The sequence below is a fragment of the Elaeis guineensis genome, chromosome 16 (genome assembly GCF_000442705.2).
Source record: "Elaeis guineensis isolate ETL-2024a chromosome 16, EG11, whole genome shotgun sequence".
NCBI classification, from domain to species: domain Eukaryota; kingdom Viridiplantae; phylum Streptophyta; class Magnoliopsida; order Arecales; family Arecaceae; genus Elaeis; species Elaeis guineensis.
In genome coordinates this window covers 31,156,363-31,228,451 of record NC_026008.2, presented here as the reverse complement: position 1 = coordinate 31,228,451, position 72,089 = coordinate 31,156,363, and the positions used below count along the sequence as shown (strand labels likewise).

At 37.4% G+C, this 72,089-nt stretch overlaps 2 protein-coding genes and 1 long non-coding RNA gene across 8 annotated transcripts; 2 read left to right on the top strand and 1 right to left on the bottom strand.

Annotated features, from left to right (window-relative positions):
• Positions 1-18,871: 18,871 nt before the first annotated feature.
• Positions 18,872-20,761, top strand: LOC105059329 (protein DETOXIFICATION 49-like). Its single transcript, XM_010942588.4, has one exon. It carries the CDS (start codon positions 18,940-18,942, stop codon positions 20,566-20,568), a length of 1,629 nt encoding a protein of 542 aa, XP_010940890.1. The 5' UTR covers positions 18,872-18,939; the 3' UTR covers positions 20,569-20,761.
• A 6,537-nt stretch (positions 20,762-27,298) lies between these two features.
• LOC105059330 (serine/arginine-rich splicing factor RS41) lies at positions 27,299-40,579 on the bottom strand. Of its 4 annotated transcripts, none has more exons than XM_010942589.4 (6): positions 40,422-40,579; positions 31,388-31,530; positions 29,868-29,980; positions 29,537-29,772; positions 27,693-27,959; positions 27,299-27,594 (listed from the first exon to the last, which is right to left on the bottom strand). In XM_010942589.4, exons 2-6 carry the CDS (start codon positions 31,491-31,493, stop codon positions 27,567-27,569), a joined length of 750 nt encoding a protein of 249 aa, XP_010940891.1. In that variant the 5' UTR covers positions 31,494-31,530; positions 40,422-40,579; the 3' UTR covers positions 27,299-27,566. The 4 variants fall into 4 exon arrangements, with proteins under 4 accessions (XP_010940891.1, XP_073106388.1, XP_029116117.1 ...); XM_073250287.1 differs by lacking the exon at positions 40,422-40,579 and adding an exon at positions 30,191-30,525 and having other exon boundaries at positions 29,868-30,113; positions 31,388-31,532; XM_029260284.2 differs by lacking the exon at positions 40,422-40,579 and adding an exon at positions 30,191-30,525 and having other exon boundaries at positions 31,388-31,532.
• Positions 40,580-40,814: 235 nt separating this feature from the next.
• Positions 40,815-46,419, top strand: LOC105059331 (uncharacterized). 3 transcript variants are annotated; one of them, XR_012137581.1, is made up of 3 exons: positions 40,815-42,288; positions 44,510-44,640; positions 44,843-46,419. It is a non-coding gene; the product is annotated as an uncharacterized lncRNA (long non-coding RNA). The 3 variants fall into 3 exon arrangements; XR_012137582.1 differs by having other exon boundaries at positions 44,510-44,970; positions 46,174-46,419; XR_002166254.3 differs by having other exon boundaries at positions 44,510-46,419.
• The last annotated feature ends 25,670 nt before the right edge of the window (positions 46,420-72,089 follow it).

Genomic DNA, 72,089 nt, shown 5'->3' with positions numbered 1-72,089 from the left:
TCTGATTTATAACTTATTTTATTATATATTCTATGAAATATTTATTTTTATAATATCTGTTACTCTATAAATATTATATTATCATAAAAAAAATTATGCTTGATCCAATAAAGAAGCACTGGTTCTACTTTCTGAGCTAATATAGCTCACATCTTTTTATTTTTATTTTTTTTTATAAAAGAAAAATGTTAGGACTGATGAAGGATTTAAGCTTGAAGATTTGCGTAGTAAGCTTAAAAATTTGAAAGCAGAAGTTTAATTTATTTTATGATCATAGATTTGTAGTTATCTATTATGAATGTTGAGATTTGGATTGGTACTTGCTTTTGAATTTAGATGCTCTGAACCAATATTGGTTTAATTATTTGATGAATAATAGAATTAAATCTTTTATTATATTTTATTTATGAAAGATTTTAGTCGACTATGATTGATTGGCTTCGTGTCATCGTGGGCTATACCTCTCGGTAGCAAGGCCGTATTATGTCCCGAATTTAGGGCATGATATTTTATGGTATCAAAGCCTAGATTATGATTATTTAGGACTATGGATTAAGTGACTCGGGTATAATATAAGTAATATCAGAGCTTAGATTATGATCACTAAGGATTGTAACTTAAGTGGTATTTAAGTATAAGGTTATAATTACTAAAGACATGATCGATATTGCCTAAAGGATTCAAAGATTAGATTTTAGGTCAATATATATTATAATAGAATTTATTTAGTAGCATATGATGTATATAATAGAACTGATGAGTTATGTCTTGAACTTCAATAAGTATGTTTAAATTTAAGAGGTATTGACCCGAGCATAAAGTGGGACATATCTATATGTTACATCAAGTATGCTTGTTCAATTGCTATTTAGATGATTCTAAAATTTTAAACTTGATATAAGTGAAGATCATGACTTTTTTAATTTTGATGTTGATGATCTGATCATTAATGTAATTTTGAAAAAGAAGCTATTTAGGATGTGACCTAAAAAAAATTGTATCATATGAGAGAGAAATATTTTTGAGCATTGAACTTATAAAAAGATTATATATGAAACTTACATATAAATAAAAATATATATTTGATTCTTTTGGTGGATAGATTTTATAACGTACACATTTTGATGAATTTTTTTTTTAAAAATTTTTTTTTTACCATCTTTTGTATTGGAATATTTAATCTATCCTTTGTTTGTTGAAGATAGTGGAGTATATTAATTATTTCAAGTTAAAGTTTAGGTTTTGAAACTCATCTAAGGTATCTTACTATTATCAAATTCTTGGAAGACTGCATAATTTTTAATAAATAAGAAACAAAATTTTATGTCAGATTATTTATTGATGCTAGGGTTATGATGAAGGAAGCTCGATAAGAGATAACTGAATTGATTCTACTGGCAATGATATTGATTTAAGATCTTCTAATTTATTGAAGATTTGACTTAATTATTTTACAAAGAAAGGTTGATTTAGAATCATCCTATTGATTGTTAAGTAAATCTAAAGTTAACTTACTCCAAATTAATTCTAGATGTATTGGATTCTAGATGAATAGTGAAAGCTAATGCAATGATTTCGAATGTAGAAAGAGAATCAATATTTAATCTTGATGTGGTATGCTTGAGGAATAGTTAAGGATAAAGCAACTTAGAGTTTTACTCTAGTTCTATCAAAATAAATAAATAAAAAAAAGGTCGGATTTTATTTTTTAGATTCTAATGTAAATGATATTTTTGTCAGGATTCACGTGGTAGCCTTAGAGGACTTGATGGATTAGATCAAAGTGCATAATAGAAGTATGGTGGTTGCATTATATTAAAACTAGTTAAGAATATTAATAATATAAATAGAGACTTGACTTTCATAAAAGAGACTACAATTGATAAATGAAAGGATAAGATTGTTGATCCTTAGGCCGTTTAGATGTTGCAATACTATCTTCGATGATTGGTTCTTTTATTATAGCAGTGGTCAGAAGAGTTTTGATCATCTTAAGTTTAAGGTTAGTGGATTAATATTTCTTAGTTGAGCTCGAATGTAGAATGTTTTGGATCTAAATATTTTTTTCTTATCTTTAACATTATTTCTTTATTTGTTTGAATGGATTTGAGGATTTTCTATAATGAAAATTTAATAGTTACATCATATATAAAGTTAAAAGGATAAAGAAGGTTGCAGATTATGATGAACATCTAATGTTCCAGACTTTTCCATATTTATTAAGAATAGCTATGGTTGATTATGATTCTCATGTGAAATTAGCCAAGAGCAAATAATTTCATAGGTAAGAAATTATAAAATTTTAATCCAAGATTAAGAGATCAAAGAAATTCATTATTTTCAGATAAAAAATATTTAGTTTTGAAATACTATATAATTATTTATATTAAGGACTTGTGGAATAAATACATAATTTGGAAGCTTAAGGATAGTATAAAGGTTATGTATTTTCAATATTCAAAATCTCCAGTATACCAAGTTTCGAGGATGAAACCTTTTTTCAAGGAGGATAAAATGTGATAACCTAATCCTAAAGACCAACTGCACGAATCCTAATGCAACCCAAAAGAAAAAAGAAAAGAAAATAGAAGAACAAAGACTCCCGATGGGAGTCTTCTTTCCCATTGAATCCAACTCAAAATAGATATCCTAGGACCATCAAAAATCTTAAAAAATCCTCTATAAATTTCCTCCTACCCCTCCTAAGTTGTCCACGATGATCACTAGCATGCCTCCCTCTTCCTTCTCCCTCTGTTCTTCCTTTGAAGCTGCAACCCCCTTTGCTTGTGCCTGCTAGAAATCGATGCCAAAGATGCCACCGAAGCAGAGGTAAAGCCCCTCTCCTTCTTCCTCTCCTTCTTTCCTTTCTCTCCATGGCCTTAGACCTTGCCGCTGGCCTCTGATTTCATTGAAAAATGACTAAAGATGAAGTCTACCCACTTCTCCTATTTTTTGAAATATTTTTTTGATTTTTTCTGTCGTTCGGCTCTTGCCGCTGGCCATCCACTACTGGCCACCATTGATCGTACCTCACCACCCATTGCCAGACCTTCGACCATGCCACCGCACCCCATCGACGCATGAGTCACTAGCCCCGACGTCCCCCCTATTTGGCCAAAGAAAGAAAACAAGAAGAAGAGAAGAAAAAGAAAAGAAAAGAAAAAAGAAAAAGAGAGAGAGAACTTCTCTTTCTCACTTATCTCTCTCTCCTTCTCTCCCTACTCCCTCTTTCTCTCTCTACTAATCTATGGGCCCCAATATGAATCTAAGATGATCTTTTCAAAAAAGATTTGAACTTGCTTTGATATCGGTGTAGTTTGTAAATCACAGTCTGATCCTTACCATATATTTAGAGATCTGATCACCATTAATGCTTATGGAGTCATCATGACATGGCCTTCGATGATCTTGATCATAGATTTCTCTTTTGAAAAATATGAAGATTCTCTCTCCATTTTCTCTCTCTTCACCTATTTTTTCTCTATAAGAAGACTTATGGATCCTATATCGAGTCATATCTTCCTCTTCTAAGAATCTATATTGACTCCGACAAGATGACCTGAGATTGCTTTGATATTTATACCATATGTCAAACCCATGCTGAGCCTGTCTAGTACCTTTGAAATCTACTATTGATGAAATCTATTGATCGATCTTGATCTTGATTCAATCTATACTCTATAATTCCTTGATCAGAGTTGCTTAGATCGGATCCTCAGCTGGAAGACCATGAATTATTCTGATATCTCGACAGCTTATATGACCGACCATACGATCAACAATCTCTTTCATTATTTAATTTTATTGAACTCATTGAAAGAAAATTAATTATGATTTAATATTTTAAATAAGATTATTTGATTCATTTAAGGAAGACTAAAGATGTAGGACGATCGAAGTAAGTGAATCTTGCGCTCCTTATATATTTTTAAATAATCATATTTTTTATGTAAAAAATTATTATTGATAAAATCATATTTTTCATAAAATAAAGATCAGCATATGTGATATGAAAAAATATATTTTATTATGAGCATTAATTTTATGAATATGTCTTATGAAAATAGCATGATTATGAAGTTATGATTTTTTTCATCTATGTATATGTATGTTTTAAAAAAATGATGTAAAGATTTCAAAGGCTCTCAGATAGCTATGAACGAATCCCTATAGAAAGATCGACATCTAGAACTAGCATCCACATGAAATATGATCCTACCAATAGATATAAAGTTGGTACACGAAATAAGAACTCTGTCGATTAAAAAATATGACCCTATCACAGGTGTAATAGTAATCTTACACGAATATCTATGAATAATATTTTCAAACATGATACGAATACACGATAAGAATGGTTTATGATTCATGTTTATGAAATATTCATGATCTATGCAAGCATGATCTAGTTTATAACTTGTTTTATTATATACTCTATGAAATATTTATTTTTATAATATATGTTACTTTTTAAATATTGTATTATCATAAAAAGATTTATGCTGGATCTGATAAGGGAGCCCTGATTCTACTTACTGAGCTAATAGAGCCCACATCTTTTTATTTTTTATTTTTTTATAGAGAAAAAAATTTTAGGATCGATAAAGGATTTAAGCTTGCATATTTGCGTAGCAAGCTTGAAAATTTGATAGTGAAAGTATAGTACCCGACCTATATAGGCCTTAAATCTAGCCCAACAAAAAAAAGAAAAAAAAATTAAAAGAAATAAAAAAAAAGAAAAAAAATAAATACATAATAAAATATGAGAGAATATTTTCTCTCTCTTCTCTCTCTTCAGCTTGAACCATTGCTTTCTCTCTCTAGAACTAAATTTTCTCTCTCTAAAATTTTCTCTCTCTAGATTGTTTCTCACTCTTGATAGATTTTTCTCTCTAAAGTTATCCTTCTAAGATTAGCATAGTGAAAGACTTCTTTTTAATGATTTTGATCGAGCTTAGTGAAGGATTCAATCTTAAGTAGAGTTTTGATTTGGGATTTGTTTAGATTTAATTTTGAATTAAAATTAATGTAAAAATATAATTTTTGATAATAGGCATTGAAGAATCTTCTAGAAGTTAGTCGATCTGTTCATTCAGTGGTCTGTGAAAAGTAAGTAATGAATTATCTTTTCGAGATATTTTATATTTATTATAAAAATAAATAATTATTCTTTAAAATTATGTATGATTTATGAAATTATATTTTAAAAAAAAAATACTTTTGAAATATTATGGTTCATCGATTATGCATATGTTCAGTGAGAATTATGGTATGTTATGATACAAAAGTATTTTGATACAGATCAGATTTATGCTCTCAGCCTAACTATATTTCAGTGGGCTCCGTCAATGGGGATCATATGTTGGTATTCAGTGGATCCTACTAGTGAGGATTGTGTGCTGGTATTTAGTGGATCCTACCAGTGGGGGTTATGCGTTGATATTCAGTGGACCCTGCCAATGGAGATTGTGTGCTGGTATTTAGTGGACCCTATCAATGGGGGTTAAACGTTGGTCATAATCGAGGCTATTGAGTTATGAGTATTTTGATTCAAATCAATTTTATGATTATATTATATGTGAATATTTGAAAAGATTGGATTTGCATTGAATTAGCATGAAATATATTTTTATATTCATTCATAGCATTATTCTTGAAAATTATATAAATATCTGAAATATCTAGTTGAGATATTTGTTACTTACTGTGCTGTCTAGCTCATTATTTTTTTTTATTTTTAAATTCAGATAATTAATTACGAATGTGAGAAATAATATTGGGACATAGCTTTTAGAGACGAGATTTAGCATTGTCAACTTCATTGAACTTAGATCTATTATTTTATTGAAACTTTATTGGATGTAAAATATTTTATTTAATTACTTAAATTAAAATTGAATAATAATTATTTGAATTTTATTCAACTGTGATGCATTGATATTGTGATGAGATGCCTTGCATACTTGTGGAAAGAGTTCTTTATAAGTATGTGGTGGTTGCTGAGACCTTCGGCTCACGATCTCAGATCTGAGGCATGATAATTAATATGGTATCAGAGCATAAGTAGATAAACTATATGACATATAAAATCAGACATGAGTGTAGGTGGGTAGACACTAGGGACATTGGGACAATGACTTATACTGATCATGATATGATTTAGAAACTTAAATTGACATACGTGTACCAGTGGATTGAATCAGAGTGCGCAATGAAAGCATAGTGGTCTGAATTGTTCTCAAACCGATCAGAATAGTAATTTGATTTAATAGATATTATGATGAAAGATTCGATTTTGAAATTAGAGGATGATATGATTTAATGTAAAAGTAATCTGAATTTTTGAGGACTTAAGTAGAAAAAAAAATTTCAAGGATGAAATTTATTTTTAGGGGGAAAGAATGTAGTACCCAACCCATGTAGGCCTTAAACCCAGCACAACAAAAAAATAAGAAAAAAAATTAAAAGAAAAGAAAAAGAAAAGAAAAGAAAATAAATAAATAATAAAATATGAGAGAAAGTTTTTCTCTCTCTTCTCTCTCCCTTCAGCCTGAACCATTGCTTTCTCTCTCTAAAATTGAATTTTTTTTCTCTAAAATTTTCTTTCTCTAGATTGTTTCTCTTTCTTGATGGATTTTTCTCTCCAAAATTATCCTTCTAAGATTAACATAGTGAAAGACTTCCTTTTGATGATTTTGATCGAGTTTAGTGAAGGATCCGATCTTAAGTAAAATTTTGATTTGAAATTTATTTAGATTTAATTTTAAATTAAAATTAATATAATAATATAATTTTAGATAATAGGCACTGAAGAATCTCCTAGAAGTTAGTCGATCTGTTCATTCAGTGATCTGTGAAAGGTCAGTAATGAATCATCTTTTCGAGATATTTCATATTTATTCTGAAAATAAATAATTATTTTTTGAAATTATGCATGATTTATGAAATTATGTTTTGAAAGAAAAGTACTTTTGAAATATTATGGTTCATCGATTATGCATATGTTCAGTGAGAATTATGGTATGTTATGATACAAAAGTATTTTGATACAGATCGAATTTAGGCTCTCAGTCTAACTATGTTTCAGTGGACCCCACTAAGAGAATCATACTTGGTATTCAGTGGATCCTGTCAGTGAAGATTGTGCGCTGGTATTTAGTGGACTCTGTCAGTGGGAGTTGTGCACTGGTGTTTAGTGGACCCTGTCAGTGGAGGTTGTACACTGGTATTTAGTGGACCTCGTTAATGGAGGTTAAATGTTGATCATAGTCGAGGCTGTTGAGTTATTAGTATTTTGATTTGAATCGATTTTATGATTATATTATATATAAATATTTGAAAAGATTGGATTTGTATTGAATTAGCATGAAATATATTTTTATGTTTATTCATAGCATTATTCTTGAAAATTATATAAATATCTGAAATATCTAGTTGAGATGTTTGTTACTTACTGGGCTGTCTAGCTTATTACTTTTCTTTTTATTTTTCAGATTCAGATAATTAATTGCGACCGTGAGAAATAATATTGGAACAGAGCTTTTAGAGGCGAGATTTAGCATTGTCAACTTCATTAAACTTAGATTTATTATTTTATTAAAATTTTATTGAATATAAAATATTTGATTTAATTACTTAAATTAAAATTGAATAATAATTATTTAAATTTTATTTTGCTGTGATGTATTGATATCGTGATGAGATGCCTTGCTGCTTGTGGAAAGAGTTCTTCATAAATATGCGGTGGTTGCCACGATCTTCGGCTCGCGATCCCGGATCGGAGGTGTGACAGAAAGTTTAGTTTATTTTATGATCATAGATTTATAGTTATCTATTTACGAATGTTGAGATTTGGATTGGTATTTGCTTTTGGATTTAGATACTCTGATTCAATATTGATTTAATTATTTGATGAATAATGAAATTAAATCTTTTATTATATTTTATTAATAAAAAATTTTAATTGACTATGATTGATTGGTTTCATATTATCGTTGGCTGTACCCCTCGGTAGCATGACCATATTATGTCTTGAATTTGGGGTGTGATGGTTTTTCTTTATTTTTTTCTCTTTTGGGGCATGACCCCCCCCCAACAACTAAAAAAAGGGTAAAATATAAAAATCCCTCTGAGATTTTTCTTTATTAAACTTTTGCCCAATAATTTAAAAAATCTATACTTACACCCTTGAGATATAATAATGTTACTAAAAAGTTTTAAAATTTTAAAAAGACCAAATTACCCCTCATAATAACTAAAAAAGAAGTGATGCCTTTTTGGTCCTAAACTTTTTGGATCTGGCCACTACTAACTTAGACTTTCCATCATTGCCCCACCACCGGTCCCACCTCCCCCATGTCATGGCAGACCTGTGCATCCTCTCCACCTCCAGCATCACCGACTCCCTATCTGCCTCACCGCCATCACCACCCAAGTGCCAGATCATTGTTTCGCACCACCTCTCCCTCCATGCAACCCCCGACCCTGCCGCTCCCTTCGATTGGTCATTCTCCTATGATCCTGACACCCTCATCCTCCAGCTCCGCTCCAACCTCCCCGTCGATGTCGAGGTCCTCCATGTCAATGCCCCCTGTGGCCTCCCCGACAGCCTCCACTCTGTGCACCATGACGCCATTGCCACCCAACTTTGTCAAAAGTTCTACTGCATTCTCGTCCTCCTCTCCCCTGATCTCCATGCCACTTCTACCATGGCTTTTGTAAGCACTACCTCTAGCCACTCCTCTACTTATTCCCTCCTCCCTTGGTGGTGTCTTCTTCGATCTCTCCTCCGGTGCTCCTATCTCTCCACTAACAAGCTCTTTGTCGACTATCTCATCGAGCTTAACCCTGATGATGACTTTGTTTGGATCCATGACTACCACCTCCTCACCCTTCCCACCTTCCTCTGTTGGTGGGCGTGGTAGTCTTTCGAGCACTAAGCTCTTGATCGCCGACTAGTAGTAGCTCCTTTCAGAGCTCGTGACCTTCCCACCATCAATCTAGGGCCCGACTAGTGACTTCGGTGACCCCTTCACCAGCCCCCAAAACCCACTGCTTAACCAATTGGTTGGCTCGGAGGTCTTTGACGATCCAAGCACGACATCAAGCTTGGTCAACATTAGCTTTAAGTGTGGCGATGCTGATGGCAGCGGCAACAATAAGGGTCTCGTAAAACAGAAGAAGATGCTAATGGGTGAGGAGATGATGAGATCTTGTAATATCTTCTCTCGAGTTCTTTAGATCTCGTCAGGCACTAGCAAGACTTCTCTGCTCTCTCCGAGGGTGATTAGGCCTTCTCCGACAGTAACCAACAAGATAGTGAAGATGGCTGGTGGCTCGATGGGCTATTAAGTGGATCCCACTACTGGGGTGCAAATCTCGTCCTCTCAAAGTACTGGGAGCAAGAAAAGACTCGGATCATTCATTCTTAAACACCCTGATGAAAGAAATATGAAAATATTTCTGTTCTTGTTTTTAAGAAATCCAGCTAGAATTTTTTTTTTCAAGTCAAAGGTCATGGTTTGTTTAATTATTTGCTTTTTATTTTTTTTTTCTAGGGAATCCATAGAAAATAATATTGGAAGTGGGATTTGATGGAAATCATGATAGGGAAATAATATTTAGTGCCTACCCATGAGAAGGTTGCTTTCTATGTCATCCGCCGCCCAATTTATTTTTTTATTTTTTATTCAAGGCTATTTTGATTATTTTAAAAATTTATTATGATATAGCAATTAAATCCAAAATAATATTAATTGGTTGTCTAACGGCATGTGATTAGACCGTATGGTTGAATAAAACGTGAAGCGTGTTTATATAGGTTTGAGTGCTCATATAGGTTTTGCAAACTACTGAGATGACTGTAGTTCGACCGAAGCTCAAGGAAGGTTTTATAATTTATCAAAAAAAAAAGTACATATATCAAGCATCGCTTTCAGTCTCCAACTCTTCTAGGAGATTTCCATCACATTTGGTTGGAGTGTCCATCATATGTTTCCCGTCAACAGGGATTAAGTAGGTAGGAATACATAACATCACATGATTGTCTAAATTTGGACAAGCATATGAGATTTCAGAAATACATGGTTGATTTTTGTGATATATTGGTGATTTTTGTAACCTACCTCTCTAATTTTAGTATGGCACCAGGCCTGCTTGTTGTGCAAGTCTAAGATGGCCGAATCAATCCAGTACTCATTCACCAAAATTTCCTCCTGAAACCCCTTCGGCAGGGAACAAATGATTACAATAGATAGGTGACATCTTGCAACTTCTGTTACATGAAATCCTCTTCCAACTTATACAAGGTGGCTCATAGATGAATCCAACCATTAGTTTTCAGAATTTGAAAGTCTAATATATCTGCAATCCTTTGGACCATAGAATTCAAGTCATTCCAACCCTTCCCATTTTGTCAAAGATTCTGATTGATCTGCATCCTTAACAATCAAACTTGTATGCAAGGTCACATCCATGAACCAATATTAAACCCTAATAAGAAAGGTTTGGAGTCAAAATCTAGCATGAAAATTGGACATCCATGAAACATTTCAAAGGAGCTCCACAAAGTTGAAAACATTTTTTCAAGCATGAACTTTTGACATGATATATTCAAGAATATAACATGCAAGACATTTGGTGCGTTGATGTTACCATGCTTCACCAGGGGAATCAAAACACTCCCTTAAAGGGAATTGCAATTCAATGTGTTTTGCATGTCTTAAGATTTTTCCACAAAAAGGATGGATAGCACATGTGGTGGATGTCTGGAATTCAAGAAGAATTAGAGCTATCTTAACAGCCAACCAACTTGTCGGCTCTTTTTCTAAGAGCAAAAGGCTCCATTAAGTGTTAACATCAGGGAGGTTGGTCCAAAGACGGAGAATGAACCATATCTACCCACATTCAAATACAAGAAATTTGGAACCATGGTGGGAAACAATTATTAGTTAGGCTAGGTTCACCGTTAATAATTTATTAGTTGGAAGGAGGAAAAAGAAATTAAATACAATATGTAGCGGATGTTGTTATGATACATAAAATAAAACAAAAAATAATAATAATTTAATTATTAGTGATCCATCATGAATCTAGTCCAACTAATAATTTTTCCACAATAAATTCTCTCATACTACACTAGATGATAATATATATATATATATATATATATATATATATATATGCGCACATACTTGCACATGTATCTATACTCATATCTATATATCTCAATGTATCTATCTATCTATATCTATTTATGTATCTATACTCATATCTATATATCTCTATGTATCTATCTATCTATATCTATTTATGCATCTATTGAAACAGTGGGAAAACACTAGTGGCTGTGGGGAGAACTTAAAGCTCGGCTGGAAATAATGCAAGTGATTGGCGTCAATCTTGCAATGGACAATATTGCAAGATCTTGACGTCAGGCTAAGAGATATAGGCAAGATTGCATCAATAGTCCAACAAGCACATTAGACGACACCTAAGTCACTATTGACCGTTATATAATGACTAAAAAAGCCGTTATTTATCATATCTATTTTGAGTTATTTATTGTTAAAATATAGCTGCTATGATTGATCAATATAACAGTACTATCATCAACATATCAATAGCACTGGTACTTTTCAAATCGCTATTATTTAATAAAATATTATTTATAGATGGCAGAAATTATTTTTGGAGAAAAGTTTGAAAAGAAATCATATTTTAGAAAGCTATTATTTTTATTAAAGAATTAGATTAAAAATCAACTAGTGGTCTGTTAGTTGTATTATAATGAGCTATTATACCATTAAATAGCCTATAATGTTAATTAAACAGGTGATCCCATGGAAGTAAGTTTAGAAGGGTCAACAACGTATACATATAGAGATAATTATTTGAAGTTGCAATCTCTACAAACGTAAGCCCTGATGTCATGCTAAAAAATTTAAACTAACAAGAAAAGGATGGACGATATATATATATATATATGAGATTTAATACTTAGCAACAATTATATATATATATATATATATATATATATATATATATATATATATATATATATATATATATATATATATATATTATCTTTTCAAATACATACATGCACATGTGCAAGCATGCACACATGCGTATGTATATTTATACGTATGTGCATGTGCATGTGTGTATATAGGGTCTCAAATCATCGGTGTTGTTGGTCTAAATTGTAGATATAAAACAAAGGTCAAAATTATAGATATAATACTAAAGATCAACATTTTCTTCCAGCTATTTACAAATCCTGTTCCTTTTTCATAAGTACTTTAAGATTCTCTTTTCCGGAAATTCACTCAGCAGCTTCCCTTGCTCTCTACCCTGCAGTCCCTTCCTCCACTCCTCCTTTGCTCTTTGCATTCAACAAAAATAAAAGATTCCAGTAGCATGGATTTTTTTTTTTTTCTTTTTTGGCTGTCAAATTCCAATAGCATGTTAACATGTATATTCTAGCAACGGTGATAAGGACTGTAGGCTGTGTAGAGCTAGAATTCGCATAATGAATCAAAATCAGTATTAGACTACTCAAATAGGCCATTACGTTACCTATAAATTGTACAAGTGAAAAAAAAAAAAAAAATGATACCAAGATTTTCATTGTAATAAAATATAAAATGGAGCATATAAATTAAAAATACACATCATTGATTTTGATCTCTACATGTTAGAATATGCATTAATTGGTCAAAATTTGATAAGTTTCTGGTGGTCATTTTACACATCTAGGGTATTGGCTAAGTTCTCCACTCTATAGATTGTGTTCAATGGAAATGATTAGTTTACTAAATCAATTTTTCATACACGGGACAAAAGGTATCTCTGACATAATCCATGGGTCTGTGTTAACTTCTAATGGAACCTTAACACATCAATGTTTAACCCCTTATGGATTTTTTCACATCAATTCCTTAATCTATATTATCTTGAGTCTTGATAATTGAGCTCCTCTTAGATCTAGATGGCAACTGGTGAAATCAGGCCAATTTCAAGTTGGTCAACCAATAGTCTAACAGGAATACCTTGCAATGTTCCTAGCCTCTTAGGAAAAGCAGGATTCGGGTCGTATCTTTTGCGTGAAAGAATGGTTGATTTTTCTTCACGATGTCAACATTGGATCACATCTTGCACAGATTTCAAATCATTTCAATCTCTTTTTTTCACTAACTATACAGTGAATACTGCATGATCCAATGGTTGACGTTGCGAAAAAAAATAAATCATTCTTTCGTACAAAAAATACACCCTCAAACTCGTCGGGACTCCTTATTTCTAGACTTGCACGCAACAATATTGACCTACGGTTTACCTGCCTAACCCAATACGTCCAACATCTTGTGCACTATAGTTTCAGACGTTGTTACTCACTGCACGTGCATATAACTGTAGTAAAACTGTTGAGATCATAATATTTTAATGTATTTATGTACAATGTGAAAGCCTTAGCCCCTTAGCCCGGCATTGCATGCATGGCAACCTACATCATTAACTAATCTAATTTTAGTTGAAGGACAACTCTTTGTTTTGAGAACAACTGAAAGTCTGGATTATATATGCTAGCTATTAGATTTTCACTCTTGTAATTTGGTTGACAAGCTTCTAGATTACTATGTTTTCTCATGTAAGTATACTCTTCATTATGAGCACACCTATCATGTTTTTTTTTTTTTTTTCCAATAATAAATGACTAAGAAAGGAAGACATACACATTCTGAAATATAGAACATATTTGGGATATATACTCTTCATAAACACATGCAGCATCACCGGCGACAGTGGACCGCCGAGGGAGTGCATGATTGTGTGCAGCGCCGAACATAAATTTGGTGTCTTCTATGGGGTCATGATGCTGGTGTCGGTGGAACTGAGGGTCTTCGAGGGGGTGCATGACTTCAGGTCCGAGACGGCGCTGCCGGTGGCTCAGGGGACGTGCATGGCCACGGCCATGTTTTCGGTGGTTTGGCGCACCGACCAGGCACAATGGCTTACAGGAGGCATTGTTGACAATGATGTTATGGTGTAGTTGTGGTCATGGTAAGCAGCAGTGATGAAACCATTGGCAAGCAATCAACAGAGACCGGTGCTTTGGATGGCATGACAAGTCCAATTTGGCTGTTAGCACAAGAATTGATAGATATCCACTGCATTAACTTGATTTTATGGGTGTTATTTTATTGTTGGGCTGGATTAACATTGAGAGATTTATCGGTATGATTGGGTTAGAATTTGGGTTTAATCAGATTCAACTTGCGAGAGTTGGAAGTTTTAGGAGAGGTACTTCATGAGTTTGTATCAAAAATAAAGAAAAGAGAGATCTAAAGTAACAAGAATGGAGGTTATGAAGAAAGATGGGAACAGACTCGGAATAACATTGGAGATGATCTTGATAAATGAGGATGTATGGTGATAATTGAAAATTGTATACTACTGGATGAATATGGTTATGGTCATAGCCTCATACAGTGCTACATTAATGAATGGGTATTGTTATGGCATTTAATGAACAAAGTGATATGCTACGATAAGATTCATCAAGCTCTCGCGGCTCATATGACAGTCCAAGTGTATCTAGAACCTCTCAAAAGGCATTTTGGTCGAACTTCCTCCACTGAAACGAGCAGATCTGAGATGGCCAATTTCCACGGGCAAGATCTCATGGCTCGGCTTGGCTATCTTGGTTGCACATCTAATTAAGCCGAACAAGATCTTCTCATGAAAGAGGCAACTCAGTCCCTCTATCTCAAATCTGCATGTGGCCTCAACAATTCCATCACATGCTAAGTTATGATTATTATGTTATATCAGTAGTTTGTTACGGTACGACATCAAATTTATTGAGATACGATTTGCTAGAGATCCAACATCTCAGCTATAAATAAATTCAGAGGCTCCCTGTCAGAGAGGTAGTGCAAAAATCAACGTAGCCAAGGGAGATCCTGCCTCTATGTATGTCCTTTCTTCCTCTTTTGCTTCCTTCAAAAATCTTTATGGACTTAAGCAACGATTGGAGGGTCCGATCAGAGCCAATCTGATGAATATTGGCCATTTGCCTATTGTCTTGCAAGGCCATGGAGGCGGTCCATTCGTGTATATATAAAATTGCCTAGTCTTTTCTTCTTTGGATTAAATCCGGAGTGCCGGCCGCGAGAAGCAAGGGTCTTTGATTCCTTGTTCAAACCGCCACGTTGAGGGCCCGCCATTTGGTGTAGCTTGGTCTCACACACTCAAACCCAAATCAAATCAATCCAAAAAAAAAACTGCAACACCTTGTCAGGCTAGATGAGATGACAAGAAACAAGTAAAAACAAAGCATCTCGATGAGATCCGAGTCCAAACTCTAGCTCCCCAGACAAAGGTCTAGATCTGGAGCTCTAGGATTTTTTAAGGCTTCAACCCACCAATCTTAACTCAATTTTCCTGCTAAAGAATATAAAGCAGAAGTTGGTGCAACGAGACACCAGGTTGGAGGGAAGAAAATGCCAATATGTGAACTGGCCTAGGTGGTACTTTCTTAGTCTTTATATGAAGATCACAGAGATGCAGGTGGAGCCCATAAGAGATTCTTCCACCACCTTTAACAACAAGCAGTTCATGATCTACTCGTGCTTAGTTTTACGCTGCAGATTTGTGCATTAAGAATATATGAAGCAGTACGATGAAAGGGATCGATGCCAATGCCAGGCGCACAGCCTCTGCAACTACTTCCTCTTGCAGTGTTGTTTGGAGAATATGATTGGGGTTGTATCTTTCACATCAAAGAATGATCAATCTCCTTTTACGATGTCAACTATTGAATTGTATTCTATATAGATCTCAAAATACTTCAAACTCTTTCATTCATCCATCTGCATGGATCTTAAAGTAATTATTGTGCAATTCAATGATAGATTTGTGCGAAGTAAGATGAAAAATATAACCCCTATGGGAGAGAATATGCATGCAGTGATCACTGGAGTGGAATTTGCTCAGTCCTACGTCAACATGCTTCCCGCTCGAACCTTTTCTCGTGCCCAACTTGCAAATTTTATATAGAAAGAAAGCTGAGTATCAGATTCTTGATCACCCTCGTTGGCATTTCACATTATCCCAGAGTGATATTCAATTGAAATTAAAGAATGGGAGGTGGTGCTTTTGCATCTCCAAGGGTCAAGGGCCATTGGAATACATCAATGCGTTGGAAAGCATTGTTATGAAGGCTTTTCCTTTCAAGTACATAGACCAATTATTATTTTGATCAGAATTCTTGTATTGGAAAAAATTTAGGATGAGACTTTTTTAACATAATCTTTATCTGCTCTTTTTTTTTTTTTTTTGAGAGAGAGAATGGGATAACTTACTACAAATGAATGGAGTACATGCATGCACTCTAATGAAATATGCCCCAATAGGATGAAACTCTTCAGTCCAAACTCTTCTAACTTGCTCGAAATTTGCTATGTTGGCTCAACAATAATCTTTATCTGCTCTTTGTAGTGCATGATTGCGCATTGCATATTCACTAGCCACCATCAATTTGCCTAATAATTGAATGCAAATAAAGCATGTGACAAGAATCAATATGATGTCTGAATATTAATCATATTAAGCCAATTGCAAGTCACAGCATCTACTATCCTAATATCGTGGCACACGATGGATCATGCGGCATTTGAGATATGAGAATGTAAAGCCTAATGGTAGTAAAGAATTCCTTAATGGATGACAGTTGAGTATCTTTGATGGTTGAAGGGCCAATATAGGGTTTTTAGCCTTAGCCAAGGCCTTACAAGTTAAAACACATGCTACTGAAAAATAGTAGAAACCCATGTACCATCGATGTGTATCATAATTCACTGTCCACAAAGTCACCTTGTCTTTTGTTTGCAGAAGAAGGTAACTAATGTACATTAGTAGTTAGATCGATCCTCCATTCCCATCAAAATCTACCACAACCTTCCAATAATTGGGCCATCTCTTCAATGTCAAATGGTCCTAGCCTTCCCTCCCTAGCTCACAACATCCAAAAACAAGCAACTGATTGTACAATGAGATCATCAAGTTGCTTCTAATTGTAAGGCTAAGACCAACTGTTGACAGTTCAAATCACCATGACTTTGGGACCATCTGACTCGGCAATTCAAGAAGGGTACCATAACCATAATCATCGAGTCTTTTCTCAACTATTTGATCGAATCATTCACTAAAAACCGAGTAACAAAGGAGCGCACATGCGCAAGATGTACGGCCGAGAGGGACGTTGTATCTAAAATTTGTACCACATTATTAGCTCTCACTCTCCATTAACTCAAACTCATAAAGAGTATCATCAAATGGCACTACCACCTGAAGTCCATGCAAGTGAACTATCTTGTAATTCAATTCATTCTACCTTCCACACCTCACCTCTTCATCCCAAACATACATAAGTAAAACGATGGAACAATGAAATTTGACCTACAAAGTAGGTAATGGATTTTCACCATGGTTAAGGCACTAGAACAAATGGATCGCAGATGCTAACCCATCACCCTTTGGTCTGAAATTGGAAAAAGATAAGAGTTAAGTCTGAAGTGATACGAGTGAAAACACAAAGAAACATGGACCCTTCTCATAGAATGCTAGCTTGAGAAGCTGTCAAAATTATATACTATATAGCAAGAGGAATGGTATTAAAGTTTGCTTGATATAGACTGAGAGGAAAAAAGCAAGCATGTCTTGTGAGAGCCGGCATGGAACGAGCTCTCGCTATCTGACACTTAAGCGCGTCCGACGGCAACCCCACGCCTTGAAAACACCCCACTTGCCTTAACCCCATCCCCACTTCATTAGCTTTGTAAAATGACAGCATTAAATGTATAGAACTTTACAATGCTTGAGCAATGACTTGATGTATTATATAACAGTGTCCATCTGTATATCTCCATTCTGGTGTTGATTTCATTAACAGTGCTTGGAACTTCTTTTTACCATTAAAATAATTGAACCGAGATGATATTTTGTATTACCTCTTAGATGAGTAGAGACAAATTAAGAAGATGACTTTGTGGAGTAGATTAAGGTACTACTTGAGGAATCACAGAATTGATTGTAATATTATTCTTGAAACCTTGCATTCCTGGAGTTTTCTTTTTTTCTTTCTTTTTTCTTCCTCCAACCTTCATTACACGCATGGATCTAAAAGTCATCATCGGTGGAGCACCATTAGTTGAAAAGTTATGTTTATCTTGAAATTTTTGATCTATCTCATCCATAGAAGTAGGTTTGTAGCTAAATCAATCATACAAATTTATGCGTGTTATATTTTTCTTCTTTCTATCTTCTCAAATCTCTTTATTCTTCTTCGATTTCATCTAGATCTGTTCTATCGATCCTCTGTTCACATTTAAAATTGTTAATATCATCTGATTTTAGAACAATAGGATAGGTAGGTAACGAACATTGAAGTCTACCGCTCTATTCCTCTTCCAATAGGAGGGTTGGTGGAAAGAAAGAAAGAAAGAAAATAATAATAATAATAATAATAAAAAAAAAAGAAAAGCACACATGTACCATAAGAAACATTAAATAATTTGAGTGGGAGGTCGCGGGAACACATGCAAAACATCAGCATGGACACATTTAATAACCCACCCATGATCCAACCTTGTGTTAGATCTCTAAGAGTATGGCTAGGGTGCACCTTCCAATGGACACATTTCAGTTAGTTCTAGCAGCGGAAAACATCAGCATATGTGCTTAATTCCTGCCTCCTTTTTTCCAAAAAGGTGTTCCATTGGAACACCTCAACGGATAAAGCTAGCTCCCTTTATAAAAGCTCCATCCCTCCCATTCCCTTGGTACAAAACTCCATACTCCCCCCCCCCCTTGTCTTTGCAACCAAAAACCCCAACAAAGCCTCTCTTCAATTCCTCCCCTCACACCAACCAAAATATGTGCGACTCCAACACCCTATCACCAAACCGCACACTACTCGCCTCCTTGGTCGACCACAAGCACCCGAGCCCGCCCATTTTAAAGCCGAGGCAACCCGGCGAGCTCGCCCTCGCCCTGGTCGAGACCAAGTCCATACTATCCCTGGCCCTCCCCATGGTCCTCAGCGGCCTCCTCTTCTACTCTCGATCCATGATCTCCATGCTGTTCTTAGGCCGTCTCGGCCGCCTCCCTCTCGCCGGCGGCACCCTCGCCATCGGCTTCGCCAATATCACCGGCTACTCTATCCTCTCCGGCCTCGCCACTGGCATGGAGCCCATCTGCAGCCAGGCCTTCGGCGCCGACAAGCACTCCCCCCTCCTCCGCCTCGCCCTCCGCCGCACCGTCCTCCTCCTCCTCACCGCCTCCCTCCCCATCGCCGCCCTCTGGGCTTCCATGCACCGTCTCCTCCTCCTCTGCGGCCAAGACCCCGACATCGCCGCCGCCGCCCGCTCCTACATTCTCTCCTCCCTCCCCGACCTCCTCCTCCAATCCTTCCTCCACCCCCTCCGCATCTACCTCCGTGCTCAGTCCATCACCATCCCTCTCACCTACTGCGCCGCCCTCGCTCTCCTCCTCCACCTCCCCATCAACTACCTCCTCGTCTCCGTTCAAAAACTCGGCATCCAAGGCGTCGCTCTCGCATCAGTCTTCGCCAACCTCAACCTTCTCATCCTCTTGGTTATTTTCATCTACTTCTTTGGCATCCACAACACTACCACTGGCGATGATGGTGAGCTGCATCATACGAAAGATGGCTTCACCGCCTGGAAATCTTTGCTCGGCCTCGCGATACCGAGCTGCATTTCGGTCTGCCTCGAGTGGTGGTGGTACGAGATCATGATCCTTCTCTGCGGCCTCCTCCTCGACCCGAAATCCACCGTCGCCTCCATGGGAATCCTCATCCAGACCACCTCCCTCCTATATATCTTCCCCTCGTCGTTAAGCTACGGCGTGTCCACCCGTGTCGGCAACGAGCTCGGTGCAAACCGGCCGGACCCCGCGCGGCGGGCGGCGGCGGTCGGTCTCTCGTGCGGGGCGGCGTTAGGCCTGGCGGCGCTCGTCTTCGCGGTATCGGTGCGGAATGCGTGGGCGGCGATGTTTACGGAGAGCGCGGAGATTATGAAGTTGACGGCGGCGGTGCTGCCGATACTGGGGTTGTGCGAGCTCGGGAACTGCCCGCAGACGGCTGGGTGCGGGGTCCTGCGGGGCTGCGCGCGGCCGCGGACGGCGGCGAATATAAACCTGGTGTCGTTCTACGGGTTCGGGATGCCGGTGGCGGTGGGGCTGGGGTTCTACGTGGGGTTGGACTTCCCGGGGCTGTGGCTGGGGTTGCTGGCGGCGCAGGCGGCGTGCGTGGCGGCGATGCTGTCGGTGGTGCGAGACACCGACTGGAAGCTGCAGGCGGAGCGGGCGCAGCGGCTCGCGAGAGGCGCTGTCGAGAGCAACGCTTTGGTAGTCAAAGTCGTCGTCGACGGCAGCGATGAAAGCAACGGGAAGGAAGCAACAAAGACGGGAGTTTCGGATGGGGATGACAAGCCTAGTTTCATTGTTAGCGTAAAGATTGATGGATCCACCGTATTAACTTAACTTGGATAAACTTTTTTTTTTTTTACTTGGATTTTTTTTTTTAAGGGTGGGGGAGTTATTATTTTTTGTTGAACCCTTGTAAGCTTCCTCTAGCTCTTCTTTTGGTGTTTTAGTGCTAGAAGAGATGAGATCGGTTATTACTGCATAAATGTTGACAAATTATAAAAAGTATATATGGTGATTTATTTTCCCACTTTTTTTAACTTCTTCTGATGAAAAAATGATGAGTCTTTGACATGGTTTGTACTAGGAGTGAATCCAGGGTGCCGGCAGCGTGAAGGTTGGGACTTTGATTACCATTTCCCAGGTCAAATGGCCACTATGACCACGTACCGTAGATTTCTCTGCAGGTAGGGGCCTGTGGGGCAACCACCATTTGAACTGAACGTGTAGTTGGGTCACACACTCAAACCAAAACTGAATCTATTCGGAATTGGAACCAGTGGCCGGGCTAGATGGAAATAACAAGAAAGAAAGGAGAAAAAGGTTACCTAGGTGAGATCTATAGTACAAAACCTAGGCTCCTAGGGCAGAGGTTCGGATCTCGAGTTCCAATTCACCAACCTCCCCTACGTTTCTTTGTTAAACAATGCAAGGCAGAAGTTGGTGCACTGAGACACCAAGTTGGAGGGAAGAAAAGGCCATTGTAGGAACTGGCTTAGATGGTCTTCCTTTGGTCTTTGCATATATAATTGATCAAAAAATATGCAGGTGGATCCCATGAGAGAGATTCTTCCAACACCTTTAATAACAAGGGTTCGGGTTGTATGTTTCGCACGATAGAATAATCGATCCTTTTTCATGGCATCAATTATTGGATCGTGATTGGCACAGATTGAAAAGCACTCCAATCTTAGTCTTTCATCTGTCTGCACAGAAGTCAAAGTAGATATCGTGCAATCTAATGGTTGACGTCGCGAAAGAAGAGAAATCATTCTTTCGTATTAAACATACAATCCAATCCCTGATTGAGAGCCCGCAATTAATCTGCTATTCTATTCGTGCGTAGATTCGAGTTGCAGGCTTGTGCATTAAGAATATATTTAGTACAGTGAAAACGGTCGATGCAAACATCATGCAGTTTGTTGAATAAATATGCATGTGCTGATCATTGGAGCGGAAATTACTCATTCCCACGTCAACATGCTTCCTGCTCCTATCTTTTCTTGTGCTCAACTTGCACAATTTTATGTTGGAAAGAAATCTTTGGAGTATCTGATTAGTTTAATCTCTAATTGAGACTTTGCTTGCCCCTAGAACAATGTTGGATTAGTATTAAGAATGAGATATTGTGGTTTCGCATCTCCAAGGGTCAGGGTCAGTAGAATAGATCAATGCGTTGGGGAGCAGCCGTATGGAGAGGCTTTTCCTTTCATTAAGGTAGTTCATGGCTTCCAAATGTCCTTCAACTGCCACTCATGCCCTATCTTGTTCAGTTGTTTGAGAGGTCAATCATGGTTTGAACTGAAAACTCTCATATTAAAATCTACTAATTAGGCTGTCTAACATTTTTATCCACTCTGTTTTGGTATATATATTATATGCACTGCAGCTTCACTTGCCACTCTTAATTAATTTGCATAATCATGCTTACAAAACATGTGGCTAATTTTTTTTTATGAAAAAGAACATGAAGATGAAGTGGAGCCTGACTTGGCAGTCAGATTCCTCCACTTAACAACCAAGGATTCTGTCAGTAATTCTCAGATAGTCTATCTCCAAACATTTGGATCCAAGTAATTATAACATGGATGGATTTCCCTTTTCTCCTTTTTTTTGGGAAAAGGAGAACAAAAGAACATCAAGAATCATGACTTCAAAATAGTAATCATGTTAAACCAATTGCCCGAAAGTCGCAGCATCCATTCTCCGAACTACAAAAAATTTGTATTCAGATAATAATTGAGTCACAGATCATTGGAAAAACGTAATGAGTAACATACACAGTTACACCATTGGCATGATGGATGATGTGGCATTGGAGATATAAGAATGTAAAGATTAGTAATAATGAAGTTTTCCTCAACATAACATAGATAAGTATTTTTGATGGCTCAAGGGCCAATGCGGGTTTTGAACCTCAGCTATGGCCTTCCAAGTTGAAGTGCATGCCACTTAAATTGAAACCAGTAGCATAAACGAGCGTCACAATTCACAGTCCAAGTCACCTCATTTTCTGCACAAAAGTTATCCAGCTAGTTCTCCATTACTAGTTAGATCTTCCATCTCCGTCAAAATCTACCAAAACCATCCAACCATTTGACGCCTCTTGAATGCAAAAATGGTCCTGGCTGGCCCTCCCTAGCTAAAAACAACCACAAGCAAGCAACTAAATGTACAAAAACATCATTAAGTTGGTCATGATGGTCAAGGATAAGACCAATTGGACGGTTCAAAGCACCATAACTTGGGACCATCTAGCTTAGCGAATCGATTGGTTCCATTAGAGTCCTTGCTGGTATTTTTGATTGCAGCCTAATCTATTGGTAGGGTCTTTCTTAGGCCACCGACCGCTTCTGCCTGAGCTGCATTCATTCGCTACTAGAAAGTTAGTTTTACCGAAACAACAAAGGCATGCATAATGCAATATGATAGAGGAGTGCACATGCACGGGAAGTACGGTCGAGAGGGACGTAGTATCTAACGCTCACACCACATTATTATTTTTAACTCTCCATTAGCCCCTAAAACAGCACTATCAAATGCCACCTTCATGAAATACCAAACATAAGCCTTACCATGGGAACAACATAATGTGAGCTACAGAGAAGGTTCAATGGATCTTGACCTGTTCTCAGAATAATTTAGGCACTGCTTTTAACATCAAGATTCATGGAGGAACAAATGGAAGACACTATCCCGATCACCCATTGGTCTCAAATTGAAAGGAAAACACAAGAAGCATGGATTAAAGAAAGGTGATTACTGTTCCGCTTAATATTATTGGGTGGGTCCTTGTTCTCCCCGTCAATCAAAAAGAAAGAAGCATTCTCCTAGGATGTGACCTTGAGAAGCCGTCAAAATTATATACTATAGCAAGAGGGGCAGTATTAAAGTGCACCTGAGATGGACTGAGAGGACGATCGCAAGCATGTCTTGTGGGAGCCGGCACAGGACGAGCTCTCGCAATTTGACCTGGAACGTGTCCGGTGCCAACCCCACGCTATAAAGTTAAAGGATCCCCACTTCCCCAACTCCACTTCATTAGCTTTGTGGCGGAGAAAGAAACCATTAAATGCTTAAAACTTGCAATCTCCCAACAAGCACTCAAGTATTATATTAGCAGTGGCCATCTTCCGCTCTCGGATGTTAATTTCTTAACAGTGGTCGGTTCATGGTCGGTTCAAGTGATGACCTTTTTTTTATGGGACAAAATCAAAATAGTGCATGTAAGATTTATATTTTTGACACTTTGTTTCCTTGGTTTTTTTTTTTTTTTTTTTTTCTCCCCTATTTTTCCTCCATTCCACGCATCATTGGCACAGGAATGATTGGTAGTTGGTTTGGTTTCTGAAAGTTCACTAGGGAAGCACCATTGATTGAGAAAGCTCACACCTACGAGTTCCTGTTATCATGGATGCAAGCATGGACGCCCCATATGCATGCACAGAGAAGGATGAGGAAGGATAGATGACGCCAATTTAACGGAACAGATAGAAAAATGAAATAATTTAGAATAAACTTCATTCATGCGGTCAGCATGGATAGGATGTTTTTAAAATTTAGACCAGACCTAATTTAGACCAGAATCACCATTGGCTTGAAAAATTTTTTTTACTAAAATGTTAAGTAAATGGTGATAGTATGCAAAAATTGGATAATTTGCATTGTAAAATAGATGCTAGAGTTCAGAGATTGTTATGCACAATGAATTTCTACTTGCACGGTTTGACTACTGCTTTCATTTTTGTATATACCATAAACACTGAGGACTGGAAAGTTGCACCCTTTGGAAGAGCAAGTGGAATGGGTTAATGAAACTGAGACACGAGAGACCTATTAAAGCTAGATTCCGCCAATAATTTTACCTACTCAACTAGTTTGCTGATCGACCTTTTTTATCAGTCATATGACAAAACCAACTCGATCACCTCAATAGGATTTTTTTTTTTTTTTTTTTTTTAAAGAGAAAGAGAGAAACAATAAGCTCACATTAATTCAAATTCGATTTAAAAAAAAAAAAAACCCAAAAGAAATGGCACCAAATCTGATACACCTACCTATTCGACTAAGATATTGCCACCATTTGTGAGCTGAATTTAAGGTCACTTCTACTTCAAGTCCCCTAAAAATTTTTTGCTCTTGAATGAACTGAAGTATGATATCCCCATCAATCACCACCGCCAAAAGGAGATTTTTTTTCCCTGATCAGTCACACGCACAATACTTGCCAAGTGTTGTTTCATTATCTGAGAAAAACGACCATCAGATACCCCCGCTAGAAAGGAACAGCTTAAACGCACCAAGTGAAAAAATGATGCCATGGAACCACCTCCATCCATCTAATAAACGTATCTCGAGTCAATCACATGCATGACAAGAATCAAAAGGAACTCATTAATTGATGGGACAATTGTCTGTCTAATGAGATAATCGTTTATCGGTTAATTCTTTCATTTGATTGCTTGATGGGATCACAATCATCAATAAAATAGTTTCTGAATTCATCACATGCATCATACACACCTACCCACAAAGAATACTTTGAGCCAATGAAACAATTCATATATCTAAAGGAGAGAGATTTCTTATGCACTCCACAGTTATAAAGTAGCGACAGCCAAGGATGGGATGCAAATCAAAAAATTTGCGATACACGGAAACACCATTTTAGGTAAGATTTGGTATCCAAAAACATTAGGGGAACAGCCTCCACCCCATTAATATCGTGGGTTAGGCACCCAACAGATCAACATACGATTTGATATTGATACATATGATGCATGTTTTCATTGCAAAGTGTGCCTTCCATAGCGATCACGGAAGACCGACAATCCAAAGGCATGTCAGAATGGTCAAGAAGGACAGATGGCACGCAGATGTAAAAAAGGCTAGAATGCAGAAATACTGGGACCAAGGGCTTGTCAAAGAAAGCAGAATGATCTGACCAAAAGGAACCTGTAGAGCTCAATTGAATCATAGGAATGGAGCCAGGGAACGTGTTGGGAAGTAGAGATGGCCAAGATTTTCAGCACTTGATCTAAACTGATGAAAAAGGTTGAGTTCTATCCACTTGACTTTTTAAATAGAATCAGAAACATGAACTTAGATGATAGTTTGCCGGCTGGCTAGTGGCTTAGAGATACAGCGAGCACCCAACTAGGATGGGAGGCAGGAAACAGAGATTACACTCTACCCTTGATCTTAACTTTTTCTGCAAGATCAGGCAACCCAATGATTTACAGAAGCTCCCTACTTAAAAACACAAAAACCAAGAACAAATTAGAACAAAATTAAAAAAATCTAGGAACACTTTTGGATGCTTTTGCTGCCAGATAAATTAACCTCCGCAGGTGCTCATCATATTAAATCTTAGTTTCCTTCCAATTGAAAGATCATATCCCATTAAACATGCAGCAAGGCAAAACATGCAAGAAAACCCAGGACCATCCGCCCTCTAACACATCTAGAACAACAGAGTGATTATTAATGCTATTTCTTGTCCGAAAGAGGTTGAATATGTGACTCTTCTAAAGACTGAGCACTTAAATGTGCGGCCATTTGCTAGGAAATTGATCCTATGAATGCCAAACATAGACAACCTTGTGAATCCCAACAGTTGCTAATTGACTCCAACAGGGTGTATGCACAAAGTTCTGTATCACCATGTTAATTCAAGTCACTAAAACATGAAAATTCACAAAATTTTCAATTAGTAGAAGCGTAGCCAAGTCCATTGGTTGTCCTGCTGTCCTTGGAAAATCTCAGTGGAGCACCGTTGATGTAAATGTTGCATGTAGCCAAATTTGGCCAAAAGGAGAATTCGAGCATATATCAAATCAGCATGGCAGAATATGGGAATGATTTAGAAATACATACTCCAGCAAAGCAAAGCAAAAAGTTACAACAATCAATAATATCGAAGGGGCAAATGGAATAAAATGGTATAACCATGTTTATCAAGATTTAAGGCCCAGCAAGGAAAGTGCTTGTACTAAGGATAGATAGAGGACAGGAAGATCTAAGATAACATAAATGGAAGGCAGTACAGTGGATTACAAAAACTGCCACTGATAATGCACCACCCCTAACAAAACCTAATGAGACCAAGTAATTACCAAATCATAAGGTCTTATGCCTCCATTAAGACCCTCCATTTGCCGCCATGGTTTTGGCAGTACTTTACCAAATAGTCCAAAGTATTGGCAAACACTGAGCATGTAACTGTGGTCGATATAGCATGGTAAATATGGCTATACGAAGATACCAGGAATATGGGTATTACTCATCCCAAACAATTTCAGTTCACAAGTAACTGCAGAAAAAATAGCAGCTTATGTTCCTCCTAAATGCCAACAAAGCATAGGTCATCCGATAGTTGCTAGAGTAGCAGCAAAATTCAATTTAATGTATTACTTCAGACAGGCTGCTTTAAGCCACATTCAAATCCTCATTATAAATATGTAATACGATTCAGAATATGGAATTTCGGACACAAATAGCTGCCAGACAATCGTTAAATGGAAAAAAAACCTTCAACTTGTCAAGAACCAACAAGAGAGATAAACAGTTTAAAAACTGATCCCACACCATTCATTTTTTTCTTTTTTGTCCAGCATGGATCAATAAGATAATTGTATACGAAAAAACAATAAATCCATAGTGCAGCAAATTACATGATATAGAAGCCCTAAAACAAAATGAAGTGCACAGTCCTAGAAATTTGTCAGTTTGCTACGGCAGAAGTAGCTGAAGGAAGATCTATGCCAAGCACACCAGAAACTAGTTACCTGTACCACAAACAGATAGCACAAAATCACATAGAACTGGAAATCATCTTACAATCTCTCCTGCCTGGGTGAGCGACTGCAAAAACAGCGACAAGTTGCGTAGAGCAATTAATAATATAATACTTGGGAATAACATACAGGATAGGAAGATGGCAATCAAATAATGATACTAACCTGCGGTACCTCTCATAATCAGGGCTTTCAGCTCTATCATAATTAGGACTACCCCTCTGTTCAGGTTTGTTATACGGGCTGGGACCACGACCGTAATCAGGGCTAGCCCTCTCCCTGCCTCTACCATAAGGACTGGCAGATCGCCCACGATCACTTCTCCTTTCCGGAGATCTGTTCCGACCTCTTCTATCAGGGCTGTACCCATTTCGTCTATCATCATCGTCACGAAGTGCATACTCCACTGAAATAACTCGATCCATCAACTTGCTACATATCCAATACAAAAGAGAACAATCAAATAGTGATACAGAAGTTATTTGCAAATCTCATCTTGAGAATGAAGGTTAACAGATTTGTTTAGATCAACCAAATGAAAAATGCATAAACCATTCAAAGTTGATCATCATCGACAACTCGAGCTACAGTCCCAAATTCTAATAATTTTAATTGTAAAAGAACAAACATTTGCAGAGTAAGTCAAAGATTTAACAGAACGATCTATAAGCAATGGAGAAGTTCATAGATTATGTCAGATAAATGTTTGTCCTACCATGTGCACCTGGAACAGTATGCTTATCACAATATACCCCATAAAGATGTTAAAATTGGTGTTTGGAGGGAAGTCCATGGGAACTATATGAAAATGGGTGCAATTGAAACAGGTGTCCATCAGTACGTTGGTGAATGTATTTAAAGGCATTCTAGTGAAACAATTCCTTAAAGCACACAATTTGTTATAAATATTAGCGAGCAATATCTGAAATTTGTTTGAGAATCTCCAACATTGCACTCCCTTATCTTCCCTCTGTTGTAAACCCATTTTCCATAATGACTGTTAGGAATAACCTCTAATAAAACAACTTCATAAAGTTGCTAGAAACAGTGATCTAAACCTCTATTATATCCATAAGTGGAACCAGCAGTCAATGGCAAGATGCACCTCAATAGCATGGGCCATCACAAAACCTTCAGGACATGTTGTATTTGATGGACAACTTCTATGTTCTTTTCTCCTAAAAAAATTTGCTTCCTCAATGAAATATAAAGGGGCACTCCAGTGCATGAGGCTCGCCATTGCAGGGTCAGGGGACAGTCAGATATACACAGCCTTACCCCCTGCACGCAGAAGACAGTTTCAATGTTTTGAACCCATGACCTCATGTCACAATGGAGCAAACTTACCATTGTGCCAAGGCTCATCCTCTTCCTCATCAAAGAATATATGCTGAAAAATCATCATTATTAACAGCTTCGAAAGACATCCGACAAGCAAAGAAACTAGAGAACTCAGGTTGTTACCATGAGCCTAAGTTGCCTAGTTCACTGTTAAGCTTCAGAGGAACCACAATGGAGATAGAAACATCGAAATGATGAACTAGGCATCTTATAGCCGTAATGCTAGAATATGGTATCCTGGGAAAAAGATACATCTAGATATGATAGTCATCAAAAGTTTAGAAAAAAGTTTGTGCATGTTTGCCAACATAAGACCTACAAGCTAGCGGAAACAATAACTGAAAATATGACCTCAAACATGGAGAAGCATTAAAACAAATTTAGGACTTCTGAGACTTTCAGCTTGTGCTTTTGCAATACTAAGAATCTTGTTAAAACTTGTGTTCACATGAACCACTAATTGCAAAAGATTAGTATCGATTTAATAAAGTTGTGAGAAAATGGAATTAGATATTAAACAAAAGGAGTTCCATGAGGCAATAGGAAAAATTGCAGAAAGAAGTTACTCAGAAACAGCAGTCAAAATTTATTTATGAAAAAGAAAAAAAAATATATTAAAGATTTGTGAAATATACGAAAAGATGAACTTTCATGAAAAAAATGATGACCTCATATTGGTAGCATCCAATGCTTTGGTGGCATCCTCCTGTGACTCAAACTGGATGAAAGCAAAGTTTCTTCTAATCCTAATATTCAAAATTTTTCCATATGGTTCAAAATGCTTCTCCAAATCTCTCATCCTGGTATTGATTGGATCAAAATTTATGACAAACAAGGTCTTTGTTGGCCTCATATTGGTTGGAGATCTTCTTGAACTGCCAGACCGCCTACCACCACGCTCTTGCTGTAAATCCAATTTTCAGATATCAATGAGAAATATAAAAGTCAAAATTTTCAGTGAATCACTTAACCACCGACCAGCAACACAAAGTCATGTACCTTTGTCCACTCAACACGTAGCCGTCGCCCTTGCCTACCAAATTCAGTCCGGTCAAGTGCTCGAATGGCATCCTCCGCATCACGTTCATCATCCATGTAGATAAATGCAAATCCTGCAAAAGTAGATGCAAAAGCAAAGAACTGAAGTATTAACTTAACAAGAAATCTTGGTCAATAAACCCCGCGTACAACGGAACCTTCAAAAGAGAGCTGAGGCCTGTGGCTCCAATGAAATATTCAAAGACTCTGCAAAGAAATTTACATAACTTCGGTCCATCTCTATGAATGTTAGAAACTAGGGGACGAGAAAATCAAGAACAGACCTTATGTGTAGAATTAAATGATGTCATGGTATAATAATCCAAAAGTAGGTCTCTCGTGGTAGGCCATCGAACAGATTATGCGTTCTCGACCTATTCTCCAGCCTGGCCGCGAGATCGGCATGGGAAACATGAGCAGATTGGGACAGTGGGCAAAGTTCATGGAAAATGAAAGGCAATGGTCTCTTGGGGAAATGTTTCCAGGTGGACAGATGCCACAGTGAATGGTGGAACAGATCAGCTCCTGGAAATACACAAGAAGATGAGACTCGGGCTCAGGCAGGAAAGGCGTTGCACAGCCCATCAGCCAGGAAGAGCATGGATGCTCCAATACATTCCTGCGCCAAAGAAATTGTTGAGTCCGGGGGGGCTAATCTTAAAAAATATATATAAATAATGTTTATCCTGATTCCCAATTCTCCTGTAAAACTCAATAAAAAGGTCCCCCATGGCTATGTCATGCCGTCTGGAAATGGTTGCAACATAGCAATTGAGAGCTGATGCAGTTGTAGCATGTCAACTTTGAGAAAGGGAGGGACTCCTGCTTGAGAAATGGCATCAATAGTAGGGTGCACCCACATATTATGGCTCTGACATAGATTATTGTCCCTAACTTGCCATCTACTGAGGGGCATTACATAAATCAAACATAATTGATGATTTTCATTAAATATATGCCCATTAGCATGGACCAGGCTTAGTTTACTTTACATCTGTAATGCAACTTGAACTTACTACAGTAAGATACAAGAATTTTCATTCAATTAAGAATCATATACAGCCCAGCTCATATTGTAATATCTAGCACGACATTATGCATATGAATATGGAGCTGTAAAGATGCATACTACAACCGCAAAAGGAAACATAAAGATATAGCAATTTTCCCTTAATACAGTTTTCCCACTGCAGGTTTTGAAGGTACTCAGGTCTGCAGCCATTTGTCCACACGAAAGCAATACTAAGAATTAAATCATGATTCAGTATCAACATCCAGAAATAATTCTTCAGTGTTTCAGATGTAACTTCCATGAAATATTCACACATTGGCGCATTCAATCAAAAGTAAAAAAATGTTAAAAGAACTGAAGAAGGAAACAAATGTATTAAGTTGTAATACATCAGCTAACAATCCTAAGGGTCAAAAAAACTTCATAGAACAATGAATTGACACCTGCTTACAGATGGACAAAAGACTACCTGACTTCATATCAACCCTGTCGACCCTCCCATATCTGCTGAAAAGCCGCTCAAGGTCAGATTGGCGAGCGTCATACTCAAAGTTGCCACAAAAAATGGGCCTCATTTTGGTTAAATAACTTGACAGCTAGATCTCCTTGAATCTGAAAGGAAGACAAATACAAATGATTTGGAGCAAAAAACATTGAAAGGAGAAACCAAACATAAGAAGAATTCATAAATTATAGAGGCCATGTTGGAGAATCCCAAATCTTTAATAAGATTGATGAGATTCTTATCATAACCTTATAGAATGGGAAAAGGAAAAACAACACTAGGACTTTGTGTAGATTAATGGAGAATGTATTAAAGTACAATGATGGTGAACTGCAAGGAGAATAATAATGTGCCGCCCAATAAACAAATGAAGTTGTGTAAAATGGGGCATTTCCTTCTCCCAAGTACATAAATTGGTGAAGAAACTAAAAAGGCAAAGGAAGTTCCTCCAATACCATCCGAAAGTAACAAAAAGACTCATAAAAAAAGCTTGCCAACTTTATAATTTACTCAACAGTATCTACCAAGGTTTACCATACTGGTACCAAACCGGTATGCTATCTTGTACCATACCAACACTGCATGCTGTCTTGTATCATACCGAACCGTGTACCCCAACACCATAATAGAATGGCACCAATATGGGGTCCATGCCAAGACAGCGAACCTTAGTATCTGCTAATACCATGTATTGTTTTTAGGTTCCATCATAGAAGAGTGAAATCAGTGAAGAAAAACATATTGGTTGGGCCAACTAAATTTGCTCCAAGGAGATGTCAAGTCTTCAAGTCCTCAGACATATACAGGAAAAATGAAATATTTTAGTGGAAAGATACTGCACAAATTATTCAAGATTATTAACCGGAGATTCTACACTGTTTCCCGCAAATCTTATGCAAAACAGAAGGCATGTAAATGATGCAAATATGCAATCAAGGGCACTAAATTGTAATATGTTGGAACATGAACAGCAATTCACCTTCTGCTTCACATGGTTCTAGGTGGGCATATGATGGGTTTAAATGAAGACAAACACTAATTGGAATTCTAATATAATAAAGGTTCAATACGAGGCTCTAACAGGTCAGCAGGCATCTCACCAACCCAAGTTTAGGTCAATGCATCACCAATCATCCAGGCCCAGCTTGAGGTCATAGGTCTACTGATCCCAACCATCAACAAGGCCTGCCCAGGACAACCACTTAAGCTGAGGCCTGAGCCTACTTCATGACCAAACTGCTAATGCCTTCAACCAGGAACGATGACTTGTTCGGATACAAATATGGAAACTGAAAACTCTAACAGCAAGCACTTGTCCTATGTTAGTGGACAAGGGACCAAATAACTGTTAGGTAGAAGGCAATGCTTAGGCAAACACCTAGACAAATTGTGACAAAATATTAAATAATTAATTATTATTTATAAAGTACCAAAAAACTAGAGTTAGAACCAAATTAGAAGAAATTCAAGGGAAATCTCAACTTATAGAAGTCCTTATATTTATCTGAGAACTTACTTTAGTGTAGCATGATATTTAAGTAATAAAATTACAAATTTTCCTCAAACTGTATGATGATGTTAATTACTTATCCAAAGAAAGCATGTTTAATGATTCACTTTTGTAGTCAAAATAAACAATCTATCATATATTAATTGCTCACTGCAAAGTTACATACAAAAAACAGAAAGAGAAACTTTTACGTATAACAAGAATCTTGAGCACCAATTGTTAAAGTAGGACAATTATAATATGTTAGTCAACTAATAGCCTGATTTGCTTGGTTTAAAACCACATCCCCACAAAAAGTAGTGCAAACTGGCCAATGCAGACTTACTAAGCTTAGGCAGGCCACTTGGGGACCAACTTGGCACCTGGTCCACATATGGGGCCTGCTTAAGCACTTAGGAACTATAAAGACAGACAGTTGACCGAAAATCTAATCCTAGGTGACCACCTTGATGATTTAGAGTGTGCATTTTTAAAAATAATGGAACTCACAGTGCTGTATTATCTATTTGACGTGGTTCCCGTACAAGGCAAGAACAATTGGGTTACAGGTAAAGCCATGACAGATCTCCCTTTGTTTCAGTCTTATGATAACTAAGGCAAAACACCACTTAATAAATTATGCAAGATAAGGATAGTCAAGTATGGTGGTATGAGTAAATATTCCCCAAGAAAAGAAATGAGCATACACCTTCACATGTATTTGAGAACCTATTTAAGTAATAGTATAACACATTTGCCAAAAAATAACAATATCCCCTACATATTATGTTCAATTTTTCAAGTACAACAAACAAATCTAAGAACTATCAATTGAAAAGGAAAGAGAGGAGAAAAATAAGTGGTCACCAGCATAAGAAAAGGCTAGACATGTGGACTGCCTAGGCCAATGTAGCAACCTAAGTCCTGCTATGCACACCTGCTGCATATTCAACAGACCAATGCATTGCGGTCGCTAGACAGCATCTGCATATAGGGTGCAGATGCAGCCATGTGGGATACATTTGAAAACAGTGCTGAGAATGGGTCTAAGAACACCATCTCCTAATAGTTGGAAGGTGTTTCCTGCTTATCAACTTGTTGAGACTTGAACAGAGTACACTTGGACCAGGTACCTTCCATCAAGGATTTAGTGTTCATCAAAATTTATGAATGATAATTTGCATGCCTGTGACATAACCAATTTTCTAGGATCTGAAATGCCAACAGTTTCCATCCAAACATTTGAACACGAACAAGCCATGGTCCTTTACTCCTTTAGGATAGAAGTTAGCTGTTTAACATATCAACAGCCAATATTTTAGTTTGCTAAGCATAAAGTTTTACCCGATTCCTTTAGTTAACTAGAGTAGGACACATCAAGTCAATATTTACCTAGACATGCTGTCCAATTAAATGATTAGTTCATATCAGGTCACAGAAAAAGGTGTGTCCAAGTATCTAGTTTATAGATGTTTTAAAAAGATTGAAACTATCGAACAACAAATGAGTAACTGAAGAAGCACAAATCCACATCTTTTAGTAATACTAGTAAAAGTTCACATGCACATGTACATAGTGCTCCAAACAAATTTTTTTAAAAAATTCATCACTTTGCGATGAATTTTTTGAGTAAAGAATTTAACCTCCTTCAACTTGTTGAAATTAGTAAAACTAATGGTAAAGGATAAAGGAGTATCCATTTCTTTTATCCATTATCATTTTCCTTTCTTTTTTTCTATATGACAACAGAGATGGCCAAAGTAAAGCAGCCTCTTGCAAAGGGCATCTCATGCAGACAACCAAGACATCACAAGCCCGAATTTTTTTCCCAAGTCCAGAGGACAATTTCCTTTCCAAATCAAATTTGTTTCATTAACCCTCCAAGAACTGGCTGCCAAATCAGCTCCTTGATTAGTTTCCTCATAAATATGCCTAGATATAACCTCATCAAAATCAGATAAATATCTACTATAATCTAGAATCATCAATGACGTGTACCAGAGCTCCTGTTGACTGAGACAGAAAAGGGATTCGCAGTTACTCTTGATGAGGTGCAATTATTCCTTCACTTGTGTCATCCTCAATGCTATCTAACTGCACATGCCTAAGCAACAATCTACTCTCCTTGGCTTGGATAGAATAGGCATTGACAAATAGTGGTAGGCAAGGTTTTAAATATCGATACCGGATCCCATGCCGGTTGCCGGTCGGTATGGTACAGTACCATACCGTATAGGCCCGTATTGATAATAAAAAATTCAAAAAAAAAAATCCTATGCAACGGTAAAAAGCCGTACCACACCGTACCAGCCTGTACCGTGCCGTTCGATCCAGTTCAGGTCATTTTTCAAAAAATCGGCCTGAACTGAATCAGTTCCCCACTAGTACAGTATGGTACGGCATGTACCGACCGATTCAGGCCTTATACGGAATACCATGGTGGTAGGCCCATTTGGTCTTTAGACTCTCTACAAACAAACCAACACTCATATGGTCTTTCTCGTTTGGTATCTCAATGATGGGTTGAGAGTTTGTGGACATCTAAACTAAAATTTTTGTTAGTATTCATCATGAATAAGACTTAAAATTAAAAAAAGGAAAATAGAGAAAAAAACAATGTATCTTCTACTAAATCGATAAAATTTGAAGTTTGATTACCAATCATGGTCCAAAGGCCACAGCTTTGATCACTTGGTTGACAGCAAGATTCTTTATTTACTAATTATTTTAGTTAGGCTATTGCAAGACTGCTCAACACAACATTTCCTTGCCATAAGACCAAGCAGCTGGCATGGATAAGCACCAATAGGATCAACTGAGAGAAAGCCTGCACCTAAGTGACAATATGTGGCTCGTGATATTGCACAAAAAGCATACTCAGCTGTATTCTACTACCACCACATTTGCTCCAACACAGGCCCACTAACCACAATCAAGTTTATTGAAATATTCAGATCTTTCACGTTGGAGAAGGAAGCTTTTCAATTTTGATGAGCCGTAGCTCAATATTAGGTTGAATGTGCATAGACCATGAGGACATAACATGCAAATTACTCAGCTACACAAAGAACATTTGCTATATGGCATGCAATAACAAAATCATGGGATGGACATTCGAAGTAACAACTTCACAAAAAAATTATATTATCACTTTTGCATGATCTATTTTCTTAAAATAATTTTTTTTTTAAAACAAAACTAACAATGAGCTAACTCCTGCACAGTTCCTTGAAAGACAGTGAAACTTCAAGCTGAGAATGATTTTGGAAAATTGGGAAATCATGAAACAAGCTGTTTCCACCATACAATGTAGCCATGTCATATTTTGGTTACAAAATTCATATAGCCCAGCATCCTTTGTTAACAACAAAAAAAAAATTTAAAAAAAAATCCCATGGATTCTCTCAGTTTAGAAAAGTTGAGTTCCTATTAACAACATTGAGCATGGGCACCATGAGATCTTCAACCATCTATTATCCAAAAGAAGCTGGAGACAAAGCATTCTTATTACTCAAGCAAGAGATCTACAGAAAAGAAAACAACACAAAGTTGACTAAAAACTATGAATTGGTATAACTCCCAAGGAGAGAGAGATCACTGTTGTTCATTGCTTGAGCTAGGGACATGTTAAATCCTTTTCCCCTCCATGTACATAAGATTTACTATAGCTAGACTTATCCCTTGCCACTGCCCATTTCCATCATCAGCCCAAGGAGATCAATGTCTCCAATCTACAGAGCCAGAAGGTAGCCTTATCCTAAGCCCAGCCAGCTCCTTTTGTCTTATTTGTCATGTTTGATATTCTTCACAGAGGAGTCAAGCATGAAGAACAGGGTGGGATGGGGAAATGATAGATGGGCAGATGGGTGACCACTCATTAAGGTTTGAATATGTGTTTGTGACAAAGCACTCTATGGCCAAATCAAGCACTCTATTCTGATATAATCAGGACATATAGCTTGCTAGTTATAATGGCTAAGATTAATTTAATTAGATTTGAAGGTGCATATCATCTCTGGACAGAAACTTATTACACTTTTATATATAATATAGATATACAACAGCAAACTTTTAAAGGTAGGCATGCAACATATTTTGTATGGATGAGACCCATAATCCCAACAAGTCTTGTTTTTTCCCACTATATATTGGACTCCAAAAATCTGGTTATGGGCAAAAAAAAATGTTATCAAGAGGCAGCAAGCAGAAAACTTCTAGTAGCAGCAGCAAACAAAAATTGCTGGTTATTAATTATTGAAAAGAAGGCAAACTGCAATTGTTCACTTCTCAACATCTTTAAACATAGGAGAATAGCCTCAACCTTTTTTTAGCCTCAACATAAAATCCTCCATATTTTTCCTATTAAACAATTAAAAAAAATGAAGGACAGAGCCAATTGGCAAGATGTCCATGTTGTTGTTCCAATAACAAAACTTTACTAATATCTAACAGCTTAATAGCTAAAATCTTTGCAGCTGCCCTGATATCTTGTTCTTGCCCCTGCACCCACACTCTCAAATATTCAACTCCATCCGCAGAAAAAATGCTCCATTGAAAAACTGTTTTTTATCAAAATCAAACTTAGTTTACTAGAGATGTACCACCAATATTATATCATTCTTTTGAATATCTATAATATTCCTTTCTTTAATATGAAAACCAAATTAGCTTATCTTTATTAATTTATGGTATGTATATCATTTATGCAAACAATTCCTAGGAACTTATATATCTTAAATTCTTTGGCTCTTTGCAACATTTTTTTAGCTTTCCAATTTTTACTTCCAATAGATAACAAAGCCATGCTGCTCTCGCCATTTTATGATTTAATGCACACCAAAAGCAATGCTTCCTCAAATCTATTGCGCAGTCAACCACATAATATCGATTAGAATAATTGGAGGTGGCACATAATTCCAAAATATAAATGATCAATCAGGTGTTGTTGTTTTATTCAACGATATGAAATATTTCTCAAAATCTCTACAGGTCAACATGGCAATAAGTAATAATATTTGACCCTATACTCTCTCAAAGAGGACAAGCACATGTTTGACTTGTAGGAGTCAGCCAAGCCAATCCCCATTTAGTCCTCATTGTCCGAATCATCACAAAGAAAGCGGATGATGAATGAAGGAAATCGAATTTGGATGCCCAAGCAGGAAAATAAGACCATATTGAGAAAACAAAAGAGCAGATAAAGGAGCAAAGTCTTTAGGAAATATTGGCATTCGATCACAGAATCCCTTGACAACTAACATAGAAGTGCATTGAAAAGACTTGATTATTCCTTTTATAATCTCTTCCTTATGCACTTTACCCCTTTTCCCTATGTCATCCCTAGTCAAGGTCAATTGAAAGGGTCATAAAGAGTCATTTCTTTTTTTGGTCATGATGGGCATGGGACAAAAGAAAAACAAATGACAAAATTTTACATCACTAATGGGACTCATAGAAACATAACCAACCAAAAGATAATTCAATATGGCATGAGTGCAGATACAAACCTATTGAAAATGTTATTCTTACCTTGTACGAATGCATGGTGTGGACTTAACAATGCATGGCTGTGGAACAGGATGAAAGGGAAACCCTTGAAAAATTTAACTTCAGTCCTAGGTTTGGTGGAAGATAACCAACCAAGAGGAATAATTTGAAGGACAATAGTGTGGATTCAAACACATTTAAGACAACATTATCATCCTATGCATGCATGCACATTAGCATCCATGTACATATATTGCACTCAAGTTCACAATGATACAATTTAGTGGGATACAAGTGTAAGACGTGCTAATCCAACTCGACAAGAAATCAGCATAGTTACCCTATATATACTTCTACATGTTCTGATACAAGTTATTTGGATTTTCTAGAGTAATGTCAATGGAGATGCTATATAATAGCACATAAGGTATTAATAAGATATAAGTTATGCTTAAGTGTTCCTTCCAAGGCCTCTGTTGCATACCCCCATCTTGGTCTAAATTCTCTGCAACCCTTCACACCAACAAGCTACCTCCCAACACCAAGCCATCTCCCATTGTGAGGATCCACTTTCACTATTGTCATGAACGCCAGCCTAAGAACCTGAATAGGCTGCCCCGACTAGACTAGGGTAAAAGCCTAGCCCATTTGAGACATCAGTCCTACCTTTTGTGCACTTCCTTTTTTTATCCTAGCAGCATGGGAGGTTTGGGTGCTGTGCAAGTCAATTCCAATCCAGGCAGCAGCAGAACACAATCAATGGGCAGCAAAGAATCCAACAACAAAGCAATGCTACCTAGACCATAGCCTGGAGCAGATCACCTGACCTCACCTAGGATTTTCATAATGTTACCTACTTTGGAACAGAATCCAATCCAAACTTGAGCAGTGGCCAGTATGTACTTGCATAACCAGGTGTTAGTACCAGATCTGAGATATCCAAGACCAGTGCAATGCAATACCACCGCCAACCTCCCCTTACCAAGGCCTAAAACATATAAAATGCTCGGACAAAGTTCCTTCTTCTCAAGAACAGATTAATTAATCTCGAGTTTAGCAAGCAATAAAGTTACACCAACCCCTGACTTGTGCATACACTCAAACCTCCATGACGGGATCTCATGTAAGATCTAGCAAATAAATCAAGGGCCAACAAGGAAACCAGTCAACTTCAGGTAGCTAGCCTTGCCCCTATCCTTGGATAAACATGCGCATCTGGACAATAGGTCCCATAAATCCCTAGGTTCAAAAAATTCCACCTTTATAATTTCTATTACATTTTCATCGAGTATCCAGCGTCACTAAAAGGAGAAAAAAGTATCCGACATCATTATGAACATGAATCATGAGGAATTAAGGTACCCCCTCGTCTTAGGAGAAAAGAAAATAATCCTGAATGGATTACCTGCGAGGCCAACACTCAAGCTGAACTCACTTATATTCAGTCACACCCACCTATAAATCGAAAAATCCAACCGTAAATACGACCTATTACAAGAAATTGAGACATCACGCGTACAATATCGGATTTTAAGCAAAGATTTTAAGACATAATGAAGCAAAGCATTCCATCCCTGGCTACCAAATCCATCAACTGGAGATGCTCCGAAGGATTGCAAAGTAAACCAAACAACATTAAATCTGTAACAAAATATATCCAGTACCCCATTCTGAATCAAATGGAAGATCTCATCCAAATCCAATCACGAACAGACATCTCCAAAAAAAAAAAAAAGAAAAAAACCTACATTAAAGAATTCATTGAAGACCGAACAACAAAAAACATAAAAAAATCTCGATAATCCAACAGATCCAAACAGATCTATACCATACCCCTTAAACCGGAATAAGAAAAGAATCGCAAAGAAAAAAGTTCCAAGCCCTTTCCAACAGAACAAAAATTTTATCGAAATCTTTCAACCAAAGCGCCAATTACCGATCTAAAGCAGCAAAAGTTTAATAACGAGGGATCTGGTCGCAGAGATCAAGAACCCTCAAGAGGGATTTGATCGGATCTCTCACCTTGTGACCGGTGAGGGAAGAATGGAGGAAGCAACCCTAGAACCCACCGCGCCGTGAGAGAGAGAGCGAGGACGGAACGGGTTTGTCCCAAGGATACTCGGGACAACCCGTTTATAGATGTTTCTGTCAACCAATTGTAATGTGACACGTAGGCAGATCATGGTTTTAGCGTGACAGCTCAGGTCGCATTGGAAGCAGATAAGCTAAGTCTCCGGCGACGACGGAAATTGAAAGAGACCAAGACTAGCATTGAAAATGAGAGTGTTGACTGGGCTGGAAATGGCTACGGTTGGATCTGGGTTCCACACAGGCCACCTCCAATCTATTTACCTATTCTTCCGTACATGTATGTAAATTCAAATACCAATTTAAAAGACAAGGGGAAAGGAGCTGTGAGGGTTTCAGATGGCTTTCGCCGGTGAGACGGGGGAAGGGGAAGCAAGGGGTTTTCAATAGCAATCGATCGTCCGTTCAAGGTTTCTCCAGTTGGAGCTCTGCTGGGAGTTTTGATCGTCAGGCTACGAGCATTTCTATCTCTGAGGAAGGGGGTTTGGATCGCACTTGTGGTGGAAGTTCGGTTCCATCTAAGAGGCTTGAGCCATCTTGGGGAAATAAGAAATCTCCAGTGGATGTTGGGTGAATGTTGTACAGGGCAGTCGGTGCTTTAGGTGGGAGACCTCGCATGCGTCCCTGATGGACATCGCTGCTTTGGAGGAAAAGTTTTCGTAATTTGTTGTGTTTACAAATGAGAAGGTTGAGAAGGCATGTATCCGATGGTAGAATGCTCTTCTCAGTAAGTTATTGTGGTGTGGGTTTGCTCCTGACTTTATCCAGAAAGAGCTTCGATCTAGATGAAATATTCAAGAGGCATTTCATGTATCAGCATGGGCAAATGGGGTGATGGTGTTTTCCTTACCAGATGAGGCCATTAGGGAGAGGGTTATAGAGAAGGGCCCTTGGTCATTCGGGTAGGGCAGTTGTTAGCTCTAGAGCCTTGAGACTCAATTTTCGGTCGAGGAAAGAGACTTTTCAGAAGATAAAAATCTGGCTTAGGTTATCAGATTTGCCTCTCGAGCTTTGGGCCAGAGACAACATTTTGAAGATTACCTTAAAGGCAGGTAAGTTTCTTTTCTTGGATGAATGGACCAATTCAACGGCTCGACTAGGATTTGCTCAGATATGTATTGAGCTGGATCTAAGCAAAGAGTTTTGTCCGGGTGCTAAGGTGGGTGTAAAGGGCACAACAATGTGGTAGGAGTTCATATACGAAGACCTTCCAGATGTTTGCTATAGATGTGGAAGGATTGGGGTACTGCTGAATGCATGCTCCTGCCAAAGGACAAAAGATGGCCAGTTGTTGGGGCCATAGATCCGAGCCGTGCGTATTTCAGTTGCATTAATTTCAGCTTCTGTGGCTAGACAAGCTTCAGTTAACTCTTCACAAAGTACTACGGCCACAGGAACATCTCAATATACCCCATGGGTGGTGCCTAAGCGAGCAACGAAAATGGTTTCTCAGATGACTATTCATTTCCCAGATCATGTTTCTCTATCAACTGAATCTAGGTTTGCTCTCTTATTGTTTTCAGATTCTACTGCTCTAGAGGGTATACAGGCAATGGATTGCATTTTCACATTCACATCCAAAGCTGTGTCGGCTGATAAATCGGTGATGGAGTAAAAGAAGCGCTCTCCAATCAAGGACAAGACTTCTAAGTCTTCTGGCTCCCAATCTCCACAACAAAAGATCCTAATGGTGGAGGATCATGTCAGTTCCTCTCGACCACAGCTTAAAGATCCCAGTGAGATCCAGTATATTTCTCAACAAGAGTCTTCAAAAAAGAAATTGGCCATTTATCTCAAGAGGGTAAGAAATTGGCTGGCCACTCTTCTCTTTTGTCTTGCATTAAGTATGTTATTCAAGATTAAACTAAACATGACGGTCAGTTGAACCCATCTGTGGAGGGGATGGTTGATAAAGGAAAAGCTATGTCAAATGAGACTGTCAAGATCGTGGATAGGGGGTTGGTTCAATTTGAATCATGATCCTGTGAAAATTTTATCTTGGAATCATAGAGGGGTGGCAAAGCCCTCTTTTGTCAACTATGCTAAGGCTTTCATACACATGCACCATCCTAATGTGTGCTATTTTTTGGAGACACGGCTCTTGAAGAAGGCATTGCCTCATGTTAGTAGTATCTTTGGTCCTATTTGGTCTATTTATATGGATCCGATGGAGGGATTTTTTGGCGGTACTGTTGTTGCTTGGCATAAAAATTTGGACAATGTGGGCTTTATCCATATTGATAAGCAAATTATTTTTGGTTTGATCTTTATCTCTAACTTGGAGTCTTGGATTCTCGGGGTGCTGTATGCGAGCACTTTTGGTACTCATCGTCATGTCAAGGGAGGTTCATGAATTCAAATCATTTATAGACCAAACCAGATTGATTGATATGGGATTCCAGAGACCTTCTTTTACTTGGTGTAATAACCAAACGAATGTTGCTCCTGTTTGGAAAATATTGGGCCAGACCTTGGCTTCACCAGGTTGGTTATTTAGGTACCTAGAATAGGTAATTCATCTCATCCGTTTTGCTTTAGATCATTGTCCTTTATTGTTGTCTGTAAAAAATCATCATGCTTCTGGTCCCAGACTATTTAGATTTGAGAAATTCTGGTTGACTAACTCTGGAGTTCATACGGTCATTAGGAAGGCTTGGGTGTACTCTTCATGCCATTTTCTGAGAATTCGACTGTCTATATTACTTTCTAAAGCCAAACAGGCTCTTAGAATGTGAAATTCTATGAATGTTGGGAACATTTTCAGAAGAGTGGAGAATCTATATAAATAACTTTATGATCTCCAGGCTCATGAAGCAAATCAAGGGTTCCTCTCCCAAGCTGATCATACTCGTTTATTGGCTCTTCTAAGATCCTACAATCATAATTTACAACAACAGAGAATCTTTTGGCATTAAAAATCAAGGGATGCTTGGTTAAAGGATGGTGATGCAGACACTGCCTTCTTTCATCATTTTACAATCTTAAGGCACAGAAAGAATCATATAGGACTCTTGGTTAATGATCAAGGTCACTATATGCAACAGGTGACTCATATTAAATAGCATATTTTGACCCATTAGTGGCTGCCTTGTCCTATTGATGAGGATGTGGTGCTGCCGCAGTTTGCTCACTCTCTATCTATGTAGTAGAATGAACTTCTAATTAAAACCATAACTGATGAAGAAGTTGTTAAGGCCCTCCATGATATTAATCCTGAAAAAGCCTCTGGGCCAGATGGTCTTTAGGCAATGTCTATAAGGAGTTCTAGTCCATTATTGGCTCCGATGTCATTCAGGCAGTGAAGTATTTTTTTCATAATCCTATCATGCCTAATAACTGGAAGCAAACGTTCACTGTCTTGTTACCAAAAGAGTCAAACCCTCATCGTATTCATGAGTATCGGCTCATCAGTTTATGTAATACTATATATAAATTGGTAGCAAAAATTTTAGTCAATAGGATTCAGCCCTTGTTATCTTATTTGGTGTCCCCCAAGCAAGGGGCTTTTATTCTAGGAAGGAATATTTTTAAAAATATTTTGATAGCCCAGGAGGTGATGCATTTGCTTGTTAAGGCCAAATCTTCAAATTGCCTTTTAACTTTGAAACTGGACATGGATAAGGCCTATGATCGCATTCAATGGCCTTTTCTATATAAGATTTTGTAGCATTATAGTTTCTCACCCTATTCATTCAATGGATTATGACTGCTATTTGTGATCCACAATTTGCTATTTTGGTTAATGGTTCACCCATAGAATGGTTTTCGACCTTCATATGGGCTACATCAGGACTGTCCTTTCTCCTTATATATTCATCTAGTGTTTCGAGATTTTATCTACTTTATTACATTATGTTGTACAATCCAAGCTTCTTCATGTGTTTAAGCTCCATGGCTCAACATTTCATTTATCTCATATTCTATTTGCTGATGACTGTTTGTTGATTACTAAGGATATGTTGAGGGTTGCAGTGTGTTTGAGAGATATTGTTGATACTTATTACTCTCTTTCTGATCAGCAGGTGAATTTGGCTAAATCTCGGATTCTTTTTAGTCCCTCTACAGCATCTTACGATAAAGGCTTAAATAAAAGCTATGTTTAATATTCCTTCATGGAGAGGCTTTTGTAGATACCTCAGAGTGCTGGTGGCAGGTACTAGATATTGGCCTTCTGATTTTATTTTTCTTATGGATAGATTGTTAGCACGAATTGCTAGTTGGAAGTGGAGGGCTCTGTCATTTGCTGGATGAGCAACCCTTCTACACTCCGTGCTTCCGTCTATTCCACTTTATGTTATGTCTGTTGTGCCAGTTCCATTATTTGTGCTTGCAAAACTTGAAAAGCATTTTTGTAGTTTCTTATGGGGACATGAAGGTCATCGACAGAAGCTTCACTTGATCTCTTGGGCTCAGGTTTGCTCTCCTAAATCTGTGGGTGGACTTGGTTTGTAATCTCTAAGCCTTAGGAGACAAGTATTACTAGGTAAGCTAGCAACTCATGTTGTTCTCAATCCTTCTTCTCTATGGGCCAAATTGATAAGGGCTAAATATAAATTCGGGTCATCCTGGGCCTCATATGGTAAGCCTTCACATTGTTCTCTAATTTGGATGGCCATTGCTAAAATGGGATCTCATCTTCGGTATGATTTCATCTGGTCTATTGGGAATGGTAAATCTATTCATGCCTTTTATGATCCCTGGATTCATCCAATTCTCCTTTGTGCCTGGCCAACTTTTATAAACATGGATGTGGGGTGGGAGAGCATATGGCTTGATCAATTATTTTCTAATGATTCTGGTTGGAATTTTAATCACTTATCATCTCTGTTTTCGGCTGATATGGTGACCATTATTCAAAGCATTCCTATTGCTTTTGGGCACTGGTTGGATCAGCTTGGGTGGCATGCATTCATATCCTCGCATGTCTTAATTAGAGAGGTTATGGCATGTCTCCACTGTGATAATTTGTCAGCTGCTGATTCTAATTGTACCTGGATTTGAAAGTTATCAATTTCTCAAAGAGTCAAAACTTTCTGTTGGCAACCATTCTTCCAAAAAAATTCATGCAAAAACTTGCTGGTCGATAGGAGCATTCTTTCTCTCGATCATCAGATTTGTGACTGTTGTGCTGATTATTTAGAAGATTGCGAACATGTGATGTTTCAATGTCCTTTTGCTACTAATTGTTGGGAGCTGTTTGCTTATATACGTAATAAATAGTCGCGTCCTACTTTATTAACTGAGTTATTTGAATTGATTTCAATGGGTTGGGAGAGAGAGGGGGTATCAGTCTTTATGTATTTATTTGGCCTGGCTCATATAAAAGGCTCGTAATGCTCGGGTTTTTGAAGGTTCCTCTGCTACTCTTCAAGATCTTATGAGCCAACTAATTGTAATGCATCGCAATTTAATCTTTCCTTCAAGGAACTAGGACTATCTTTACCCTTTACCTCAGAGGATCTCATCCAACCTCTTCATCGTCTGGTAGCCTCCTCCCTTTGGAGTTCTGAAGTTTAATTTTGATGGTGCCATAAAAGCAGATGGGGCTGCTGCTGCATACATCATTAAGGATTATCAGGACCGCCTTATCAGGGCAGCTGCTCGCCATTTGCCCAACTGTTCGGTGCCTTATGCTGAACTGGTTAGTGCTTAGATGGAGATTCATGAAGTTCTATTTTTTTTGCAGGCTGACTAGCTTTTGATTGAGGGAGACTCTATTATGGTTATTAGTTGGCTTGCTTAATCACAGCCTCTTAAGCACCTTTGTGGCCTCTGTTATATAATATTATGACGTGGAAAGCAACCTTGCAACTTTGTATGGTCTCTCGTATCTTTCCAGAGGCCAACCAGGCTATTGATTGATTGGCTTCAGGCTCTGTTTCTCGACCTTTATCTTTTTTGCAATATGATATTTTACTTAGACAGTTATGTAGGATCTTGCAGGTGGATGCTTTGGGTGTTACATACATTAGCCAGGCTTAAGCTCGCTTGGTATTTCAGTGTGCTGAGTGTCAATTATTCTAAGTGAATGAAATTAGAATGCTTCAGTTTTAGTCATCTGAAATTTTTCTATATCATGATGAAGATTTTATCTTATAGACTGATTCTGTAATGCTTGTTGACATGTTACATTAGGTTGATATTTTTCTCACAGTTGGCATTATCCTATATCATCAGATATGGAGACTCTATGGGTGTGGATGCCTTTGTCAGCAAATATTTTGGTTGCTGTTATTACTTTACTTCTCATTCCTTAATATGGCCATTCAATGTTTTAATTACTTTAAGACTGCTCTTACTCAACTTTAGTGGTTTCAGCATCCTCTACTCTGCTATTTACTACTCCATTGCTTACTTCATCACAAATTCCAGTATCACTTATTATTGGATTTATGCAAGCATCATATATCTATATCTCACAGTGTTTCTAACTGCTTGATTACAGCTGGGGCTACGATGCTGTCTTTTTGGAACTTACTCTATTAATAATTTATCCTACATGCTGTTTTTATTTCTTTCTTACCTATAAATGGTCTAGCTATTCTATTTGTACTCTGTTTCTTCTACATATAATATAACATGGGAGTTGTCACCAAAAAAAAAGATACAGATTTGTATATGGGATAAGATTCTTTTCTCCATTATCTAACCATTTTTGAAGTATAATACAATAATTTAACAATTGATGATAAACAGAATACTTCAAAGTTAAATTTTTATTACATATTAACTAGTGAATTTTAATAATTTTTGATAGAAACTTCTATCATTAACACCGATATCTACATAACAAACGAAAACTCTATATAAACTAAGCTTCCATAGAGAAACACCCGTCATTAGTACAAACATCATTAATATTGGCCCCATGTGGGAGATATATGGTGAATGAAAAACTCAATATAAGTTAAACCTCCATTTTATACATGCATACATATACATATATATATAATAGAGTAGATCAAGATCAAGTTACTTGGTGTAACTCTTGTAGAGTTATACTTTCTTTTAAATTGAACACTTAGGGTCCCAAAACAATTATATGAGTCACTATATCCAAACTACTTACGCATAAAAAATTATATGATTTGTAGACCCTTAGACTATGCATCAAACGATCAATTTTTTTTAATATTTTTAAACTATCCAAAATTAGAGATCATTAAATTATATGATTTTTTTGTATGTAAGTAATTTAGAAATAGTAGAGCATATTAAATAGCTTTGGTCATCGATGTAATTAAAACCTTCATCATCTAATCAAAAAAAAAAAAGTATAACTCTATTAAAGTTACACCAATTGTACCTTAAACCCAACTGCAATAGATTCAATAATTAAGCTATCTTACACCCAAAAAAAAATTTAGGAGACTACATGAATGTGGATAACTTTTTTAAATATTTTCATAGAGGTGAATGGTTTTAATGAATTCATTTATTTGGAAATTGAATGAGCAGTGACAATTATATTTTAAAATTACATTATTGTAAAAAGTTTGTGATGTCAAGAGTCATAAAACAATATCTTAATTATAAATAAAGATCATTAGTTATATAATTTTAAGCTTACTCTACTATTGTCTTTATTGAAAGGATCAAAATCTAATTATTGCTACACAACAATATGTGATCATTAAAAGCCATCAATCCCTCTAGTGTCTCCTATAACAAATCAGTACTTATGTCAAGAAATTGGTTGTATTTATGTGTCAACCATCCAATTCATTTTACCTTATTGGGTAATGTTGCAAGTTTATTTCAAGGCCCTTTTTTTTGGCATATATATCCTTCTAAATACTGAAAATTGTGTGGACCCTCATAAGTTAATTATTACATGTTTATCCTTACAAAATATTTCTTTTTACATATTTACCCTTGATGTCCTAGTCCACTATATTAATTTAACTAGTATTTATTTAACTAGTATTTTTTTCGCACATCTACCCTTATTTTGATTTTAAGTAGCTCATTTTTCATGATGGTTGGTGGCATATGGATTGTAGGATAAGCATACTAAAAGAAATAATTTATAAAGATATACACATAAATAGTAAATCTGTAAAGGTCATAAATATGTAGTGATCATTTCTCTTCTCCCCCATTCCATTTAGGGCATATTTGAGTGCTTAAGATTTATAATCTTAGAATAAAATTCATGATAGAACTAGTGGATAACCTACACTTTACAATGAGACTTTAAGTAAAATACGTTAAAAAAATATTGTAATATTGATAAGAAATACTAAAAAGGTATATCCTTTTAAGACCAAATCAAAATATTTTAAAATGCATGAATATTTATAACAAATAATAATATTTTTTATTCTTTAAAAGTTGGATGGTCTTCGCTTGAGTTGCAAAATAGAAAAAATAAATGCTAGATCATGAAGTTGCCCATATCCTTGAACTTAAAAAAAAAAAAAAAAAGAAAAGAAAGAAGTAAGATAATGATTGTCAAAAAATTATCCTACGCAATATCTCTTAATGGCTGGTGGTAAAGATAGATTTCTAAATAGGACATGAAAAAATTTATTTAATTCATTGTTCAAAGAGAGTAGTCGGATAATAATAATAAAAATATGATTGAGCTATAGGCAATGATGCTTTTATAGTAGGACTTTTCTGAAAAGTTCAATTTGAACTTCTTTATCAGGAGTTAAAACAAATTCTTCTAGATTTTGAATTGATAAAAATCTAGCTTCAGAATTATGATAAGGATCTACTAACCTAAAACCATCTTCATCGTAATTTTTTTTTACTTTAAAATTTAAGAAATTATCATTAAGGTTCAGTGGACCAAACATGATTTGGAAGATATAGGGTGCGGTCAACAATTATCTTCATAACTAGTGGGAGAATGAATATGTCAAATTTTGAATTCAATGCAAGATTAATAGATGGCATACCAATTAGCTATGGAGCCAGTTTTTTTAATATAATGAAAGTTGTGACACCTATATCATCCTGCATGGTAGTATTTAATTTATACCTTACAAAAGATATTAGATTTTTATAATTAAGATTTATTTTATAAAAAAAAAATTAATTCATTGAGAAGGCAAAATAAACTTAAAAGATTATGATTTTACCATAGTAACTGAAAGTTGATCATTCCTGCCCCTTTGATTATACCAAAATGTGTTACCATATGTTTCACTACAGATTTATAGTTAAAGTAGGCTTTGTACGTACCAACAGCCATAGGACTTATCAATCAATTTCAGGTTTATCTTGCATATAAATTTTGCATCCTAAAAAGAAATCAAATAAATTTAAGATTCTTAGTTAAAATATGTTTGAGCATAAAAAGATTTTAAATTATATCCAAAATTGATCCAATTCTAATTCAACTAATTCTCTAATCATTTTTTTATTAACAATAATTTCCTATCGAGGGTCGATAATAGTTCGTTGTTCTTCTTACATAAATATAATTAGAGCAACTGGCATTTCAAGATTGTACAGAAATTTTCTAGCCATATCCAAATGTTGTTATAAAAATTCTTTAATTATAAAAGGCAATACTAGAAAATTATATTTCATAACCTATTTTAATAATATATAATTTTGGATTTTTGGGGATCTATATAATATCTAGATGTAGACAATGATAAGCATATTCTTTCTGTTAAAGAATATATTAATTTATCAGTCTTTCCTTAAAAAAAGAGATAGAGAGAAATGAAGGACCTTTGTATATCCTCACAATCATGCCAACCAAAATAATAATAACTATACCTTCTTTCATTCTTTGTCATATGGTATTTTTATTGAATTCTTCAGCGAATTTATCCCAAAATATAACCTAATTTTTTTCATGTCATCAATTAAATAAAGTGACCATGAATGTCTTGTGATATTTTATCATATTACATAAAGATACATAAGACAGGAGCATTCAATCTCAAGTTTAGATTTTCAATCTCTAAATTTCTTTTGTAAATCAGTTTTTGCCTAATATGTATTCAATCAAGAGCTCCAACAGCAACAATATGACCAATGACATGTGCAAAATTGATAGGTGAATATAATCACATCATATCATTTTTTATCCTCAAAAATATATGAAATGTATATATGCATGTATAAAAAATATAATTGTATGAATGATATTGTCCGCATTTAGTGTTTACCTATTAAATAGAGATCATTATGATTTCTTGGCAAAAGGTCATTAAAGTTGATGAAATTAAATTTTTGAAGGGGAATAGAATCATCATTATTTCTAGTTTTTTTGATAGTTATCCGTTGATTGATATAAATGATATAATGATAGATAGCAACCCTGAAATTTTTTTATTCAAAATAATATTAAAATTTATTTTAAAAAATAAATCTTTCCCTCATGAAGTAAATTTTTAAATTGTTTGACATTTTCTCTTCATATCAATGCTTGAATTGAAGTTTCTTGTGTCTGTGTGTGTGTGTGTATATATGCATATATAAAATAGAAATTATGGATGGCAACAAAAGAATAATACAAACCATTTCATCAATCAAAATGCAATAAACCTCCTAGCTGATTTTCAATATTAGGATTTATCGAATCCCACATCCTCACAAGTCTGACTTTGATTTTCTAGCTATGTTTTTCAAACGATAAGTTGATAATAAGCTATATCCCATTTCTTCTCTATTCTGCTAAAAAAAAATATGTACAGTAGAATATAAGAAGAGAAAAATTTACTAAATCAGTTTATCACTTAAAAACAATAAAGGCACTTGAAGGAAGTTCAAAAAAAAAATCCTTTATAAACAATATTCTTGATGTAATCTTCAAAACCAGTATGCTCATTCTAGATTAAAATTTTCAAAACCAGTATACTCATTTTAGATTAAAATTTTGAGACCATGATGTGATGTTATATATGAAATCGCCATATAGAGCTGACCATGAGAAAATATAGGTATTGGCAAATATAATCCTATGAACTTTAATGTCTGATCTTGATTTTTATTAATTGTCGTAGCATCACAAAGCCTTATTGAAAATGATCATATATATTTTGAAAATAAATGATCATTTTGTTTTAATGACTTGTATTATAATATGTGGAATATAAATCTTGTTGTTGATATGTCTACCTATGATGATTTTTGCTTCGATTGCTTTTGAAGTTAAATACATTTCTATTAACCCATACCATTGCATAGACATGTACTCTGATTGATATTTCGCAAAAGTATTATTGGATAATCTATTTTCAGCTTTAATTTATGATGTAGAATGCCATTAAATTTTAAAAGTTTTAAAAATTCCGTAGGATAAATAATATCTTCAATGACAGTATTTATCGATATTTTACATGTTGTATTAAAACTCAAATATATCTTCTCTTCTAATGGTATTAAAGAAAGCATGTCTATATTAATCTCATCAAGCATTTCATTCATAAGTGTAACAATAGCTCTCTCTTTCAAATATGTAGGATCATCATGATTTCTCACAAATCAGAGTATATCGAAGAAGTAATACTTTTGATGTGGTCTTCATTATCCCTTATAAGCAAATCATTCAAAACTTTTATCCAATTTTTTTCTTCCTCTTTTTCATTTAATTTAATGGCAGATAATTTTTCATCGGTAATATTCAAAATCTATTTGCTAAAATCAAGCATCAATATTCTAAATTCTTCATCCATATCAAACAGATGAATAATTTTTTAGAAGATAAATTCTACAATACTTCCATAGATATGATCGACATATTGATGTATCCATTATTTCTTCCCTATTTCCTCCAACAACAATCAAAAGAATTTACCTAAAATCTACTCCAAGCAATATAGTCTTTCCATTGAATGGTTTTTGCTTAGTATTTGAATCTTTTGTATTTAAAATATCTTATAGAGATCTATCAAGAGCTTCATAATAATTTTTATGATTCATTAGAGCTTCATCCCAAACTATTAATCTAGTACATTCAATTAATTTTGCAAGTTGATTTTATTGTTTTATCTCACATGTAAGGCATTTATCAATTTGCATCAGTATCTTGAATCTTAAATATGTTGTCCATCCATCAAATAATAAAAGCGATGCTATTCCAGAGGAAGCAATAGCTAGTGTAATGTTTCCTTCAAAATGAATTTTTGAAACTATTGCTTGATAAAAATATGTTGTATCAGTCTCTCCATGACTATAAATAAAAAATAATCTATTCTTGCATTTAGTAACAAGATCCAAAATAGCATCATGAATAAGTTTTGGATAAATCACAAAAGTCCCCTGAGATAGGTTGAAATTATACTTACATCCAATAATTTGCAAAACCTATAATTACACTCTTAATATTTATTTTAAGACTATACTTAAACCCATGCTATTAGACGGTCTGCAAATCCTAAATGGGACCCAAATATCACATTGGAATGATTTTATAAAATGACAAAAATAACCTCAATAATAAATGGACAAACCTTTTACATAAAGTAAATGTTAAACCTCCCTTGGTAGAGAAGAAGAAGAGGAAGTGGAGGGAGGGAGAGAGAGAGAGGTACCAAGGCATGGAGTTGTCGGCGGTGTTGATGATCTTGTTGGGGCTCACTTGTTGAGGTTCCAGAGGATTTTGACAAACGGGTGAGTGAGGCAAGATGCCTTATCTATAGGCACGATAAGGCAAGATGCCTTATCTATAGGCACGATAAAGTTGGAGTCAGGCATTGCACCACCAGCCTTCTTCCTGACCCCCATTATCATTGTCCATCTCCAATGCCGCTACCACCATCGTTGCTCCCCTCCAGGCCCAGCTGACTGGCCCCCTAACTGCTCCCGACCATGCACAGCATCTGCACCTCAGTGGCAATGGTGGCCTAAGGGAAGGATGACCTACTAGTTAAGAAGAAGAAGGCGTTGCCAATGGCGGTTTTCATGGACGCCGGCTATGAATGGAGAGAGAGAAAAAAGAGACACATTTTGAAGGAAAGAGAGAGAAAAAGAAACAGGATCCTCTGCGGTACTAAAAAAGTACCGCAGGATGCTGTGCATATTTTGAGATGTCCATCAAAAGATGGATGGTTATGTGATGTTTATCTAAATTATTCAAATATCCTAGAGTTTATCCATTTATATTTTTTTAGTATTTTAACGTGTGTGCGTAAGCATGCGCAGCCATCCATCTTTTGATGGATGTCTCCAAAGCATGCACAGTATCTTACGGTATTTTTTAAGTACCGCAAAGGATCCGTTCTCAAAGAAAAATGGGGGTTGAGACTTGGGAGGAGTGACTACTAGCCTAGTCCACTTCTTGGCCCCTTATTTATTTTGTCTTCTTGTTTATGCTACCTACCAACTCTTTTTTTTCTAATCTACATGGCATCCAAAGCTACGCAAGTAGACTTCATGATGTTTATACTGTCTGATCTTGATCCAGGTGGTCTACCTAGACTACAAGCTAATATTTATGGATTTGGGTTTCTGCAACATCATTGACATAATATCACTCATTTCTGTCCATTACTTTCTTAATGCACAGTTACTTCTTGCATGTCTATGCCTTATATCAGGTTATAATGTCTCATTGCTGGTTGGTCTATCCTATCTGCACCTTCTTGTACCACGTTTCCTATTATGGACACAATATCTTGGTTAGACCATTCTGCTTATATTTCAGTTCTCTTACTGGCGCGGTTCCTTTTGTCCCCGATGCATTCTATATCAAGGCACCACTTTTTTCCTACATCACTTATTTCAACATTTCCATTGTTGACATCTGCTGCTTTCTGTTGCACTATGGTTTTCTACTTTATGTACCTCAACGGATAGCTCTGTCAATTAGTTTTCATTATCATCATCATGCAGTAACTTAGATTTTTAGTTTCAAAAAATTTATCTTTCATTGCTGTTGGCTCTGTTATGTTTTAGAATGGGTGTTTCACTTATGGCTTATCTAGAATATTTATCTATAGATGCTGACGATCCACCATCTTTATATTCAGTCACGGATTGATAGCTACAACTCTCAGGAGTTCAGCTCCACTTCTCATGAGTTAAGCTCGCAGGGTTTCAACTCTCGTCCTCATCCTCCTAAACTGATAATCATTCATCTCTGGCTACTTCCAGATAATATACTTTGGACCTCTTCTGGACATATGTATGCCTATCAGGGTCATATAGGGTATCTACAATGCCTGGCTCAAATAGTAGTTCCTTGTTTTGGTTTCTCTTCATGTTCACATATACTTCTGCCTTAGATCTTATCAAGCTCTAAGCATGATTGTCAACTCCAATTTCATGTGGCTAGAGTCTTCTCTTTTTTCTGTGTTTGGCTTTTCTTCAAAAGTTCTGTACACTGGTAGCTTCTAATTTCATTGTAATCAAGAGAGCTTTGTACATTATGTACTTTGTTCTTTATTGTTTCTATATATAGTCGTTAATAGAGTAAACTTTTTACCAAAAAAAAAAAAAAAAACTCTTCTTCACTAACCCAACCCATCACGAACTTTCTTCCCCTTCTCTCTTTCTCTTGCTTGACGACCCCAGACTTATAATCTTGTGAAGCATATGCTTCCACGCGCTAGCTGAGAAGTGGGCGTCGATGTGGAATGCTGGTTGACAGCGCCAAAGGGGTCCATATGGAAGTGGCCAGGCTTTATAAGCATGCTGCAAGCAGGGAGGAGGAAGATGGTGCGAGGGATCTGGTGGTGGGCCCCAAGGAGAGGCCGAGAGGGGGTTAGTGAGCCTTGTACAGGGGGACAAGAAAAAGAAGGTGAAGAAGAGAGGAGGAGGAGGAGATAAAGGTAGGGAGAAATTGGTGGGGGCAATTTTGACCTTCTATATAAGTAAATGGTTTTACTAACGCTGTTAATTTAATTGGAGGTAAGTGTAGGTTTTTCAAATTATTGGATATAAATATAATAAATGCTGACTTCAGGAGGAATTTTTTAATTTATTCATAATTTTTTATTCACTATTTAATCCTTCGAATAATATAAAATATTTTCATTGCATATCGTGAATATCATAATTTAATTCATCTCTCAACAGTCTATTATTCATTTCTTCTCTAAAATTTTATCAGGCACTGGAAGATTATAATTAGAAAGAGAATAATAATTTCTATTGAATAGTTTCTCTAGTTCAAACAAAATATAAATTTTCAACTGTAGATTCTCTAAAATGGATATCAAACTAAAATAATCTCTATATAGCTTTATATGCCAATAGATACCTATTATCAAAATAGATTTCGATCTTATTAACCTATTCATACTATTTTTCCCTATATTATTGTCCAGCAAAATATTTTTTGTTATTAATACCCTTGTTTTATCAATATCTTTATTAACATATTTAAATAAGTATTTAATCATTCTAGATTTATTGCATCATTCAACATTAATATGCACTTGATAATATATTACCAAATCTAGATTATGAGTAACAGCAAATCCATTGATCCAAGAGGATCATCGTACTTGATGTGAAATACTTTGGTCGCTACAGATAGAGCTGGATAGGGTCTTGGAGAAAGATCTGCCACATCGAGTAGTCAATTTGCAAACCAAAGTTTCAAAGGCCATTACTTGGTCATACGACATTAGATTTTTATGATCTTATTTTTTGAAATTAGATAATTTTTTGAGATATATAATATGATGACATCTCAATAAGAAGATGGCATCCCTAATGATCAAAACAAAATTTTTTCATCTAGATCCTGAAATAGGTCAATCAATCCAAAAAGTTTTCTTTCAAATAAGACTTTAACCGAGCGTAGCTTTTGATCCGAGAAGAATCCAATAAAGTGATAAAATATAAAATTGATGTAAAAATTGAGATCTACCTTTTGAAGAATTTTAATTTTTTTTTCAAATTATTTCTAATAGATATATTTTAATGGTAAAAGAGTCCCTTTAGAACTTGAAAAAGAATTTGACCTAATTTATGTAAGGATGAACCTCATTATTATAAATAGAGGATATGTATATTATTTTTAATAAATAAAAAAAATAAAAGAGAATGAAAATGGATTTGATCTCTACTTTTAAAAATTTTCATCTTCTTCTAATTTTTTCTTTGAGAGATTCGAGTGGAGCAAGTTGAAGGAAATCTTTCTTCTCCTCAATCAGATCAAGTTGGTATCAAAGGTCCTCTATATCTGTGGGTGCCTTAGTTCATGATTCAAATGCATGACCAATACAAGCAATCTGGAGGATTATTCATGCTTGAAGTATGTTAAAAGATGAAGATGAGTATGGCTGTTAGTTCTTTTTCGATGGATGATGCGATGAAGAAACATCTTGCACAACTAAAGAAAAAGATTATCTAACTCATCAAGATCATCTTCAGATTAGTGATACCTTCAGTGCGAGCACAAGTGCTAATAACTCCACTTGTGAAACTGTCTCTAGTATTTGGAGAAGAAGATCCTCCATCCAGTAAGAAGGATAAACAATATAGAGATACAAAAAATCTCTCTTTAGTTATTTAGAGTTGAAGCTCGAATCGATTTTCTCACGTATGATGGGATTGTTGAAGCAGAAAAACTAGATAATTGGTTGGGTTAGTTAGAGACCTACTTTACTATCTATAGATACTCTAGTATCCAAAAGGTAACTTTTATGTGTTTCGAACTTTCTAGCTATACTCTCACATGGTAGAATCTATATATGAGAAATAATAATATTTCTAATCTGATTTGGAGCAAATTCAAGAGCCTAATCGAGAGATAATTTTATCTAATCAACCATAAGAAGAATCAATGGATCAAGTGGCAGTACCTGCGACAGAAGTATGAACAATCTGTTTAGGATTACGTCACCGAGTTTTCACAAGTAAGCAATATCCCTCGGAATCTCCATTGATGATCATATAGTTTTTATGAAATATGTTAGAGGTTTTCATGAGAACATATGAAAGGAGCTCAAGCTTTTCAAAATTGAAGACATCAACGGAGCTAGAGTGAAAGCCATGGCAATTGAGGAGAAGAATCACCCCAAGGAATATAAGAAGGGCAATTAAGAAGCACATCAACATAACTGAAATAAATTATTGCGATCATTGTAACTTTTGCAAACATATGAAAGAACAATGTTGGAAGCTTCACTTCGAGTTGCATCCCAAAAGGAGGAGGAAGCCGAAGGATGATGATTCTAAGAAGGAAAAGAAAGAAGAGAAGGTGGTCCTCAATGCTGTCAAGGTTGAGGAGCTACTCGAACTAGAATAAGCAAACTCTAAATTAAGCCTGATGGTGAAAAAACTAGAGATAACAATTGAGACAGATCTTAAGGCACATGAGGAACCCTTCTACTTGAAGATCCAGGTGAAGTAGAGCATCATCGAGATTATTTTAGATTTTGAAATCCAAAAAAATCTCATTTCCAAAAATTTGATTCTGAAGCTGGGGTCGCAGACCAAGTCTCATCCACGTCCTACCCTCTTAGCAGATTCAAAAGGATGTCGAATTAAAAATCATCGAGAACCAAGTAGGATACCTTTAAGTTTGCCATTACTGGGAGGTATATTGATAAGATAACTTGTGAAAAGCTCCTTTAGATATTTGCCAGGTTATCTTAGAGAGCTTGTATCTATGGGATCGAGATGCAGTCTTCTATAGATGATAGAGAAAGTATTATCTCCTCAAGGATGGAAAAGAATTCATGATCAACCCTTCCAATTTATAAGAGAATATAGACCTTACAACTATTGCCCAGGCAAAGCTTCTTGCTAATGCTTGTAGCAAGCTTATGATGATGGTATGAGAAACCACCACTACTCATGATTAGCCAAGCTCTTATCAAGTGGATCCACTAGTCGATCAAATTAGATCAAGACCAAAGAGGAATCATCATAGACATCATCGATGATGAGGAAGGATAGCAACAAATGCCCCTATCATAGAGTCAAGATATAGGAGCAAAATAAATGGTTCACCAAGATCCGAGAGCAAAGAAGACCAAAGTTAGAAACCATCTTTAAGTAAAGTCAGGTGGTTCAATCATGAGATGAGGAGGCAAACATTTTTCATCTTCAGTTTTAATTTAGCAAGAGCTAAATCTCCTAAACAGAAAGAGCCCTGATCCAGAAGGATCACTAAACTCGATATGAACCATTTTGGCCACTATGAGCAGGGTTGGACAGGATCCAGGAGTAAGATCTGCTATATCAGGAAGCCAATTGTAAGCAAACTTTCGAAGGTCATAACTTAGTCATACGACTTTTGATTTTAATGATTTTTTTTTGAAATTGGGCACTTTTCGAGATCTATAATGTGACACTACCTTATTAAGGAGACAACATCCCTAGTGATTAGGATAATTTTGTTTTATCTAGATCCTGAAACAAAACGATCAATCCAAAAATTTTTCTTTTGGATAAAACTTCGACCAAGCGTAGCTTTCAATCTGAGAAGAATTTGATAAAACAATAGTAGACAAAGTTGATGTAAAATTCAAGATTTACCTCTTAAAAAATTTTAGCTTTTTTCAGATTATTTCTATTAGACACATCTTTTTTAGATTAAAGAGTCTCTTTAGAGCTAGAAAAGAAATCCAACCTAATTTATGTAAGGATAGACATCATTATCATAAATAGAGGATATATACCTTATTTTTAATCAATGAAAAAAATAAAATAGAAAGAAAGGAGACTCGATCCCTATTTTCAAAAATTATCCTCTTATTCTACCTTTTTCTTTGAAAGATCTGAGCTAAGTAGGTTGAAGAAAATCTTTCCCAATCGGATCATCTATTGTCAAGTTTAACTTTGTTTTTGACAACAAATCATCAGTTATCTCATATTTTGTAAATAGCAAAAGCATTTTTATCAATTGTTACCTCCACCTAAAATTTTTTAGGAAAATATTTCGGTCGATGGCCTTATAGCATATATGGTGCGCTGGGATTGTAAACTCCATATGGTCCATGCATCATAAATTTTATAATAACTACTTCATACCCTACGATAAATAACGAAGCAGAATATGAAGCTCTGATTGCAGGACTGAAGATCGCCAAAAAATTAGAAGTAGAATGGCTCCAAGTCTACAGTGACTCCCAATTGGTGATGGGACAAGTCAGCGAAAATTATGAAGCTCGGGAGGACAGTATGGTCAAGTATCTCGAAAAGGTAAAAGAGATCATCCATGTCTTTGGCAGCTTTGACATCAAGCAGATTCCAAGAGCAGAAAATATCAGGACCGATCTTCTCTCCAAGTTGGCTACACTGGTTCCGGCTGAACTATCCAAGGAAGTCCTTTTCGAAGTTATGGAATGTCCAAGTACGGAAGAACCACAGCTTGTAATGGAGATCAGTCATGAACCCAACTGGATTGACCAACTGGTTGCATACCTCAAAGACGGGATTCTTCCTCATGATGCAAAAGAAGCTCGGAAGCTTAGAAACCAAGCCTCCCGATATATCCTTTATGAGGTCAGGCTGTACAAGAGGTCGTACTCTTTGCCCCTCCTGAAATGTCTCCGGCCTTCCGAAGCTGACTTTGCCTTGTGGGAGGTACATGAAGGAGTCTGCGGAAGTCACCTGGAGGCCAGATCTTTGTCCCACAAACTGCTCCGACAAGATTATTACTGGCCTACAATGTATCACGATTTCATTGAATATGTCAGAAAGTGTGATCGATATCAGAGATATGCGAATATCCAAAGATAGCCCGCCTCCGAACTTACACCCTTGAGTGCTCCATGGCCGTTTGCACAATGGGGGATGGATATCCTTGGACCTTTTTCCATGGCTTCCGGACAGCGAAAGTTCCTTCTGGTGGCAATTGACTATTTCACCAAGTGGGTCGAAGCCGAACCTTTGGCGAAAATCACAGAAGCCAAAGTGCAGGACTTCGTTTAGAAGTCAATTGTTTGTAGGTTCGGTTTATCCAGAACTCTCATTACTGATAATAGATGGTAATTTGTTGGAGCAAGGTTTGCTGAATTTTGTGAGGACTTAAACATCTCTCATAACTTCACGTCAGTAGCCCATCCGCAGGCAAACGGCGAAGCCGAGGTGACTAACAGGACTCTGTTGCAAGGAATCAAGGTGAGACTTAAAAAAGCAAAGAAAACTTGGGTAGACGAGCTTTATCATGTGTTATGGGCATATCGAACTATCCAAAGATTGCCCACGAGGGAGACCCTCTTTGCCTTAGCCTTCGGAACAAAAGCCGTTATCCTGATTGAACTCAAGCTTCCTTCGACGCGAGTCGTGGCATTCGACGAACAGCGCAACTCACAGGATCTCAAGGCCAACCTTGACTTGTTAGAAGAAAAGCGGGAGACAGCTCAAGTTCGGATGGCAGCCTACAAGCAGAAAGCAGTCCGCTACTACAACTCCCGGGTCAAGAGCAAAGCCTTCAGAGCGGGAGACTTAGTACTTCGACGAGCCGCTGTTTCACAACCTCAGAACTAAGAAAAACTTATCCCAAACTGAGAAGGCCCGTATGAAGTCAGGGAGGTAGTCCGGTCCGGAACATACTATCTAAAAGAGCTCGGAGGAGCAGACCTTTTGCGACCATAGAATTCGAAAAATTTATGAATATATTATCGATAACTTTGTCTTAAATAAAAGTTTCATATTCGCATATATTTTCTTTTGGCATGAGCTTATAACGACAGGGAGTAGCCCCTTCAGATAATCGAAACTAAGCGTGTCAGGAACAAGAGGAGAACTTCGTCCCGACACAAACGAAGGCCCAATTATTTAGAGACCGGACGGGGGGAGAGGCTCTCGTAACGGTCCTTATGCGCTCCCATAGCCATGTTAGGAACAGGAGGAGAACTTCATCCTAACATGAGCAAAATCGAAGATCCGGTTATTAAGAGACCGGATGGAGGGAGAGGCCCTCGCAACGATTCTTATGCGCCCCCACAGTCATGTTAGGAACAGGAGGAGAACCTCGTCCTAACATGAGCAAAGTCGAAGACCCGGTTATTAAGAGATCGGATGGGGGGAGAGGCCTTCGCAACAACCCTTATGTGCACCCACAGCTATGTTAGGAACAAGAGAAGAACCTCATCCTAACATGAGTAAAGTTGAAGATCCGGTTATTAAGAGATCGGATGGGGGAGAGGCCCTCACAACGGCCCTTATGTGCCCCACAGTCATGTTAGGAACAGGAGGAGAATCTCGTCCTAACATGAGCAAAGTCGAAGACCCAGTTATTAAAAGAACGGATGCGGGGAGAGGCCCTCGCAATGGCCTTTATGTTCCCCCACAGCCTTGTTAGGAATAGAAGAAAAATCTCGTCCTAACATGAGCTGAAATTGACTGTGTCGGAAACAGGAGGAGAATCTCGTCCTGACACAAACGAAGACCTGATCGTTTAAGATCGGATGAGAAAAAAAGCCTCCTTAACGGCTCCTCTACATCCTTACAACCCCGTTAGGAGTAGAGAAAAAATTCTCGTCCAAACATAAAAAAAGAGGGATAGAGAAAAAGAGAAAGCGACGAGCTACGTTAGAGATAAGAGAAAAATGAACTACATCTAAGACACAAGGGACCTCATCTCAACGAGGAAGAAAATTCTTGTCAAAAATTCTCAGTCTCTAAGGAAAAATCCAACACTAGCAGGAGAAAATAGATTTTCTCAAAGTAACGAGAAGTTCGGACCCCAAGCTCGAACATCGGGAGAAAGCGTCAAATTCGAATGGCCTCGAAAAAACCTTCGGTCATGAACAAAAAGGATGAATCAATGCGACAATGATCAGGAACTTTCAAACAACGTCGACATCGAATAAGACAAAAGATAAGAGAAGCTCGGTAAACGACAACTCAAAGTAAGAATAGACAAGGTAATGAGAAAATTTCTTTTCATTTTATTAATGAAGAGAGCATTACAAAAGCCTTTGAAGGCCAAAAAAAAACAACAAGAAAAGAAAAGAATACATGGAATAAAAGATAAAAGAAGCTCTAAGGAAGCTTGGCTTCTTCTGACTTCGAACTCTCAGTTTCAGCCATTATCAGGGATTGCTTTAAGTTCTCAACTTCTTCTTCCAGTTCCTTCTTTCTTAATAGCATCTCCCGATACATTTGGTGAAACCGTCGGCTTTCGCCCTCCGATTTCCGAAGCTCTTCCTCAGAACTTCGGACTCCGTTTCTACATCCTTGATCGTCTGCTGCTCATAGGCCAGCTGAATTTTCAGCCACTGTAGTTCAGCCTTCTCCTTTCAAAGGCTACGGACAGTTCTTCCATGGTCCCCCTCAAGGATCGAAGCTCGTCGGAGCCTTGAACCGAAATGGCCTGGGCTCTTTCGAACAACTGCTTCTGAAGGCAAGCAACCTCATCGATCGTCGTCTTGAGCCTCCTTCTGTAGTTGTCCATTTGCTCGCACCAGCCGACTCGGTAAGTGTTGTAATTCATCTCGGCGTTCTGTAGCTGCTTCTGGAGGTCGGAGAATTTCTTCGATCAGTACCAGCCGTAGTCAGCCTGAGTTGGAAGCCAGAACGAGCTTCCTTTCAATTGGCCGATCTTCTCTCGTGTGGCCGTCAACTCGACCTCGAGGGTGCTGATCTTGGAGGCCTGAGTCCAAGATCGGTCGCTGGCGCGTTTCTGGAGTTTCTTAAGCTCCTTCTCGAAGTTGGCCTTCTTCCGGTTGTAGTCCATGAAGTCCTTTTTGTGGAGGTTCCGAGGGCGAGTAATCTCCACGGTGGCTTCCAAATGGCTCTTCCTCAGCCTGTGAAGTTCATCGTCCATCTTCTTTGATTTCTTCGTTAGGTGACGAACTTCTTTTCTCAGATCCCGGATCATAGACTTCAAAGGAATCCCCTGCGGTAGGGGAAGAGCTTCGGCAGGGCACTGTTGTCGGGAAACAAAAGCGTCGCAACGCAAATCATTGCAAGGAAAAAAAAAGAAAAAGAAAATAGAAGAAGAAAAAGGAGCTCTTTGTGAAGAGAAATCCGATTTCATGGATTGAATAATTCTTAAGTACAAGAGAAAGAGAAAAAAAAATTGTAGCAAATGGAAAAGTATAAAATTAGAGGTCTCGGACCTCTGGAGCAGAAGTGGAGGAGCTCGGCGCCTCCAGAAGGTCGGTCACGACAGCTGCAGCAGTTGAAGAGGTCCCGATTGGAGGGAGACCGGCAGCAGCTTCGGAAGGTCCGGCTTCATCATCGGACGCTTCATCCAGGAAGCTGAGGTCGAGTTTGGAAAACTTTCCAACCACCTTCTCCTGGCAAAGCTCGAAGCCTTTGATAAAGGCGGTCTAGTCGAACTTGATATTCAGATCCCTCATCTCGGAGGAGGTCTTGAACTCCTCCACTGCTTGGGCCCTTACCTTCGAGACTAGGGTCGGGATCTGCTCCTTGAGCTTGGAGACCTCGACCTCTGCCTTCTTTCTTCCCTCCTCTAAAGCAGCCTTCAGATCCGTCGAAGTTTGTTCCTCCTTCTGGAGCACCTTTTGGAGACTCGTGACTTTGGCGACCTTCTCCTTAAGACGGGCAGCTTCAGCCTGGCGACCTTCCTCCGTCTGGACTGCTTCTTTCTTTGCATCTTTTATCGCCTCGATGTTGGTGATGAGCTGGTGTCCAATATGCAAGAGCGACCAGAAAGTCAATATGAAAGCTAAGGAATGAACTAAGTGAAGAAGCGAAAGGAAGAAAAAAGTAAATCGGTCTATCTCAAGAAAAGATCCCAGAGAGTCCCAAACCCACTGTTCAGGATCGGCATGGACGATCCTGTGGACGATCTCGGGCAAAACACACCCGTCGACCAACCTTTTTATTAAATCCCTGTTGTTGAATGGATTCTCTCCCGGATCCTCTTCAGAGTCGTTGGACCTTTCGATGGTAGCCTTGCTGCTGCTGATCTTGCGGACCATCGTCTTCTTCCTTCTCTTCCTTTCGGCCCCCGACGCCTCCTCGGGACGAGACTCGGAAGCGGGAATCTCGATCGGAGGGCTTCTTGAAGAAGCTCGGGGGACTGCAGGCTCGACGTCGGAGGGGGCATCAACGGCAATGGCCGTCTGGGCAAGCACGATCGAGCTTGTCTCCTCTACCCTCGCCTTCTTCGCCGACCCAGAAGTTGCGGCGCCTTTCCTCTTGTGGGTCTTGAGACCCTTGGCTAGTACCTGAGCTACGTCTGCGTCCATATCTGCAATGAAAAAAGAGTCGGCACGGCTTAGAAATAGAATAAGAGAAAAAGAAAATCACGAATGACTTGAGAAAGAAAAAATACCGACAGGGTTGAGAGGGCTCAGACCGATATTGAATGAAAACTGCTCCTTCAGAAGGTCGGGGAGGAGAGGAGCTGGATAAGTCTTAAGTTTATTGGAAGCTTCAAGGTCGTCCTTTTCCAAGCTAGAAGCCCGGCAGACGGAGTCCCTCAGGGAGCCCCAGGGGGGCAACCCTAGCATCAGGGTCGGGCATCGGACGTAGAAGTACCTCTCCTTCCAGTTGTGGATAGAAGAAGGGGCACTTTTCAGCAACCCCTTTCTACCGAACTGGGGGGAGAAGTATCATCAGTCCTTTATCGAAGGGTGATGCTTAAAGGTATAAAAGTTTCTAAATAAGGGAAGAGTTGGCCGGACTTCAGCTAAACGACAGAGGAAAAGAAATCCTATCAGAAACTTAAAGGAGTTCGGCGCTACAGAAACTAGAGAAATGTTTAAAAAGCAAAAAAGAACAACAACAAAAGGTGGGAGTGGAAGTCGAAGCTGTTGGGAATAGTGTCTCAAAGCCAATCGTCAGCCTGTTGACGGTTGTGCTCCTTTTTGTATTAGTACATGAATTATAAATAAATAAAAGTTATTTTGATATTTTTTCATCACAAATGTTTCATCTTCTAATGAACTCCTGTGTTGTGGTGAAGTCCTTAGGACTATTTAGACTCGACAAAGGAGGATTTGTCGCTTAGTCCTTAAACATGTTCGCGACCAAATGATACGTTGTTACCAAGGACGACAATGTTTATCGAGCATAGGTCGTTGTGTGCCATATGGGTTGGTTGTCCTCATAATCAAAGAGTGTGGAGACACTGGTATGACATACAGGTGAGATGTAATGGTACATCTGCACTGAACGTGACCAACTCCGGAGCTATTTCTGCTGTCAAGATTTGCTCCGATGGGATATGGGTATAAATGTCCCTCCGACTTGAGACCGCCACGGTGACTTGCAAGCAACTCACTGCACTTAGGCACTGGACTACCTGAATTTCTAATTCAGTGACGGAAGGTTGCTGGGTGTAGTCAAGTACTTGACTTGTCGGTGCGTGTGTCAAGATGGGATTGACCACTCCAGTTTAGGAGCTGTGTACAGTCGTGTTTCAATTTAACAAAATCTTGGCCAGGGTAGTCCTAGTGAGGAGTCACAGGACTAATTGAGTTGAGCACGATTCGGATGATATCATCAGGGTTGACAGTTTAACCCTGAGTCATCCTAAACACAGGGGTCAAAAGGGATGAATTATACGGTAACCATATTCACGTAGGTTCTGAATGTTGCGATTGCGATTATTCGACCTATCCGATCGTCGGGTACCATTGCTAGATGGTCACTTCGATTAGTACAGAAATTGGTTCCTGTGCTATCGGTTTAGGTTCGAACCTGCGGGGTCACACACATTAGAGGTTCCTTTCTGATCTGATGGCTGATTATGAGTCTTATCTATCTGGGACTCTATGATTGAGAATTAGGATTCTCTAATCATGAGTTCCACACATTTTGGGTACCGGGGTCAAAATTTTGAATTTCAAATTTTGAATTTGAAATTTGAACTCTTTGATCAGGGTTTCATATCGATGGTCTCTGATGCCTGATTGCCCATCGGATTTGGACTCAATATTTATGAGAGGTTTAATTAGTGATTTAATCACTAATTAACTCAACTTGATTGAGTAATTATTTTTGGATCAAGTCCAATTGAATTGGATTCAGTTTGGATTGACCCGATTAGGTTAAATGTTGACCTAATCGCTAAGGTGGTTTAGTCCCTGATTTGATCAGGGGTTAGGTTTAGTTAATTCCTGATTTGATTAGGATTTTATTGAGCCTAATTAAGCCTAATTATGTTGGGTTTAATCTGGTCTAATTGTGCTTGACCTATTTTAAACTAGGTTGGCTCAATTTGAATCAAACCACCTTGTTTTAAATTTCCTGCGACACCCAACTTCCTTGCACCCATTTGAATTCACGAGAAGAAACTTCTCGTGAAATTTCTCACGCAAAACCCTTCCCCACGCCCTCATTTGTGCGCCATATGGATGGATAAAATAATTAGTTAGCCATTCAAATTCAAAGCATGTTTGAATTTGAATGGATAACTTATCACTTGCCCTTTCATCCTTATCCATTTTGTGCGCCACATTACTTACACGAGAAAAGGTTTCTCGTGAAATATTTTCCACGCACAAAGAGCCACGCCCCTTCTCTTCTCACGTCCAAAAGGATAGGGATAAGTTGGTTTTCGTTTGAATTCAAATTTGATTTGAATTCAAATGTGTAACCTCTTGTCTTTATCCTCTCACGCGGATAAGACACGTTCGACGTTGTTTTAAAAAGAGGAGAAAGGTGGGACGTGCGTAGAAATTTTAGGAGAGAAACTTTGAGGCGTGAGAAAGGCTTCTGCGCAAGGTGAAGGTCCAAAACCTTCCGAGAGAAAAAGAAAGAAAAGAGAAAAAATTGGACGCAAGATTTTTGGTGTGTACCCTAGGGTTTCTACCTAGGGTTCGGGAAGTGAGATTGGTGTGCCACGAGTGTCGTGAGTCCATCAAATTTCAGGAAGAGATCCATCAGCCTCTCAAGCAACTGTGCAGACGATCCGGAGCATCCGAGAAGTCGGCACACATCGATCGAAGGAGTTCGATCAACATCTGCCATCAAAAGGGTGAAATCACGAACTAGCATTCGTGAGGAGCTGATCAGACGGGAGCTTCGTGTGGACGATCCACAGAGGTCAGACATTTGTGTGGCTGCAACGTGACGATCAGAGCCCCCAGACGGTGATCAGATTGTGGTGATCGACTATCCGCAAAAGGTGATGTGTTTTGAGCACAGTAATGTAAAACGTTTACTGATTCAAATTTGAATTTCAAATTTAAATGCGTGCTGTTGTATCATATTTAGATCCTAGTGTAGGGTTAATTAGTATTAATTAATGAAATTAATTAATAATTTTGTTGTAAAATAGTAATTTTGAAAAAGTTTTAAAATTACCATTTTGCTCCTGCACTAAATTTTCGCTTCAAATGGTATCAGAACATGGTTCTAGAATATGATATACATATGCATGCGTAGATTAAGGTGTAATCTATAAGTTTAAATTTGAAATTCAAAATTCAAAATTCGAAATTCAAAAAGATTTGAAATTTAAAATTTGTTAGAAGTTTCAAATTTGAAATTTGAAATTTGTTAGAAGTTTCAAATTTGAAATTTAAAATTTGAAATTTGAAATTTGGTTGAAATCTCAAATTTGAAATTTGAAATTTGAAATTCGAAATTTAAAATTTGAAATTTGAAATTCAAAATTCAAAATTTGAAATTTGAAATTTGGTTGAAATCTCAAATTTGAAATTTGAAATTCAAAATTTGAAATTTGAAATTCAAAATTCAAAATTTAAAATTCAAAGATTGGAAATTCGAAATTTGAAATTTGGTTGAAATCTCAAATTTGAAATTTAAAATTTGAAATTTAAAATTTGAAATTTGAAATTCAAAATTTAAATTTTGAAATTGGTATATTTAGATATACTTGATCCAAATAGTAAGTAATCTAATTGGGTTGGTTGCCATGGCCGTCCAGTCATAGGAGAAAAATAGGGTTTAAAGGCCCTCTCTTCCCATTCGATGGGATCTCCTATGGCGGTAGGGGTGCCGATGCAATTATATCCCATGCCGATGAAGCAGCGAAAGAACTTAATTGAGAAATTTATCATGAATGTGTTAGATTAGATCTAAAAGAAAATTTATGATTTATTTTGAGTTATTTTCTGTTATGTAATGAGCAATAGAATTGTTGTTTATGAAATGTGCTGACCCGTTTGTGAAATGAGTTAATACATTTGGTGAATAGAAAATAAAATCTTTCAAATTTGAAAATTATTTTCAAAATGCCAAATCCTGACCCATCAGTCCAAGTACTTAATTAAAAGAATTAAGTGTTGTCTAGTAGGTCTAGAATTGTGAATTAAGACCTAAGACAATTGCATAAACTTGTGGGTCAATGGGTTAGATGAATTAGGTCCATAATTGGGTTAGACCTAAGGTTAGTTTAAAAAATGGACTAAATGGAGTAATTGGTCAAATCTAATCAAAAGTTGAATTAGATTAGGTCAAGGATACTCTAGACTCAACTTCAATAGTTATAGTTGAATGGATCCATGTCTTTAACTAGACCAAGATGGACTAAATTCATGGCTACGCGGTGGAGCCCTATTTACTAAGTTGATCAAAATTAAAACTAATGAACCGGTTGGTGTCTAAGGTAAGTTCGGCAGTTTTGACCGGTGGTTCTTAAGCGGGAGCTACTCGCATTGATTCGATCATTGACGAGTTAATGGCAAATCCCCACCACTGATCTCACTTACCTGGCCAATCTGGTAAGTTAGATTTTGATTAGATCACTTGGTGATTAGAGCTCACCCATGTCATTAGGTAAATCAGTGTGACTGATTTAGGTGCTCCTAATGCCAGCTTTAATTAGATTCTTTTTTAATCTGACTTGGTGAAGTCAGTGGGAGGATTGAAATTGGCTGGATAATTTTTTCTCTACTATTCTTTAATAAAATCCTCAAAATTATTAGGTCCCTAAAATGATTAAGTTATAATGATAACTAAGTCATAGCCTCCCATTAAGTGAGTGATAATGAGTCTATTAGTTCAATGATCATTGGAGGCCCAAAGGCCTGGTGCTCATTGGCTAATGGAATTATTATTCATAATATGATAATTTGATTGAGTCTTTCTGATGGTGGTTAGGTTGGCCGACCAAAGTCGGACCTGATCATTTATTAGTCCGATTCACTAAATTAAGTCATGTTAATGGTTGGACCTAACCAGATCTTTTCAATGGAGGCCAAAGCCTACTGATTAGGTTCTGGGGCAAAATCAATTACTAGAAGTTGTTTAGAGAAATAACTGGTTAAGAACCTACCCATAGATGCGCATGGGTTGACCAACCAAAGTTGGGCTCGTGTGTAGTCTGTGTGGATTCTAGTACCCATTAAGGAATTAAAGCAATTCCTCGAATTGGAGGATGAGGCTACCAGTTCGTAAAAATATTGGAAAAAACTTTAGACTAAAATTCAAGTCTTTAGTATTAATTTATGTACTAATAGAGGTCTCGTTTTTCTTTAAGCAGCTATGGCCACTACCCTGTCGCTCCGGTCATTATTAGATAATGACAAGCTCATGGGACCCAATTTCGATAGCTGGTATCGAAAATTGAAAATCGTCCTTGAGCATGAGCGGATCCTTTATGTAGTAACGGATCCAGCACCTGAGGAGCCAGCTCCGAACGCTAGTAAGGCGATCCGAGACACTTACTTGAAGTGGCTCAATGACCGCACCACCGTTCGATGCATTATGCTGGCAGCAATGAATGACGAGTTCAGTCGAAGGTTTGAGAACACCCAGCCACAGGAGATGCTTCAAATGTTGAACGACTCCTTTGGCACGTCTGACGACGTTGAAATGCACAAAACTAGTTGTGCCATTTTCAATGCTCGGATGAGGGATGGGGCCTCAGTCACTGATCATGTACTGTACATGATCGAGATGATTGAGCGCCTAAGCAAATTGGGCTTTCCTCTGTACGAGCAGCTCGGTAAGGATGCGATCCTTAATTCCTTGTCCAAGTCCTTCCTCCCATTCCTTACTCATTTTCGAATGACAAAGCCTGCAGTAAACTACCACGGATTGTTGGGGTTGCTGCAGAACTTTGAGAAGGATCACCAACTCCATAAGGAGTCGGTGAATGTAGTGGGAGGGTCTTCTTCTCGTCGTCAACCCTTTGGGAAGGGGATGAAGGACAAGAAGAAGAAAAATAAGAAGGTGCAATCTCATGCTGGGACAGTAGCATGGGGTCAGACCAAGAAGCGCAAGCACGACCAGAGCCAGGCGGAGTGCTTCTTTTGCAAGAAGCACGGGCATTGGAAGAGGAACTGTCCTCAATACATTGCCTCCCTGGACCCGAACAGGCCAAAGAAGAAGCAAGGTAATTATATGATAACTCCTTGCAACTTTTCGATTTATGATACTACTGCCTGGGTATTGGATACCAGAAGCTCTTATCATATTTGTAATTCGATGCAGGGTCTGCAGGTCAGTAGGAGATTTGATGAAGGCGAGAGGTTCCTGAATGTTGGAGATGGAAGCAAAGTTTCAGTTCTAGCTTTAGGAATCATGAGTCTTGTAATCAATTCTCGTAATGTAATTCTGAGTGAATGTCACTATTGTTCAAGTTTTTTATTAAATATTATTTCTGTAGGCCTTTTGGCCATGTACGGTTATGATTTTTTAATAAAAGAAAATATTTGCAATATCATTTTGAATGGTGTTACAATATTTGTTGGACAATTAAATAATGAAATTTACTTACTATCACAGTCTGTTAATGTGGTTCAAAAATTCGGTAAACGCTCTAGAATAGATAATGTGTCAGAAGTCTACCTTTGGCACTGTAGGCTAGGTCATATCAATAAGAGCAGGATAAACAGGTTGGCTCAAGAAGGAATTCTTGAAGTTAGTGATTGTGAATCACTTCCAACCTGTGAGTCCTGTCTTCTTGGGAAGATGACCAAGTCACCTTTTACTGGAAAAGGTGAGCGAGCTAGTGAACTCTTAGGTCTGGTACATTCTGATGTATGTGGACCCATGAGCTCAAGTGCAAGAGGTGGATTTTTCTACTTCATAACCTTCACAGATGACCTATCTAGGTATGGGTATGTCTATTTAATGAAGCATAAGTCGGAATCATTTGAAATGTTCAAACTATTCCGAAATGAGGTAGAAAAACAAACTGGGAAGTGTATTAAAACTCTTCGATCTGATCGAGGAGGTGAATACCTTTCCAATGAGTTTCTGACGTATCTAGGGGAGAATGGGATTCTTTCTCAGTGGACTCCTCCTGGAACACCACAGCATAATGGTGTGTCTGAAAGGAGGAATCGGACCCTGTTAGACATGGTTCGATCCATGATGGGGTTTGCTGGTCTGTCGATCTCCCTCTGGGGATATGCGCTCGAATCGGCTTGTTACCTTCTAAATAGAGTTTCGAGTAAGTCTGTAGTCAAAACGCCATATGAGATATGGATAGGACGTAAGCCAGTACTCTCGCACCTTAGGGTTTGGGGGTGTCCGGCTTATGTTAAACGTTTAATTACAGACAAGCTTGGACCTAGGTCTGACAAGTGTAATTTTATAGGGTACCCAAAAGAGACCAAAGGGTATTATTTCTAGAGCAAAAGGTGTTTGTCAGCCTTAAGGCAATCTTTTTAGAAAAGGAGTTCCTTAGTGAAGGAACTGTTGCCTCTAAAGTCGAACTTGACGAAGTTCGACAGGTGGAAAAACCGACACATATTACTGAACCTGAATCGGATTTGATTAGATCAGATCCGGAGCCCATTGATTATGCACCCTTAAGGCGGTCTGGTAGAGTACCACATCAACCGGACAGATACTATGGTTTCTTGGTCCGGGATGGTGATCCTGTCGAACTTG

Bases quoted from the DNA above. Each gene is read 5' to 3' on its own strand.
- LOC105059329 (XM_010942588.4), top strand. From the start codon at position 18,940: ATGTGCGACTCCAACACCCTATCACCAAACCGCACACTACTCGCCTCC.
- LOC105059330 (XM_010942589.4), bottom strand. From the start codon at position 31,493: ATGAGGCCCATTTTTTGTGGCAACTTTGAGTATGACGCTCGCCAATCT. The intron at 29,773-29,867 runs GTACATGACTTT...TTGGATTTACAG, and splicing joins TACGTGTTGAGTGGACAAAG to CAAGAGCGTGGTGGTAGGCG. The intron at 27,960-29,536 runs GTCATCATTTTT...TTGGATATGTAG, and splicing joins TTGGATGCTACCAATATGAG to CAAGTTGATGGATCGAGTTA.